At 41.3% G+C, this 72,089-nt stretch overlaps 2 protein-coding genes across 4 annotated transcripts in view; both read left to right on the top strand.

Moving 5' to 3' along the window:
• Window positions 1–22,218: 22,218 nt before the first annotated feature.
• LOC139153116 (serum paraoxonase/arylesterase 2-like) lies at window positions 22,219–49,465 on the top strand. Its single transcript, XM_070726703.1, has 9 exons — window positions 22,219–22,414; window positions 32,240–32,310; window positions 37,496–37,551; window positions 38,767–38,932; window positions 40,523–40,649; window positions 44,020–44,223; window positions 44,991–45,072; window positions 45,703–45,831; window positions 48,673–49,465. Exons 1-9 carry the CDS (start codon window positions 22,338–22,340, stop codon window positions 48,829–48,831), a joined length of 1,071 nt encoding a protein of 356 aa, XP_070582804.1. The 5' UTR covers window positions 22,219–22,337; the 3' UTR covers window positions 48,832–49,465.
• A 22,399-nt stretch (window positions 49,466–71,864) lies between these two features.
• SGCE (sarcoglycan epsilon) overlaps window positions 71,865–72,089 on the top strand; it is a 48,757-nt gene continuing 48,532 nt past the window's right edge. For 2 of the 3 annotated variants that reach the window (XM_070726701.1, XM_070726702.1), the window contains exon 1: window positions 71,918–72,087. In XM_070726701.1, the coding sequence (XP_070582802.1) occupies window positions 72,006–72,087 (82 nt within the window). In that variant the 5' untranslated portion in view covers window positions 71,918–72,005. Of the gene's footprint in view, window positions 72,088–72,089 lie in introns of all 3 variants that reach the window. The other variant, XM_070726700.1, reaches the window with a different exon arrangement.

Raw genomic sequence — 72,089 nt, 5'->3', positions numbered from 1 at the left:
ACTTCAAAATTAACAAATTGATAGCATGTGTGAAAAATATATAGATTCAGCCCCTCCCCCAAGGAAGAGGATATAGAAAAATGTAGGATATATTATAACATTTGTGTTCTGCCGGCGTGTTTCAACTGGCCGTAATTACAGGGTAATTAGTCCAGGAAGACACTCACCACACGATAAAAGGAAAAGCCAAAAGTTTTTATAAACAGAAAAACAGAAACAGCTCCCTTTTTAAATGTCAAAGGGATTTTCTGGTACACACAAGGCACAGGTTAAATGCAATCCAATTGCTCACCGAAAAACTGGGAAATTCTAAAGTTCAGAGAGTCCACACACAATCTTGAACAGCACAAAAACCACGATCTTGACGAAACAATGAATCAGATAAACTGCCATGAGGCTAAAACATCAAGCTGCACTTTTATCTGTAGCACTAATTACAGCAGCCCTCCCAATCACAGGTGGCCTCATTTTCTCTTGTAATAATCCTCCAGTTGTTGTCTCCTATGCATCACTCTACACATGCATGGATGTGTCATTAATTCTTGTTCAGAATCAAGGGATGATACAGATGATTGATCTCCTCCTGGGCTGTCTGTCACTCACGCTTCCTTGGTCAGAGGAGGCTTCATCGGCAGATTCCATTGGGAGCAAAACAGGCCTGCGGCATGTGGATGTTTCCCCCACATCCACCTGCACATTCCTTGGGCCAGGAGCTGGGCCAGAGCTAACCACAACACATTTGTATAACATGAATGTTATACAAAGATTCTCCAGTACTTTAAAAGCAACTTTGAACCTCTATGCATCTATGACATAAGTTAATTTAATAGCTGAGCTGATTTCTTAGCAATGGCATATTTGAAATCCCAATTAAACTTGTATTTTATTTCAAGTGTTATAATGTGATTTTGTGAATCTTGTGGATAGATTTGAGTCATATTCCCATCTGTGGAATTCTCACTTTATTCTGAGCAGGCTTGAATACAGTAATTACTCATTGTTGTTGATGGATTTGGAATTTTAAACCTAATGTGGTTGAAGTGTCAAATATGGCCTTGCTATTTTAATTTCTTTGGAGGAAAAAATAGAAGCACTCTCCTTCCTCTCATATAAATAAAGGCTGTCCTCAACTTAAATAAGCAGCATTGCTCATGGTCACCTGATCAAAATTTGTACACTTGGCAACCAGTCTGATCAGCAATGTACTTATCATTGCTGATCAGACTCAAGGACATATAATTGCCATTTTTGACCTTCAAAGCTGGCTTCTGACAAGCAGTGTAAATGGGCTATTTGTATAATAACTTCATGATTCATTTAATTGCAATGAGTCACTTAATAACTGTGGGAGGAAAGTCATAAAATTGGAGACAATTCAACACCTTGCTTAGCAATGGAAATTCTGCAACCAAAAGAGGTCATAAGTTGAGAACTAACTGTAAGTAAAGAGTATCAGATTTTGGAACCAAATCAAAGAAGGAATCTGGAGAAGACATTACTCTAAGCAAATGCTCTTCCTCATAACACACATAAACACCGCAGTTAGAATATCACTGGCACAAATGTGGAAAAACGAACAGACCCCATCGGAAAGTTAATTATTGATAAAATATATTGATGTTTAGAGATGGACGAAATGACAAATTCAATTAGATTAGATTAGATTTATTGGATTTATATGCCGCCCCTCTCCGCAAACTCGGGGCGGCTCACAACAAGGTAAAAACAATACATAATAACAAATCCAATACCCACCAATCCAATTACAATTTTTAAACTAAAAAATTCATAAAAAACAACCCCAGAATATTAAAAACACGCATACTGTCAATCTAACACCAAAACAACATGGGCAAGGGGGAGATGTTTCAGTTCCCCCATGCCTGATGGCAGAGGTGGGTTTTAAGGAGTTTGCGAAAGGCAAGGAGGGTGGGGGTAATCCTAATCTCAGGGGGGAGCTGGTTCCAGAGGGTCGGAGCCACCACAGAGAAGGCTCTTCCCCTGGGTCCCGCCAGATGACATTGTTTAGTCGACGGGACCCGGAGAAGGCCCACTCTGTGGGACCGAACCGGTCGCTGGGATTTGTGCGGCAGAAGGCGGTCCCGGAGATATTCTGGTCCGGTGCCATGAAAGGCTTTATAGGTCATAACCAACACTTTGAATTGTGACCGGGAATTGATCGGCAACCAATGCAAACTGCGGAGTGTTGGAGTGATATGGGCATACTTAGAGAAGCCCATAATTGCTCTCGCAGCTGCACTCTGCACGATCTGAAGTTTCCGAACACTTTTCAAAGGTAGCCCCATGTAGAGAACGTTACAGTAGTCGAGCCTCGAGGTGATGAGGGCATGAGTGACTGTGAGCAATGACTCCCGGTCCAAGTAGGGCCACAAGTGGCGCACCAGGCGAACCTGGGCAAACACCCCCCTCGCCACAGCTGAAAGATGGAACGAAATACAAAAAATCTAAAGAATTTTGGCACAAATGGCACGAATGGATTCAAAATAAAAACTGAAAATGTAACAATACAAAGTATCAGTATACTTAGAAAGAATAATGGAAATGAAGTAAAAACATGAGACGAATGATTTCTCTCTTTCTTTTCTTTTTCTCTATTTTAATACCATGCTTTACTTATGATATTTAGATTTGAATGTACATAATTTAATAAAACATATAGAGAAATGAAAGATATATCAAAAGGCAATAAAAATAGATAAAGATCTATAAAAACAAAACAAAACATGTAAGAAATAATTTCTTTTTTATTTTGAAAACAATAAAGAAACTTTAAAAAAAAAGAGGTCATAAGTTGAGAACTAACTGTAAGTAAAGAGTATCAGATTTTGGAACCAAATCAAAGAAATTAAATGCCAGAGCATCTATAGTAGTTCTCAATCTTTCTAATGCCGTGACCCCTTAATACAGTTCCTCATGGAACTGTATTAACTCCCAACCATAAGTCTCGCGCCAATTCTCCCAACAGAGCTTAAAGCTGATTGGCAGGAAGGTCAGAGGGACATCCCCACTGTAAACACCTGATTGGTCCGATTGCAAAAATATGTTCTAAGACGCTAGAATAGAAGCCTTAGATCCTAACCCCATGGGAAATTTGTCTTTTCCCATGGTCTTAGGCAATCCCTCTGAAATGGTAGTTTAACCCCCAATGGGGTCCTGACCCCCAGGTCGAGAACCCCTGATCTATAGTGTTATAGAGTGTGTAGAAATGGTAGCCAAGCCTGCACCATTAAAACATTGTACAGGTTGACAGCCCCAGCTAGGAGAATAGGCTTTCACTGTTCCTATCCCAGTCTTTTTGGGAGCAGCCTACTATTCAAATGATATAAGCAATAAAGCCTATAGATCCGTGAAAGAGGCACACAGAGTCATTTCTGAGAGCACAAGAGGCATTGACCTATGTCAGCTCCAGTGTGCAAGATGGCCAGCTGATTTTCCGCCTTCTTTTCCACCGTTTTCATTCTCCCCAGTGTTATGTCTGGAATGTTCTGTTGTCTGGCAAATGTAAAAAAAGTGCAGTTGTTAAGCAGAATGCATTGTATTCAATTGAAGTTGTTTACCTGGTTCCTATTGGCTTCTGCGGCTTGGCGCCAAAATTGTATCGCTGTCAAGCGGCTCCTGTTGCCGGGTTGAAAAGTATAAATAAGAGAAAGCTACCGTGTTACATGCTCTTCTCTAACTCGCGTACGAGCTGTCACTGTATCCCCGTATAGATAGATTCCTACTGAGAATAAAGATTACAAAATAGCTACCGAGTAAGAGTCATTTTACTGGCGACGAGGGTCTGGAGACCAATAATTGATTATGGCGACCCCGTCGATTATCCAGCCACCTGAATTTTTTGATCCAGAGCGGACTACAAAATAGCTACCGAGTAAGAGTCATTTTACCCAGGGTTCAGAAAAGCCTCCTGAAACCTGGGGATGGCAAAAAAACGGCCCAACGGCCAGTGATGGGCTACCAAAAATTTTACTACCACACTGTGGGCATAGCTTATGTATTTTGTTTCAACATCTTTCAGTGCAAATTGGGTGCTCTGGGGTGGAGCTCCAAATTTTGCTACCAGAACTGCGTTCCTGACCGTTCCTATAGGAGCCCATCACTGCCAACGGCCCAACAGGAAGTTTGTTTCCTGAGCCCTGGGGATGGCAAAAAACAGCCCAACAGGCTTACGGAAAGTCCTGAGGATTCAATGAAGTCCGTGTGCATGCAACGTCCTACCGGTCAATGACTACTTCAGCTTCAACTGCAACAACACAAGAGCACCCAACAGATTCAAACTTAATACGAACCACTCCAAACTTGACTGTAAAAAATATGATTTCAACAATCGAGTTATCGAAGCGTGGAACTCATTGCCGGACTCAATTGTGTCAAGCCCTAACCCCCAACATTTCTCCCTTAGACTCTCCACGATTGACCTCTCCAGGTTCCTAAGAGGCCAGCAAGGGGCGTACATAAGTGCACTGGTGTGCCTTTCGTCCCCTGTCCAATTGTCTTTCCTTTCTCTCACTTATCATACATATTTTCTTTCTTTCATATATCCTCTCCTCTAAGTTCACTTTACCCTTATATATATTACTACATGTCTATTTTTCTTCATATGTATTTGTGTATTGGACAAATGAATGAATGAATAAATGAATGAATGAATGAATGAATGAATGAATAAATAAATAAATAAATAAATAAATAAAAAATAAATAAATAAAATGGAGGGGCAATGTAGGGGGGGCATTTTAATATGTGTGTCAGCATATGCACACATACTATTGTGTGCATGCACACCCTTTTGGCACTGCAGCCAGAAAAGATTCGCTATCATTGCTATAATACATTATTGGGTTTATTGACTGCTGGGTCCCTTCCAGTTTTTATGTCCTCATTTGTTGGATACAATGCTGGTCTCAGAAGAAAATGCTTAATTCATATTCCAATTGCAGTAGAGGGGGGAATCTTAGAGTGTTTCATCATCAAAGGTAGTATAGCTAGCCCATAATTTACAATAGTTCATTTAGTGACTATAAGTGATCACTTTTTACTCTTATGGCCATTGCAGCCTTCCCATGGTCACGTGATCAAAATTCAGATGCTTGGCAACTGATTCATACATATGAGCGTTGCTGTGTCCTAAGGTCATACGATCACCTTTTGCAATCTTCTGACAAGGAAAGTCAACAGGAAGCCAGATTTACTTAACAAACATATTACTAACTTGTCTACTGCAATGATTCACTTAACAACTGTGGCAATAAAGGTCATAAAATGGGGCAAAACTCACTAAACAAATGCTTCAATTAAAATTTTGGGCTCAGTCGTGTTCATAAGTCAAGTATTACCTGTAATTTAAATATTTAAAAAGTATTTCCTAGAAAGAATTTCATCATCCACAGAACTTTGTCACCATTACTTAATTGACAGAAGCAAACAGTACAAACTAGCAATGGTATTTCAACATGAATTTATACTAGCCGCCAAAGCTATTTTTCCTCTTTTATAATGTAAGAATGATTCATACTAAAAGAAGTTCTATTGGCAGTAGGATGAAGTAAGGTCAGCATTAGGGGTCTTTGAAGTCTGTGATTTAGTGTGAGAGATGGCCTTAAGTCAAATGTTTTTGTCATTTTATACTTTGGTAGGAATTATTTGCTTTATTTTTGTCATTAGGCTGAAATTAGGGTTAGAGTTCTTTGAAAACTGAGATAATGTTACTGAAAAATCGAATTTTAGATCAGATTACTTTTATTGCTAAACTTGAAAATTAATGATAGGAAATGCTTGTTGGGCAAATTTCAACGTTTATTTATTTATTTATTTATTTATTTATTTATTTATTTGGATTTGGATTTGGATTTGGATTTGGATTTGGATTTGGATTTGGATTTGGATTTGGATTTGGATTTGGATTTGGATTTGGATTTGGATTTGGATTTGGATTTGGATTTGGATTTGGATTTGGATTTGGATTTGGATTTGGATTTGGATTTGGATTTGGATTTGGATTTGGATTTGGATTTGGATTTGGATTTGGATTTGGATTTGGATTTGGATTTGGATTTGGATTTGGATTTGGATTTGGATTTGGATTTGGATTTGGATTTGGATTTGGATTTGGATTTGGATTTGGATTTGGATTTGGATTTGGATTTGGATTTGGATTTGGATTTGGATTTGGATTTGGATTTGGATTTGTATGTTGCCCCTCTCCGAGGACTCGCGGCAGCATATACAAAAATACAATAGTACAATTAATCCAATTAATAAACATAAATAAACATTTAAAATTCTAACTTTAAAAACTTTCATTAACATTCATTCAATAAATCACACTAAAAACATTCGTTGGTCAGGGGGAAGATCTAATAACCCCAGGCCTGGCGACAAAGATGAGTTTTTAAGCTCTTTCGGAAGGCAAGGAGGGTGGGGGAAGTGCGAATCTCTGGGGGGAGCTGATTCCAGAGGGCCGGGGCCCCTACAGAGAAGGCTCTTCCCCTAAGTCTCACCAGCCGACATTGTTTGGTCAACGGGACCCTAAGGAGACCAACTCTATGGGACCTTACCGGTCGCGTGCGGCAGAAGGCGGTCTTGGAGATGGTCTGGTCCTGTGCCATGTAGGGCTTTACAGGTCATAACCAACACTTTGAATTGTGTCTGGAAACAGATCAGCAGCCAATGCAGTCCGCGGAGTAATGACGAGATAAGGGCATGTCTTGGAAGGCCCAAAACCATTTGCACAGCTGCATTTTGGACAATCTGAAGTTTCTGAACACTCTTCAAATGTAGCCTCATGTAGAGAGCATTGCAGTAGTAATAAAAATAAAATTATTGTTGGAAAATCAATGAACTTAATAAATGGATTAAGTTTATTTAAGGACTATGACTTAACAGGAACATTAAATTTGAGGATAGTTTTTAAAATAATAGTAATCTTACATTTATGGAATAGTAATCTTACATTTATGAAACTTGTTGCTGTTATAGAAGCTTTGTGGATGGGATATTCTTATTGACCCAAGCCTTTAGCATGTTTCTTTAGTAGGGGATTATACCTTCTTTACTTTTAGGTATAGATTTATATTAAAATATAAGCTAATTTTAGGAATTATTTATGTTGATTATTATACTGTGCTGCGTAAGAAAAACTCTTATCTTGATACAGTATTGTTTTATTGTGATGCTGGGTTTATATATATATGATTTTGGTTTAGTTGTATTGGATACATTAATGAAACTACTACTATTGCTATGTAGTAGTAGTGTACATACAAAAAGACTGTAGTGTAAGTACAAAAAGACTAATATGACCTACAAATATTGTTTAGTTAGAAGAAGAAAGAAATGAAATAATTCTTGGATTCTCCATTTTAGAAATCTAAAATTCAGTTATAAAAGTTGAATCTATTTCCATGTTCAAATGTTTATATATTCACATAGGCATAGAAAAAGAAATAGTATCAAATCGCAGTAATTTCATTTTTTTAAACAGAACTGCTACGAAATAGGTATTCACAATTCACTTTTCTTTGGCCAACTCAGAGCCACAAAACAGCATGCAAACATTTACAATCAATTCATGAAGCAAGACAGATGTATTATGCAATAAGGTATAAGAAAAATTATAGAGGAGGCAAAACCGCAATTGTCCCAGCATGAATCAGCATTTACTTATAGTAACTGAAGTATAGAATTATTTTTGTGCATGAGGTAACAATGGTTCCAGATTAATTTCCAAATATTTTTGAGAATGAAGCAAAATATATCCTGTTGGTTTTTTTTAAATAACCCCAGCTATCAATTTGTTAATTAATAAAAACTGAAAAGGCCATATTTTGTTTGTTCTGGAAGTGGGTAGATAGAAGCTCTGGAGAGAATGTGCCACCATCTCTCCATGGGGCAGAGAAATTTCCATAATGCAAAGGATGCTACTGTCTCCTCTTTATTCCATCTTGTGGGCAGTGTACAGAGAGTTTCATTAAACAACCAAACTGGGACAAATCTGAAAATCTCCGACAGCGACTCAAATATAAACACATTAATGACATGTTTCAATGCAGACAGTATCATTCTTAATCAAGCAACTAAGCTGGCATTAAATCTCCATTGCAACTGGCTCAGATGCAGGCCAGGAATATTTCAGCCTTGTGGCTGGAATGAATTAAATAAGTAGGAACACCAAGCATCATTGACAACATACTGAGAAGTCTTTAGATTGCAACTACATGTTGTCCTTGCAACTTCCTTATCAGAAATAGCGCTCTGCTTTAACTGGTATGAGGAACTGCTTGAGGAGATATGTTGTTATGGCTTACTGACTTTAAAAATGAATGGAGGACTTAGGTTAGCATTTTGTTTGTATTTCAGAATTCTGTCACTTCACCTGCAGACACGATTTTGACATTTTTCAAGTTATACACCATGGATAATTGATTTGTCTTAAGATTTTAGGAATATAAAAAATTCTTATTAATTAATTCAGAACTGAATAGCAAATAGTGAGTACTCACTGCTTATAAAATTTATAATCATAGCTAGATTCTGCTATTTCTCTTAGGAGAGATCACTGTCTTAATAAAGATTTATAAGACATTGAAACTTTATTAGTATCACATTATTAGTATCAGTTTTTACTGATTGCAGTTTCAATAGGGTAAACACCTTTCTTGCAGAACAGCAGGTGGTGGTAAATAATTTATTTCTAATTCATAAAGGATGAATGTCACCAAGCAAAATTAAAACACCACCTGAAAACAACATTGAATTAATTAGAGTGTATAGTAAAGAATAGCAATACTTTGGTTAGTCACTGTTTTGGTCATCACAATATTAAAAGGATGCTGAAATCCTGGAATGTGTAAACAAGAGCAACAAAGATGATAAAGGCTCTGGAAGCTAAATCAGGGGCGAAATGCTATTGGTTCAGACAAGTTCAGGAAAAAAATTAGCACACATGTGGCCTGGCTCACTAAACTTGTAGCAACAACTAGCTGGCCATGCCCTCGGACCAGTCCCCAAGTTGCCGCTCACTGGCCCTGCCCTGCCCAGTCTCTGCTCTGCAGCTTGCCTACCTGAAGTGCTGCATCCCTGATCTGCCGGCCAGGTAAGCCTGCAAAGTCATGGTCTGCCCTGCCCATTTTCTCACCATTTATTTATTTATTTTATTTATTTATTGGATTTGTATGCCGCCCCTCTCCGCAGACTCGGGGTGGCTAACAACAGTGACAAAAAACAGAATGTAAAAATCCAATACTATAACAGTTAAAAACCCTTGTTATAAAACCAATCATACATACAAACATGCCATGCATAAATTGTAGAAGCCTAGGGGGAAAGATTATCTTAATTCCCCCATGCCTGACCATCCCAGCCTGCCTTCCCTACTTTATTCCCCATAGCCACAACATGCTTTCCTGTCTTCTACACAGCCTTCCCAATGTAGCCAGTTTGTGAAGGCACACAAGTAGAAGTCCACATGGAAAGAAGGAAAGCATGTCAGGGCAACAGGGAAGGGAGGTCGCAGTCTACTCTTTTCCCTGCAGCCCTAAAATGCTTGGTGGTCCCCCATGTCCACTTTTAAAAAATTATTATTATTATTATTATTATTATTATTATTATTATTATTATTATTATGTCAATACAACACAGCAAACGAGATCACTATGCTGGATTTCGTATTTCATCACTAGTCGGGCGCTTCCCAAGCACCTAGGACTGCGTGATGTAGCGGCGAATTATGTTTGCCGATCCCAATAAAGCGGCCTTTTGCAATTGATAGATGGAGATTTTGTCAATTCCAATGGTTTTCAAATGTCCGATGGTTTTCAAATGAGATCCTTTGGCACTGCGCCCAGCGCGCCAAGTACCACTGGGATCACTTTCACTGGCTTATGCCAGAGTCGTTGCAGCTCGATTTTTAGATCTTCGTATTTCACTAATTTCTCTAGCTGCTTCTCCTGAATTCTGCTGTCCCCTGGGATTTTGATGTCGATGATCCATACTTTCTTTTTCTCCACAATCAGGATGCCTGGTGTGTTATGCTTCAGAATTCGGTCAGTCTGAAGTCGGAAGTCCCACAGTAGTTTTGCTTGCTCATTTTCGACCACTTTTTCGGGCTTATTATTATTATTATTATTATTATTATTATTTCAATTCTTATTATGTCAATTATTATGTCAATTATTATGTCAATTATTATGTCAATTATTATGTCAATTATTATGTCAATTATTATGATTATTATTATGATGATTATTATTATGATTATTATTATTATTATCAGTACAACACAGCAAACGGGATCACTATGCTGGATTTCGTATTTCATCATGTGTTGTACTGATAATAATAATAATAATAATAAGAAGAAGAAGAAGAAGAAGAAGAAGAAGAATTGACATCATAAGAATTGACATAAGAATTGACATAATAATAATAATAATAATTATTATTATTATTATTATTATGTCAATTCTTATTATGTCAATTATTATGTCAATAATAATAATAATAATAATAATAATAATAATAATAATTATTATTATTATTATTATTATTATTATTAGAAATTTTGAGCAGTTCAGAGAACTGGTAAATACCACCTCTAACTGGCTCTGCCCCCAGCCATTCTCTACCCCCCCCCAAGCCATGCCACACTCACTAAGCCATGCCCACAGAAGTGGTAGTTTAAAAAAAGGAATCGCACCACTGGAATGCAGTATTGCAGGCAAACTCTGCCCACTACTTAGTTTGATCTTGATGAGACTCAAAGTTGAATCAGCCTTCCATCCTTCCAAGGTCAGCAACATGAGGACCCAGATTGATGGCGGAAATATATGCTGACTCTGTAAACTGCTAAAGCACCAAGAAGTGGTAGATAAATCTAAATGCTGTTGCTCCAATCCTATGATTCCATGATTCTACTACAGAAGTGCTGTTGATGTATCTTGTATTTTCGTCTCCAAACCAGGTAGCACTAGTTAACTCAGGCTGATGGGGGAAAAAATGTGTGCAGCCCCTGATAAAGCATTGCTATTTAACTATGGATAATTATAATAATCTATACTGTACTGTACATCTTATATGTAAGACAAAGACAATCAATCCATCGTTTTTCATGTGATTATAAATCAGCAAACAAAGCAAGAAAATTGCAATTAATTAGGATAAAAAGAAAAAAACCCTAAAATACTTAAGAGGATTAGAAAATCTTTAAAAATCTATGGCATACTGTATAGATTAAAAAAACAGTACAGTGATACCTCATCTTACAAACGCCTCATCATACAAACTTTTCGAGATACAAACCCGGGGTTTAAGATTTTTTTGCCTCTTCTTACAAACTATTTTCACCTTACAAACCCACCGCGGCCGCTGGGATGCCGCGCCTCCGGACTTCCGTTGCCAGTGAAGCGCCCGTTTTTGCGCTGCTGGGATTCCCCTGAGGCTCCCCTCCAGTGAGGGGAGCCTCAGTGAAATCGCAGCATCGCAAAAACACAGAGGTCCGGAGGTGGCGTTTCGAGGACATCGGTGTTTTTGCGATGCTGCGATTTCACTGATGCTTCCTTCACTGGGAAACCCCACCTCCGGACTTCCGTTGCCAGTGAAGTGCTGGGATTCCCCTGCAGCATCGCAAAAACATGGAAGTCCAGAGGTGGGGTTTCCCATGGAGGGAAGCCTTGGTGGAATCCCAGCAGTGCAAAAATGGGCACTTCGGCTGGCAAAAGGGGTGAATTTTGGGCTTGCATGCATTAATTGCTTTTCTATTGATTCCTATGGGAAACATTGTTTCGTCTTACAAACTTTTCACCTTAAGAACCACGTCCCGGAACCAATTAAGTTTGTAAGACAAGGTATCACTGTACCTAGCTATAATCAAACAAATGTAATCAGATTGACCCGAAAATAATAAATGAAATAAAACAAATCAGAATGACCAAAATGATTAGTAAAGAATGGAAACAACACATTGTAATAGATTAACAGAGTTGGAAGGGACCTTGTATGTCATCTAGTCCAATCCCTTACCCAAGCAGGAAATCCTACACCATTTCTGACAGGTGACAATCCATTCTCTTCTTGAAAGCCTCCAGTAATGAAACTCCCACAACTTCTGAAAGCAAACTGTTCCATTGGGTGATTGTTCTCACTGTCAGAAAATTTCTCCTTATTTTTGGGTTGAAACTCTCATTGTTTAGTTTCCATCCATTACTCCTTGTCTGGCCTTCAGGTGCTTTGGAAACAGGTTGACCCATTTCTCTCTATGACAGCCCCTCAAATATTGGAACACAGCTATCATGTCTCCCCTGGTCCTTCTGTTCACTACCGTGTTTCCCCGAAAATAAGACACTGTCTTAAATTAATTTTTGCTCCAAAAGTTGTGCTATGTCTTATTTTCGGGGGGTGCCTTATATTTCTCAAATAAGAAAAATTCACAGGCGGAAAAGCTGACACCCCCAAAGAAAGTGTACCGTACGGTACACTGATTACGGTACAGTACCTGTCAGTATGGCACACACACACACAAACGATGGCACTTATATGGTACAACAATATACTCCCGCTATTGCAGCTTCCGGCCACCAGAGGAACTACAGTCTACGCACTGTAGTGGAGACTGTAATGGCGATGAGACAACAGCAGACTGTGTCTGCTGTACTGGACGGTACAAAGCGATGGAAGGGGCCAGCAGGGGACGCCACATTATTACAGTACAGCTATGAACAGCTTTGAATGGTACCGTATGTTTTTCCACCGTACCGTATGTAAACTTGACTACGCCTTATTTTTGGGGATTGCCTTATATTAGCAAATTCTGCAAAACCTCTGACATGCCTTACTTTTGGGGTACGTCTTATTTTCGGGGAAACAGGGTAGATTAGCCATGCCCAGTTCCTGTAACTGCTCTTCTTATGTTTTAGCCTCCAGTCACATCATCACCTTTGTTGCTCTTCTCTGCATTCTTTCTAGAGTCTCAACATCTTTTGAAATAGAGTAGTGACCAAACCCGAATGTATTATTGTAGGTGTGGTATTACTAAGGCATTACAAGTAACTCACTTGATCTTGAGTGAATCCCTTTGTTAATGTAATTTAGGATTGCATTGGCATTTTGGGCTGTTGCAGCACACTGTTGGCTCATATTTAATTGGTTATTCACTAAGACTCCAAGATCCTTCTCACAGTTAGTGCTATTAAGCCTAGTATCACTTAGTATATAAGTACATTTTTGGTTTTTCTTGCCTAAGAAAAACTTTCTTTTACTTTCCTCTACATTGAATTTCACTTTGTTAGATAGTATTTTAGAAGTATAATTTCAATTATTCCTCTTCTTCATAGGCACAGTTACTATAGATAATGTTAATACTTTGTGTATGCAATTGAAAGATTTAATTCAGAAATATTTTGTCCCCACTAATTTGCTTCTACTTTGCTTGTTATACTCCATGTAGAGGTTCAATGAAAACATGCCATGATATAAGCCAAGGCAGCAAGATTATTATCTTTGTGATTTTTCACCAAAAATCACAAATAAATGGAATGCTTTATCTAGATATTAAGCAGCTAATTTTGGGGTCTCACCTAAAGGGGAGCAATTATTTCCTCCCTATCATTCCCCTTACCATTCCAATGCAGGGAGAATTATTATTTTTTTTAAAAAAAGATTTGAGGTAGGCATGTACGTCTCATGAAAAGTTTGGACGTAGGAAGACAAAGCTGCTTTTGCCCAAGGCTGAAAAAATACAAGATAGTTTGTTATCAATTCTTAGTATAAATCATTCCTTGTGAAACTATTGTGAAACATAAACAGGTAGCTGCACATATCTTGCTACTGATAAAACTTTATCTGTGTGCGTCCTTCACTAGGGACAAACAGAATGAAGGACTGACATAGCCTTCACACAAATATCCCCACTTCAATCCCTCTAGAAAGAATCAAGACAAAACACCACTAAACTTCTGGGAACGGCCTGTTTCATCTTCAAACCTAGGTGACTTAAAAGAGGCCTTGAAAAGCTGCCTCCCCTGCCACCCTGACCCCCACCTGGAGGCCTTCAGGACGCTCGCTGAAAATGCCCCTTCCTGAGCCTCTGTGTGAGCCAGAAATCAACTGGCCAATGTACACAGATGCACTGGAGCTGAGCGAGGGCAACGGCTCATGTGCCAGCAGATATGGTTCCGTGTGCCACCTGTGGCACGCATGCCAAATGTTCGCCAACACAGTAGTATAATATGAAAAACCAACCCTACAGCATGCAAAATATTATTTATACTTCTAAGCTCTAGGAAGCACCATCCAATGGCAAATCATGTCTCAAATCTTGCCAGGAAAACTGCAGAGTCCTGTTAGATAATCATTGAGCATAATGTTGACTCGAAGGCAAATTGCACACTAATTCAGAAGAAGATGATTTAGTGCAATGTGTGAACAGAGAAAGATTGAATGGCCAAGTATAATCAACCCAGTTGGGTGGTTGGATTGGCTATGAAAATGTTTTGTTTTGTTTTATTTCTACTCCGACCCACTAGTACATGCCTTTCATGGGTTCTTTAGGAAATAAATAATGACATCGTCTTCAGAATGGTTTGCAATTTCTGCATATGCTCTTTTGTAGAAAAAACTGCAGAAAAAACAATTGCTGCCAACCTGCCTTCGATCGAGGATCTGTATACAGCACGAGTCAAAAAGAGGGCAGTGAAAGTATTTACTTTCGGGTTTGGCGTTCGGGTTCAGGAGGACGCTGGGAAGCCCCCGGCTGTTTTAAAAGGTGACAGCCGGGCGGCAGGGCTTCCCAGCGGCCTCCCAACCCCGAACTTTTGCCTAACTTCCGGGTTCAGCGTTCAGGAGGCCGCTGGGAAGCCCCGCCGCCCGGCTGTCACCTTTTAAAACAGCCGGGGGGCTTCTCGGCGGCCTCCCGAACACCGAACCCGGAAGTTCAGGTTTGGCGTTTGGGTTCAGGAGGACGCTGGGAAGCCCACCGGCTGTTTCAAAAGGTGACAGCCGGGTGGCGGCATTTTTTTGCGGGGGGTTTTTTTCGTTGCATGGATTAATTGATTTTACATTGTTTCCTATGGGAAACAATGTTTCGTCTTATGAACTTTTCATCTTACGAACCTCCCCCTGGAACCAATTAGGTTCGTAAGACGAGGCATTACTGTAATTTTAAAAACCCCAATTTAAGAAAAACCAATTATACATACAGATATACCATGCAAAATTTTATAAGCCTAGGGGGAGGGGAATATCTCAATTCCCCCATGCCTGACAACAGAGGTGGGTTTTGAGGAGCTTACGGAAGGCAAGGAGGGTGGGGGCAACTCTGATATCTGGGGGGAGTTGGTTCCAGAGGGTCGGGGCCGCCACAGAGAAGGCTCTTCCCCTGGGTCCCGCCAAATGACATTGTTTAGTCGATGGGACCCGGAGAAGGCCAACTCTGTGGGACCTAACTGGTCGCTGGGATTCGTGCGGCAGAAGATGGTCCTGGAGATATTCTGGTTTGATGCCATGAAGGGCTTTATAGATCATAACCAACACTTTGAATTGTGACCGGAAACCGATCGGCAACCAATGCAGACTGCGGAGTGTTGGTTGGACTGTTGGGCCATTTTTTGGCCATTCCCAGACTTGAAGCCTTGGGAGAGTGAAAACAGCCAAAAATAAGGCCAAATATTAGCTGTCATACTGGAGCTGACATAGGGGAATGTGCCTTCAGATATGTCTCCACATGCCACCTGTGGCACTTGTGTCATAGATTTCCCATCACTGGACTAGAATATGTATATCATAAGACTCTTCAAACAATCATCAGCTTGCAGAAGACTGAATTACCTGCAGAAATACACCTCACCTATTTCTTTGTAAATACATAAATGAACTAGCTGAAAGGAAAAGGACTTGGACTTTTAATACAAGCCATACCATGCAGCGGTGCTTGCAATAATAGGAGTACCATGGTATACCTGTATTACTCCACCTCTATGTGAGCTGCATTAGTTGCCAGTCGGTCTCCGAGCACAATTCAAGGTATTGGTTATCACCTTTAAAGCCCTAAAATGGCTCACGGCCAGACTATTTATGGGACCACCTCCTCCCTCATACCTCATTGTGGCCAGTAAGGGCCCACAGAGTCGGCTTTCTCCAGGTCCTGTCCATCTAACAATGTTGGTTGGCGGGATCTCGGTTGGTTGGCCGCTCCAACTCTATGGAATCAAGTTCCCCCAGAAATTCACATTATCTCCTCCCTACCAATTTTCCGGAAAGCTGCTAAAACCTGGTTTTTCTGGCAGGCCGGGAATTAAGACTGATTGTTGCAAGTACGGTTTTATAATACATGTGATTTTAGTGATGCTTTTTATTGGTTTCTTACTTATATTGTATTTATACTTGTTAGCCGTTCAGAGTCCGTTTGGAGTGAGCGACATATAAATGCGATAGATAAATAAATAAATAGATAGATGATATATCTATCATCTATCTATTTATTTATTTATCTATTGCATAGATAGATAGATAGATAGATAGATAGATAGATAGATAGATAGATAGATAGATAAATGTTACCTCTACCGTGTTACCTCTATCTTATTAAGCCATGCATGAACTAGTTAAGTTCATCTAACTAAAAACCTGTACAGCTATTCCTTGACATACAACAATTCATTTAGTGACCATTCAGAGTTACAACATCATTGACAATTTGCACATCCCCTTTGGTTATAGATCAGAATTCAGACATTTGGCAGCTGACTCATATTTATAACAGTTGCAGTTTCCTGAGATCATGAGATCAATTTTGGCAACTTTCTGACAAGAAAAATCAATGGAGAAGCCAGATTCACTTAACAACCATGATACTTAACAACCGAGGTTGTTCATTTAATAAATGTGGCAAGAGAGGTCGCCAAATGGGGCAAAACTCACTTAACGAATGTCTCATATAGTAACATTAAAGTTGGGCTCAATTGTGGTCATAAGTTGGGGACTATCCGAATTCACTTTCCCTCCTGAAAGTTAAATTGCAATTAACCACATCATTCACTGTTTTGAAATCTTTTTAAAAAAAAATATATTTCTTAAGTTTTTCCATTTTTTTTAAAAAAGTACATGATCATATTTACAGATGAATCTACATCATATCTACATTCCTATCAATATTGTCTTTTAATTGCTTTTGAATTTCTTAATATTTTATTTCAATGCTTCTTTTAAGTTTCTTTTTTTTTGTCCATTGGTACCATTTTGTCCAGGTTTCATAATAATCCGATTCTTTTCTATTATTAAGCTCCATTGTCAATCTGTCCATCTCTGCACAGTCATATATTTTCTTGATGATTTCATTGTCTTCAGGTATTTGTGGATTTTTCCAGTTCTGTGCAAATACAATCCTTGCAGCTGTTGTAATATGCAAGCTTAAATATTTTACATTTTTAGAATAGGTACCTCTCATAATACCCAGTAGACAAAACTCTGGCATATATTCTATTTTTGTATTTGTTATTTGACACAACCAAGTATTTATTTTTTTCCAATATTTTCTTGTCTCTTGAAATCTTTTGACCAGGCCACAAAAGTTTCACTTAAGAAACAGTTACATTCTATAGATAGTTGTGGGACTTAGTTCTAAAACTCCTAGGTCAGTGATGGCTAACCTATGGCACAGATGCCACAGGGGGCACATGGGGCCATATCTGCTGGCACTTGACCCGTTGCCCTAGCTGAGCTCTAATGTGCACATGTGTGATGGCCAGCTGATTTTTGGCTTGCACAGAGGTTCTGGGAGGGTGTTTTTGGCCTCCAGAGAACCTCTGGGGGATGGGGCAGTGTATTTTTACTCTTCCCTGGCTCCAGAGAATCCTTGGAGTTTGGGGAGGATGAAACACGAGCCTACTGGGCCAACCAGAAGTTGGGAAACTGTTTTCACTCTCTCCAGGCATTGAATTATGGGTGTAGGCACTTGCACATGTGCAATAGCATACACCCACGCTCTTTCGGCATCCAAGGAAAAGAAGGTTCTCCATCACTGTCCTAGGTTCAAGTTCTTGCTGAGTCACTAAAAAAAAAACACCTACCAATCATAACCTACCTTGCCATAAAAATAATTTACTGAGATAAATAGATAAAGCATACAAGATAACAAATACTATGTGCCCTTTGGATTAGAAAACTGTTCATTGCAACTGGCTAGATTTCTAAATGTAATAATTGAAGAACTGAATCCAGTAACTTTTTTTTTTGTTGCTTTGCTATAACTTTCTTCTCTTTTTTCCCCCACTGAGGAAAATGTTGTATTCTCAAAGTATTCTTGCCTCCCATTCTCACCTTACAACCTAATTTCAAAGCAAAAACAATTACAGTAAATCAAATGGCAGCCTACAAATGGAATAGGAAACTTGCCATGGCCAACTTGTTACAGGACAACTCACTATGGAAGGATTCGACAATTCAATTTAATTAGTTAATATAATTTAATTATTTTAATTTTTCTCATTTACATGTCATTTTGTCCTTCCTTTGGCATCCTTTCTTTAAGGATTTTATTCCACTAATTTCTTCCATATTAGTGAAACTCCTGTCCCCCAACAAGTTCTCCCACCGCAAATCCACCGCTCTCTACATGGGGCTACCTTTGAAAAGTGTTCGGAAACTTCAGATCGTGCAGAATGCAGCTGCGAGAGCAATTATGGGCTTCTCCAAGTATGCCCATATCACTCCAACACTCCGCAGTCTGCATTGGCTGCCGATCAGTTTCCGGTCACAATTCAAAGTGTTGGTTATGACTTATAAAGCCCTTCATGGCACCGGACCAGAATATCTTCGGGACCGCCTCCTGCCGCACGAATCCCAGTGACCGGTTAGGTCCCACAGAGTTGGCCTTCTACGGGTCCCGTCGACTAAACAATGTCGTCTGGCGGGACCCAGGGGAAGAGCCTTCTCTGTGGGGGCCCCGACCCTCTGGAACCAGCTCCCCCCTGAGATTAGGATTGCCCCCACCCTCCCTGCCTTTCGTAAACTCCTTAAGACCCACCTTTGCCGTCAGGCATGGGGGAACTAAAACACCTCCCCCTTGCCCATGTTGTTTTGTTGATTGATTGACTGTGTGCCTGTTTTTTTATATATACTGTTTTTATGAGATTATTAATTTTAAATTGTAACTAGATGGGTGGGCATTGGATTTGGTATTATGTACTGTACTGTTTTTTATTATTGTTGTGAGCCGCCCCGAGTTTGCGGAGAGGGGCGGCATATAAATCCAATAAACCTAAACCTAAACCTAAATTGACCGTGGCGAGTTGGCTGCAACGAATTGGCCATGGTGTGTTGTCAACCTCCAGATGTTCTCTGGAGCAGTGAGATATTGAGATATTGCAGTGAGATTTTTCTCACTGCTAAGCTGAAGTTCTACCAACATTCCTAACATAGTAGGAAAAACACTGGCATGAAAAAGTACAGTTGCAGTGACCCAGTGTCAAGTGACCCTCTAACAAGCAAAGTCAATGGGAAACCAGATTCACTTAACAACTGCAATGATTTGCTTAATAAAATAGAATAGAATAGAATTTTATTGGCCAAGTGTGATTGGACACACAAGGCATTTGTCTTGGTGCATATGCTCTCAGCATACATAAAATAAAATATACATTTGTCAAGAATTACTGTATGTGGTACGGCACTTAATGATTGTCAAAGGGGTCAAATAAGCAATGAAGAAGCAATATTAATAAACATCTTAGGATATAAGCAACAAGTTACAGTCAGTCAACATGGGAGGAAATGGGTGATAGGAATGATGAGAAAAACTAGTAGAATAGAAGTGCAGATTTAGTAGAAAGTAAAGCAGTGTTGAGGGAATTATTTGTTTAGTAGAGTGATGGCATTCGGGAAAAAAACTGTTCTTGTGTCTAGTTGTCTTGGTGTGCAGTGCTCTGTAACGACGTTTTGAAGGTAGGAGTTGAAACAGTTTATGTCCAGGATGTGAGGGGTCAGTAAATATTTTCCCCGCCCTCTTTTTGACTCGTGCAGTATACAGGTCCTCAATGGAAGGCAGGTTGGCAGCAATTGCTTTTTCTGCAGTTCTGATTTGTCCTCTGAATTCTTGTGTCGGTCCTGTTAGGTTGCAGCACAAAATCAGACAGTTATAGAGGTGCAGATGACAGATTCAATGATTCCTCTGTAGAACTGTACCAGCAGCTCCTTGGGCAGTTTGAGCTTCCTGAGCTGGCGCAGAAAGAACATTCTTTGTTGTGCTTTTTTTATGATGTTTTTGATGTTAGGTGACCATTTTAGGTCTTGAGATATGATAGAACCTAGAAATTTGAAGGTTTTTACTGTTGATACTGTGTTGTCTAGTATTGTGAGAGGTGGAAGGGTTTCTCCTAAAGTCTACCACCAGTGGCAAGAAAGGTTGTGGAGCAAATGGAACAAAATTCACTTAAAAACTATCTCACTTAGCAACATAATTTGAGATAGTTATTAAGTATCATGGGGACACATGGTAAATTATCTTTTTTAGACTGTTTTATGCAGTGGCTAGGTGCAAATAAGGCAACACTGTTACTGCCCAAAATTCTGCAGAGAATTCTTTCGCATCCTCTAAAATGTGATCCAATAATACACACACATCAGCACCCAGCAAGACCCCAAATTGATTTTAAAGATTGCTTAAATTAAAAATAACAAGATGGGAACTTCTTAAACATTGCAATTCTGATGACTTTTTATGATTTGGAGGGTTGTTTGGCTGCACCTGAGTCCTTTTTGAAAAGTGTTCACCTGCCCTTTTAAAAAATCAAGTAGTTGCAATATCCAGCATCCTAGAAAATCAAATTAGAGAAGGATTTTTTTTTCATTCTCTCTCCTCCCCCCCCCCCCACTTTCATACCAGAATTATCATTGTGGTAAACAGTGGGGACAGTTGCCATCTCTAGCTATCTCTGGGAACCAAACTCAAACTCAACCCAGACAAGACGGAGTGGCTGTGGGTCTTGCCTCCCAAGGACAATTCCATCTGTCCATCCATTACCCTAGGGGGAGAATCATTGACTCCCTCAGAGAGGGTTCGCAACTTGGGCGTCCTCCTCGATCCACAGCTCACATTAGAGAAACATCTTTCAGCTGTGGCGAAGGGGGCACTCGCCCAGGTTCGCCTGGTGCACCAGTTGCGACCCTATTTGGACCGGGAGTCACTGCTCACAGTCACTCATGTCCTCATCACCTCGAGGCTTGACTACTGTAATGCTCTCTCTACATGGGGCTACCTTTGAAAAATGTTCGGAAACTTCAGATCGTGCAGAATGCAGCTGCGAGAGCAATCATGGGCTTTCCCAAATATTCCCATGTTACACCAACACTCTGCAGTCTGCATTGGTTGCCGATCAGTTTCCGGTAACAATTCAAAGTGTTGGTTATGACCTATAAAGCCCTTCATGGCACCGGACCAGATTATCTCAGGGACTGCCTTCTGCTGCACGAATCCCAGCGACCAGTTAGGTCCCACAGAGTGGGTCTTCTCCGGGTCCCGTCAATTAAACAATGCCGCTTGGCGGGACCCAGGGGAAGAGCCTTCTCTGTGGTGGCCCCGGCCCTCTGAAACCAACTCCCCCCAGAGATTAGAATTGCCCCCACCCTCCTTGCTTTTCATAAGCTACTTAAAACCCACCTCTGCCATCAGGCATGGGGGAATTGAGATTCCCTTTCCCCCCAGGCCTTTACAATTTTATGAATGGTATGTCTGTATGTATATTTGGTTTTTTTATATGGGTTTTTAATCGTTTTTACTATTGGATTATTATTTTAGCCGCCCCGAGTCTTCGGAGAGGGGTGGAATGTAAATCCAATAAATAAAATAAAACAAACAAACAAACAAACAAATAAATAAATAAGGTCGATAAGATGTCTCTGGAGGCACCAGTGAGGCTAGGAAATAACCTGTGATAAAATATGTTTGTTCTGAGGTTATTATTTGGTGTGAAAAGAGCCCCAGACTAAACTGGACAATCAGAAGTGGGGGGGGGGGAGCAAATTGCGTCAATACGTCGCCAGGAGTCTGACAGACACGATTTGAGAAAGTCTTCATATTTACCTTGGAGAAGGCAGCTATTCTAGTAAACTTTTTTTAGCTCCCGCCTCAGCGTCTCCAGCTCCGATGGTGATTGGTGTAGAAGGATGAACCGGGGAGAGTCCCTCGAGGCGTTCTCTTGGCAGAGGGAGGCGCTCCGGAGTTGGTTCTTCAATACCACACCGGACGGAACTACGGGGACCATATTTCTTCCTGGAGATCGCCGGTGGATGGTCCTTTCGTCTCGGGGGTACCGGAGTCAGGCTGCGCCATGAGGAAACTGGTGCTGATGCTGACGATCTTCATCGTCTTTGTCGCCGTGATCCTGGATAGGCTCATAGTATTTCGGTAGGTATAGCATCGATTTTATCCAGTTTTGCTTCGGTATGAAACTGTCCAGACCCCGCATGGATCCTCCGTGCCAATTTCGGCGATTTTTCACCCGCTTGGCTTGAGCAGGTATACGATTCGGTGTCGTTTTTTCTCGCTCGCTCGCTTTCGTCTTTAGCGCTGCAACCTGTTTGGATACAAGAGTTCACGTTCCAATGCGTGCGTCTTGTTTTTTGTGCGTTCTGTGTTTATTTACTTAGAAGTTAAGTCTGTATAATAACGCGGTGTAACGCTTGCTGTGAAATTACTAAATGGCTTTGAAAAAACGCGCCCCCCCCCTTTTTTTGGTTATTTGTATTTCTCTTCCAGGACCAACAGACTTCAGTTGGTTCTAATATTTATTCTCGCAACTTTATGGGGTAGTTTGTCAATGCAAATTAAAAAAAGAATTTAAAGGTGTTTGGATTTCGTTCCGGAAAATCCATCATTTTAATCCAGTCTTCTAATTGCATCGGTCTCCCTTAACATTATTAACCCATATTATTATACCAAAACATTGCAACATTTTGGGTTGAAAGGAATGACTATGAAAGCTAATCTAGTTAAGAACTGGTTTTACCTGTGATTTCACATGTAGTAATTAGAGAATTATTGACTATTCTTCATTCCAGTCCAGCAACAGATCTCACAAGCAACTAGCCTACCGTATTCTTTTCTGGGTTAGTTGTGGTATATTTGAAACTATAAAAAATGTGCTTTTTTCTTCTTTGAAACTGTGTGTGAAGTCCATTTTCCCAATTATAGTGAGTCTTTCATCATCCTTGCGGCATCCCATTGTAGACACTGCCCCTGTGTGTACGGTTGTGTCTAAGCACAAAAATCATGTTATGTTTGCAGAGTTTATTTGTTTTTTTAACAACAGCAATTTTGTTTCTGTAGCATTTCAGGTGGGGAATTTATTTGGCAGAAAATATTATTATTATTAATTGGATTTTTATGAAATGAAGATCAAAGGATTGTTTTCAGTTTGCTTTTGAGGAATTGGGCTGGGGAAAAGTACATGGGAGCGCCTCTTATTTAGCAACAGTGACTTGATTTTGGGTGAATTTTGTCATTTTTATTCCTTTAGTTCTGAGAGGTGGTTTCAAAGTGTCCCATCCTCACTGCTGCAGCCAGCCAAAAGTTTGGCTTTTAATAGCATAATTCAGTATTATATTTATGTTTTGTTTTTCTTTTGAGAATTATTCTTTCCTCAATGTCTTCCCTGGATTTAGCAGAGAGGACCAGTCCATTCCAGTGAGTTTTCTATATGCACTTTTCTATTTTGAAACTTTAACCCAGACTATATTGTATATTTCTGATTTTTCCCCCCTTAATAATAATCAGGAACATTTAGTCCTTTGCAAAAAATGAGTCTAAAATTAACAAGTTTTTGTTTATGATTAATAAAATATATGCAGGTTTTGAACAAGTTTATAAGGGAATTATTATTAAAATTCTTGCTACCTTGGCAGAAAGGCTTAATGCATTCATATCCATCTAAATTCCTGATTATTGAAAAGTGCAATTGCTAATGTAGTTTTTGTTTCCATCCTGACTGTTCTCGGCTAGACCATCCAGCAAGATTGTCTACAAAATGAGAGAAAAGAAGCAGGAATACACTCAGGTGTAAGCGTTTCCCATCTTTACTTTCTACATGGGTTGGGCTTGTCATAAGCCCTATTGCCCAGAGTGGGGAATTAATTTGCATACAAGAAGTAGCGGCTTTCAGTTTTTAACTGTGTAACTAAGCCTGAGGAGCAGCTTTTTCTATCCAGATAATTATTTTGGCTGGGGAAAATGGGAGATTTAAGTTTAAGTTTAAGTTTAATCAGATTTGTATGCCGCCCCTCTCCGCAGACTAGGGGCGGCTCACAGCAACAACAATACAATGTAAAACAAATCTAATATTTAAGTTAATTTAAAAAACACCACAAATTAAAACCAATCATACATACTAGCGTACCATGCATAAATTTTATAAGTCTAGGGGGAGGGAACATGTCAATTCCCCCATGCCTGACGACAGAGGTGGGTTTTAAGGAGCTTATGAAAGGCTAGGAGGGTGGGGGCAACTCTGATATCTGGGGGGAGTTGGTTCCAAAGGGTCGGGGCCGCCACAGAGAAGGCTCTTCCCCTGGGTCCCGCCAAACGACATTGTTTAGTTGACGGGACCCGGAGAAGGCCAACTCTGTGGGACCTAACTGGTCGCTGGGATTCGTGCGGCAGAAGGCAGTCCTGGAGATATTCTGGTCTAACAAATAGGAAAGAGAGCAATTGAGGCAAAGCTATTTTAGCCTACCCTTGAGGGAGTGATGGGAAAAAGCTTGTAAAAAGTAGTGCATCATCTGTAGCTGGTGGAAGAATAAAATCAAAAGGGAAATTTTAAATAGTTTGCACTCACTACACAGATCACTTTGCTAATTAGCAGCTCATTAGACAGTGGACTGCTACAGCTTTCGTGTACATTTTTTTCATATCTATAAATTGACACTGGTAATTTAACATGTTTGAACAGTAAACAGCATCCAAACTTCTATGTATTTAAAGGATTTTATTTTGCTGTTTAAAGTTTTGTAAATACAGTTTACAATATTTAGTTTAATAGAGTAGGGCCTTTTTTAGACAATCAGTTTTTTCTGTCTCCTAATCCCTTAAATCCAGTTTAAAGTATCTATGAGATTGATCTGGGATGTGCTGATAGCACTGACAGGCAGCAGCAGGTATATGTATAGCTGCACACACACCGACATGGCCCTGCATGAGATTTAGCTTCTTCCCATGTGCAGCAAGCCAAGATTTTGGTTATTTTTGCTTGTTTTTTGCTTCTGCGCATGTGCAGAAGCAAAAATATAGGCAATAATAGCTGAAATCTCACTCTCATGCTCATCCTCATGTGTGAGATTTGGCTTGTTGTGCATGTGCAGAAGCGAAATCTCATGTGGGGCCATGTCAGGGGGCACACAAGAGTGAGATTTTGGCTATTTTTGCCTGTTTTTTGCTTCTGCGCATGTGCAGAAGCAAAAATATAGGCAAAAATAGCGGAAATCTCGCTCTCATGTACATCCTCATGCGTGAGATTTGGCTTGTGTGTGCGCAGAAGTGAAATCTCATGCGGGGCCATGTCAGGGGCACGCAAGAGTGAGATTTTGGCTATTTTGTCTATTTTTTGCTTCTGGGCATGTGCAGAAGCAAAAATATAGGCAAAAATAGCGGAAATCTCACTCTCATACACGTCCTCATGCGTGAGATTTGGCTTGTGCATGCGCAGAAGCAAAATCTCATGCAGGACCATGCCAGGGGAGGCAGCTGTGCATGCAAGCTATTTTTGTCTATTTTTGTCTATAATTTTGTCTATACTTTTGTCTATTTTTGTCTATTTTTTGCTTCTGCGCATTTGCAGAAGCAAAAATATAGGCAATAATAGCTGAAATCTCACTCTCACACACATCTTCATGCAAGATTTTATTTTCTGCGCATGCGCAGAAGCCAAATCTCAAGCCAATGGGCACACGCACAATCAGTGGGCATGCCTACAATGGCCTCCAAGGGAGCTCTGGTAGCAGGTAAGAAAAGCGGCCCTTCACTGGCTCATAGATATTATCTACAATAGACCTCTCCCTTTTTCCAAGAGGTCTGTAAGGGGTGTGCATAAGTGCACCTTTGTGCCTACCGTTCCTGTGCTAATGTCTTTTTGTCTTTTCTGTCTCTACTTTATACTTATATTATGTTAAACATACTGCAATACTATATTTGTGTGACAAATAAACAAAATAAAATATCCGAATGCTATGAGTACAGAAATAACAACAATGTTTGTCAACGCCTTAGCATCTTTAAGACAATTAAACTTCAGCTCCCAGAATTCCCCAGCCAATGCTGATTGGAAGTTGAAATAAAAACATCTTAAAATTGCTGATATGTTGAACTCACAAAGAGCTGCCAGCTAATAGCTTTCTGGCCAGTCTGCTCATTTGCTAACTAAAAATGGCTCTATCTTGCCTCTTCAGATTCCTGCCTCCATGTGTGCCTATTACACACAAACACACATGCACATGCACACACACACACACACACACAGAGGCACACACAGAGTAAAGAACATAATGCTTAAACTTTTGCCATTATTTCTTTGCTAGCCATTGTTGCAAATCACAGCTCTCTTCCAGAAGTTGGATTCCTTTCTCGGCTGATGCTCATTTGCAACTAGAGCAAGATTCCAGTATTTGGGAGAGATGCTAACTCAGACAGTCCTTCCTCTGAGAACAAGAGAACCACTTCTAGCACAAGGCTGCTATTTCTGGGGGAGCATTTCTTCAACCACAGATTCAGTGACACGAACTCAAGATTAAGATGCTTGCGATCATTAGCATCATATAATTGTGGGGTTCTTTTTGTGCACTCCTGTTCCAAAAGCCAAACTTAAAACTGACAATGAAAAAGTTTTCCTTCCAGCTACCGTATGGATTGGTGACAGGTATATAAAGGAAAGGAGCCAAATATCTTTAAAGCTAAATGCAATCTTGATACTTCCTCAGCTGAATGGCCTGCAGAAATATGGAACTTGGTGTGTTTAATAAATATAATTCCTTTTCTTTCATCTCCAAATAGTAGAAACATAGAAACATAGAAGTCTGACGGCAGAAAAAGACCTCATGGTCCATCTAGTCTGCCCTTATACTATTTTCTGTATTTTATCTTAGGATGGATATATGTTTATCCCAGGCATGTTTAAATTCAGTTACTGTGGATTTATCTACCACATCTGCTGGAAGTTTGTTCCAAGGATCTACTACTCTTTCAGTAAAATAATATTTTCTCATGTTGCTTTTGATCTTTCCCCCAACTAACTTCAGATTGTGTCCCCTTGTTCTTGTGTTCACTTTCCTATTAAAAACACTTCCCTCCTGGACCTTATTTAACCCTTTAGTGTTCTTTGTCAGATACACCACCGTGCTACCAATATTTTATAAGCAAGGGAAACAAGGAGCAATAGAGATTAATAGGCAGTTGTCACAATCAAAAGCTAAGTCACTCAAAAAGCAAATGTAATCTGCAAGTTGTTGCAAATTATAGATAAAATTGCAAAGGCTGCTTTATTAATACTATTAGGCAAAGAGCATTAATTGATGACCATAGTCTATACAAAAAAACCAAAACAAAAAATGTAACACAGTTATGTTGCTGATAGATAAAAGGAATCATTAGAACAATTAAGTTTGCTTCCTGTGAGACACACATTATTTAACAGTTTGATTTGGCTAAAAATTAACTTTCAAAATTGTTTTTAAAAGTGCTGGATTTTTTTCCCCAAACTCTTTTAATTCTTTTTTTTCCCTTTTGCCACAGGAGGGAGCCAGAGCACAAGACCAAAATGAACTACAGTAGTCCCTCGATTATCGCGAGGGTTCCGTTCCAGGACCCCTTGCGATAATCGAAATTTCGCGATATAGCGGTGCGGAAGTAAAAACACCATCTGCGCATGCGTGCCACTTTTCCATGGTGTTTTTACTTCCGCACCGCCAGCCCGCTGCCCGCCACTTGTCCGCTGCCCGCCCGCTCACCTCGCCAGCAAGAGGGGAAGACCCATGAAAGGTTCCTTGGGCCGCCTAGCAGCTGATCTGCTCGGCAGCGCAGCAGCAGCCTGCGCTGCCGAGCAGATCAGCTGCTAGGCGGCCCAAGGAACCTTCCATGGGTCTTCCCCCTCTTGCTTGTGAGGGCGCTTCAACGTTTCCGGACGGCAAGCTCGGACTCTTTCTTTTTCCCTCAGAGGACGCTTATGACAGGCGGCTGAGGCTTCGAGTGTGTCCCCTTCCACCGCCCGGAGGAAAGCGGGGGGAAGGGAGGAGAGAGAAGGAAGCCAGGCACGAAGAGTGTCCATGAGGGGGAAGAGACCCCCGCGCCGGGCAGGCCCACCGAAGCGGGAAGAGGGGGCGTGCGCCCGGGCCTGGCTAGAGCGCTTGATCTGCGGGCGCCTTAAAAGGGGGTGTGGACTCCTGGGAGGCCTTGGCGGTGGAAGGGGACACACTCGAAGCCTCAGCCGCCTGTCATAAGCGTCCTCTGAGGGAAAAAGAAAGAGTCCGAGCTTGCCGTCCGGAAACGTTGAAGCGCCCTCACAAGCAAGAGGGGGAAGACCCATGGAAGGTTGGAACTGCAGAGCCGAAGGGCGGCCTTTTTGTCTGGGAGGGAAGATGACGCGCGGGCGGCACAGGGACGAGGGGGGGGGGAGGCAAAGCTCTGCAGCTCCAGCCACTTTCAGCCGAGCCTCCCCGGCCACGCAGCCAGGGAAGCCGAGCCGGGCGTGGCGGCGGCAGCGCTGCCGGGCGCACGCCCCCTCTTCCCGCTTCGGTGGGCCTGCCCGGCGCGGGGGTCTCTTCCCCCTCATGGACACTCTTCGTGCCTGGCTTCCTTCTCTCTCCTCCCTTCCCCCCGCTTTCCTCCGGGCGTGTTGGAGAAGAGGGTCTTCTTCCGCTCTTATTGTCTTGGGTGGGCGGGAGGCAGGAGCTGCAGAAAGGGAAACTTTTTGTTTTCCTTCGCTCCGCCACCCAAGAGAGCGGAGAGGCAGCGGGGGCGCAAGGAAGAAGCGGTGGTGGCGGCGGCTTCCTTCGGGGGCAACGCCAGCAAGAGGGTCTTCCCCCTCTTGCTGGCGTGCGTGGGCGGTGGGGAAGACCCATGGGAGATTCCTTGGGCCGCCTAGCAGCTGAGGGTCTTCCCCACCGCCCACGCACGCCAGCAAGAGGGCGAAGACCCTCTTGCTGGCGTTGCCCCCGAAGGAAGCCGCCGCCGCCACGCCCGGCTCGGCTTCCCTGGCTCCTTGGCCGGGTGTGCTCGGCCGAAAGGGGCTGGAACTGCAGAGCCGAAGGGTGGCCTTTTTGTCTGGGAGGGAAGATGACGCGCGGGCGGCACAGGGGGGGGGGGAGGCAAAGCTCTGCGGCTCCAGCCACTTTCAGCCAAGCCTCCCCGGCCACGCAGCCAGGGAAGCCGAGCCGGGCGTGGCGGCGGCGGCGCTGCTGCTCCGGTCGCCCGATCGTGTCCTGCCTCCTGCGCCGATGTTCCACGCCCGGCTCGGCTTCCCTGGCTCCGTGGCCGGGGAGGCTTGGCTGAAAGTGGCTGGAGCTCCACGCCACTACCTGCCGCTTCCAGCAATTCCAGAGCTCGGCCGTAAAGCCCGGCCGCTTGGCCGTATTGCCCATTGCGGAACTGTTCGTTGCCCGCTTGCTTAAGGCCGGCGATCAGCGACGCAGGAGCCATGAACTCGGGGCGAGGGAGGTCTGAAAATAAAAAGCCGGCACCGGCTGGCGGCGTAGAAACCAGGAGAGACGCTTTACTTCCTCCGTGCTCGATTTAATTAGGGGCGGTGCAAGAGGCCTACTACGCCACGCCTCCTTCCTTTAGGAGACGGCCGGGCTCCGGAGATCCGGCGCTGCAATCCGTGCGTGGTTGGTTAGGAAGTCGGTTATGAGAGGAGGGAGAAGCCCTCCCCCCCTCTAGAAATGATGCTTCCCGGGCGCTGTACTCACCGGGAGGTGAACCCAATGGAGTATGGGGCGTGCATAAGGGCACCAGCGTGCCTTCCGTCCCCTTCTCCTAATGTTTCTTTTTTTACTAGTATGACAGGCGGCTGAGGCTTCGAGTGTGTCCCCTTCCACCGCCAAGGCCTCCCAGGAGTCCACACCCCCTTTTAAGGCGCCCGCAGATCAAGCGCTCTAGCCAGGCCCGGGCGCACGCCCCCTCTTCCCGCTTCGGTGGGCCTGCCCGGCGCGGGGGTCTCTTCCCCCTCATGGACACTCTTCGTGCCTGGCTTCCTTCTCTCTCCTCCCTTCCCCCCGCTTTCCTCCGGGCGTGTTGGAGAAGAGGGTCTTCTTCCGCTCTTATTGTCTTGGGTGGGCGGGAGGCAGGAGCTGCAGAAAGGGAAACTTTTTGTTTTCCTTCGCTCCGCCACCCAAGAGAGCGGAGAGGCAGCGGGGGCGCAAGGAAGAAGAAGCGGTGGTGGCGGCGGCTTCCTTCGGGGGCAACGCCAGCAAGAGGGTCTTCCCCCTCTTGCTGGCGTGCGTGGGCGGTGGGGAAGACCCATGGGAGATTCCTTGGGCCGCCTAGCAGCTGAGGGTCTTCCCCACCGCCCACGCACGCCAGCAAGAGGGCGAAGACCCTCTTGCTGGCGTTGCCCCCGAAGGAAGCCGCCGCCGCCACGCCCGGCTCGGCTTCCCTGGCTCCTTGGCCGGGTGGGCTCGGCCGAAAGGGGCTGGAACTGCAGAGCCGAAGGGTGGCCTTTTTGTCTGGGAGGGAAGATGACGCGCGGGCGGCACAGGGGGGGGGGGGAGGCAAAGCTCTGCGGCTCCAGCCACTTTCAGCCAAGCCTCCCCGGCCACGCAGCCAGGGAAGCCGAGCCGGGCGTGGCGGCGGCGGCGCTGCTGCTCCGGTCGCCCGATCGTGTCCTGCCTCCTGCGCCGATGTTCCACGCCCGGCTCGGCTTCCCTGGCTGCTTGGCGGGGGGGGGGGGAGGCTTGGCCGAAAGGGGCTGTACCCGCAGAGCTTTGCCTCCCACCCCTCGCCCCTGTGCTGCCGGCGCGTCATCTTCCCTCCCAGACTCCCCCGGCAAAGTGACGTGGAGGAATGGAAAGCTGAAACCGGGCGGTTTGAGTTTCCCATTCCTTCAAGTCACTTCGCCGCTGCTCTCCTGGCTAAACTGTGTGGCAGGAGACAGGCTTTGAGTTTTTGGCTGGGGGGGAGAAGTAGAACCTTCCTAACTCCCCCCCCCCACCAGCCAGAAGGAGCGGCGAAGTGACGTGGAGGAATGGAAAGCTGAAACTGGGCGGTTTGAGTTTCCCATTCCTCCAAGTCACTTTGCCGCTCCTCTCCTGGCTAAACCGGCGGCAGGAGACAGGGTTGGGGGGGGGGTACTGGGAAGCCCCCCAGGCCGACTGCCACCTTTTCAAACAGCCGCGCCCTTCCCAGCTGAGTCCTGAAGCCAAGCGCCAAAGGCGAACTTCTGCGCTTGGCTTCAGGACTCAGCTGGGAAGCGGCACGGGTGTTTTAAAAGGTCTCCCCCGGCATGGGGGGCTTCCTAGCACCCCCCCAAACCCGGGTTGGGGGTTCGGGGGGTGCTAGGAAGCCCCCCATGCCGGCGGGAAGACCCAGGGAAGGTTCCTTTGGCCGCCTAGCAGCTGATCTGCCCGGCGGTAATGCAAACTCCACCATCTACGCATGCGTGCAGATGGTGGTGTTACTTCCGGGTAAAAAACTCGCGATATAGCGTTTCGCGAAGCTCGAGATCGCGAAACTCGAGGGATCACTGTATTCACATCTATTGAGAATTCCAATGGCTTTAATTTGAAATGTTAATACTAAGAGCCTGCGTGCTTTTACCCTTTTCCTTGTATACTAATCATATAATTTAATAATAATAATAATAATTTATTGGATTTGTATGCTGCCCCTCTCCGTGTTATTGAGCATTACTGAACTTAGTTTGGGTTTTTTAATCCTGAATGTTCTAATCTGTTTGATTTTAATTTAGTGAATAGAATGCATAAAATTACTTTGTTTTTCCCCCCCATATAGGTAGGAGAAAGCAGAGCCGAGGCTTCTGGGGCAAATCTAGTTTTATTATTCTGCTTGAAGTGATTCAAGCAAATGCTTTCCTAAATCACTGAACTGTAAGGAGGGGGAGGAACAGCACAAAACCTGCAAGATTTTGTCAATATAGCCCATCTCAATAAAAGTAGTTTAACATTTGCTGTGTGGTGCGTTGTCCAATTTTATTTGTCCATTTTACTCAACATGTCTTACTGCTTCTCCTTGTAGGAAGAAACTCCTTGCTGACAGAGAACTGACCCCCAAACGCCTTCCTATTTGTGAACTCATTCCAGGAATTGGTAAGACTGTAGCATGCTTGTTGTTCCTTATGCAGAAAAATTGTGCATATGTGCAGGGAACATTGACCAGTAGCTGGTCATATATTTGCTATGGAAAACATACAGGTTTAGTTTAGTTTAGTTTAGTTTATTTAGATTTGTATGCCGCCCCTCTCCGAAGACTCGGGGCGGCTAACAATAAAAAACAATGTAACAAATCTAATATTAAAAAGTAATCTAAAAAACCCCAATTTAAGAAACCAATCATACCAACAAACATACCATGTATAAATTCTATAAGCCTAGGGGGAAGGGAGAGAAAATTTTCAATTCCTCCATGCCTGACCACAGAGGTGGGTTTTAAGGAGCTTGCGAAAGGCAAGGAGGGTGGGGGCAACTCTGGCATCTGGGGGGAGCTGGTTCCAGAGGGTCGGGGCCGCCACAGAGAAGGCTCTTCTCCTGGGTCCCACCAAATGACATTGTTTAGTTGATGGGACCTGGAGAAGGCCAACTCTGTGGGACCTAACCGGTCGCTGGGATTCGTACGGCAGGAGGCGGTCCTGGAGATATTCTGGTCCAGTGCCATGAAGGGCTTTATAGGTCATAACCAACACTTTGAATTGTGACCGGAAACTGATCGGCAACCAATGCAGACTGCAGAGCGTTGGAGTAACATGTGCTCTGCTTTCTATACAGTTAGAAGTTTACGGTATTTTTATTCAAAGATTTCTGCACAGAGGAAAGAGTTAAATGCAGGGGAAACATTCCCAGCCAATATTTCCTCATAACTATCATTTGTGAAATGTCATGCAAAGCATAAAATCCTTCTATGAGCTTTCTGGTTGACTACATATTTGAAACCAGTTCTCTAGCATTAATCTTCAATTTGAAGATGGTGCTAAGCCAGGCACTTGGGGAAAAGGAATCCTCAATCTGAGTATTGCATTGGCAGTTCTGTGTTAGCAAAAACTTCAGAAGAGAAGGATTTAGGGGTGGTGATTTCTGACAGTCTCAAAATGGGTGAGCAGTGTGGTCGGGCAGTAGGAAAAGCAAGTAGGATGCTTGGCTGCATAGCTAGAGGTATAACAAGCAGGAAGAGGGAGATTGTGATCCCCTTATATAGAGCGCTGGTGAGACCACATGCGGAATACTGTGTTCAGTTCTGGAGACCTCACCTACAAAAAGATATTGACAAAATTGAACAGGTCCAAAGACGGGCTACAAGAATGGTGGAAGGTCTTAAGCATAAAACGTATCAGGAAAGACTTAATGAACTCAATCTGTATAGTCTGGAGGACAGAAGGAAAAGGGGGAACATGATCGAAACATTTAAATATGTTAAAGGGTTAAATAAGGTTCAGGAGGGAAGTGTTTTTAATAGGAAAGTGAACACAAGAACAAGGGGACACAATCTGAAGTTAGTTGGGGGAAAGATCAAAAGCAACGTGAGAAAATATTATTTCACTGAAAGAGTAGTAGATCCTTGGAAAAAACTTCCAGCAGACATGGTTGGTAAATCCACAGTAACTGAATTTAAACATGCCTGGGATAAACATATATCCATTGTAAGATAAAACACAGGAAATAGTATAAGGGCAGACTAGATGGACCATGAGGTCTTTTTCTGCTGTCAGTCTTCTATGTTTCTATGTTTCTAGGAGTTATATATAAATTAGGGCTAATAAGTTGCTCAACTAAATGTCTATAATACTAAACTAACATTCAGCAAAACACTTTCTGAGTTATTATCATTTCAATGAGTGCTTGTCTAGCACTTCAGGAGTTAGAAATATGACATGGATTGTGCCAGCCACTGCTATCTGGTAAGCAATAGCCTGGGTCTTATCTAAAATATAGGTAGTCCTCGACTTATGACCATACTTTGGCCTGGAACTTCTGTAATTAATTTTAAAAGTTTTAAAACTTTTTGCTAAGTTCACTAAGTGAATTTCATAAATGTTAAATGAATCCAGCTTCCCATTGATTTCACTGATTGGAAGACCCTTGGAAAGATCATAAATGGCAATCAATCACAAGAGTCTGTATAAAATAAATGACTTGTGTATCATTAAGACAACAATTTAAAACACCCTAGAAAGATGAAGCAGGGATTCAGAAGACGATTCCTTCCCAAATAAAGATTAAACAAATTCCTGGTGGCCTTTCCTTATTCGGCAGAATCTCCATAGCAACAGAAATTTTGCAGGCTTTTGATATAGATAAGAGAACTTACCTTAGCTCTTTTTTCTATATCTGCAGATAAAAATACACTTTTCAAAAGAAGATTTTTTTTGAAGCACAGGAATTATTGGGGCACGCCAAAGTATTCTTTAAAAGGCTAGACAAGGTCAGCTGCATTAATTGACTGTATTGGAAGACATATATACTTCTGGAAGAGTTTCCCACTGTATATTTAGCTATACAGTGTTCCCTCGGTTTTCGCAGGTTCGAACTTCGCGAAAAGTCTATACAGTAGTCCCTCGCTATACTGCGCTTCACCTATTGCGGCTTCACTTCATTGCGGGTTTCTGAGGAAGTCGATCGGCAGATTTAAACAGGCCGCCAAACTCGATCGGCAGGTTTTTCAAAAAAAAAATAATATATGTCTAAAATTGTAAATACTGTATTTAAATACTGTATCTAAAATAAATACTGTGTGGGAAGGGTTTATAAACACTTAAAACAATGAAAACTTACCAAACAATTACAATATAAATACTTAAATAAGTACTATCAGTCGATAAATTCCCCATCGCGGATTTCACCTATTGCGGCCAGCTCTGGAACGTAACACCAGCGATAGGTGAGGGACTACTGTACCATGGTTTTTTAAAAATATTAATTAAAAAATACTTTTTCTCTATACCATGGTTTTTCCCGCCCGATGACGTCATATGTCATCGCCAAACTTTCATCTGTCTTTAATAAATATTTTTTAAATAAAGTTTAATAAATAAACATGGTGAGCAATAATCTAAATGGTTGCTAAGGGAATGGGAAATTGTAATTTAGGGGTTTAAAATGTTAAGGGAAGGCTTGTGATATTGTTCATAGCCAAAAATAGCGCATTTACTTCCGCATTTCTACTTCGCGGAAATTCAACTTTTGCGGGCGGTCTCAGAACGCATCCCCCGCGAAAATTGAGGGAACACTGTATACAGTTATTAAAATGCTTAATTGCTTATTAAGCAACAACAAAAACAAAAAACAAATATGGTCAGCAGGCCCAGCCAGCTTTGTCTAGGATATTTAAAGTCACAGTTAGAAATGAAGAACAACAAACTGCATTAAAATTATAACTATAGTTCCTCAGGATTTATTAATAATTCCAAAGTACTACAATAGCAGTGTCTGTATAATTAATATTTATTTTACTGAGGCAAAGATAAATTACTTTGCAGTGTTTAAGGTATTCTATGGCAATTCACAAGTATACCTTTATAGGGGGACAGAACATAGTTATTGTCAGAATAAAATTTTCTTGTAAATCACTTAGCTCTTGACTGCTGATTTACCCTTCTTGTAGCTCTTGCCTTGCCCGATCAAAATTTGGAGCTCTTCTATTAATTTCACAGTGTCTTATAAGCAAATACAGTTTAAAATCTTCTGGTTTCTAATCTGTTTTACAATCCCTGCAGGAATAAATAGAATTCCTGGCTTGAATTTTCCTTGAAAATTTAAGCAAAATATATTCATGTTTTAGCTCATCCACTTGAGCTCTTAGTAAGCCATTAGTTACCTGCCCTCACAGGTGTATGCATGTACCCACATCCATGTTTGCAACAGCTGAGAAAGCCACCACACTTGCACAAAGGCTGTATGGTATCTTTATTAGAGCTTGTTGGATGGCATTAATATGTAAGATGTCAGGAAGCTTTCTCTCATGCCAACTGCTGTGTCCGCATAGAAACAGCCGGCTGTCAGAATCTAGCTCACGTATCCCTCTCCAGGGTGCTGATTGGGCGCGCAAGCTTAGTAACTCGTAAGCGGGAACTTTCCTCTGTATTCATTGGTAGCTGCCTCAGAAGGCGTGCTGTATATAAGCCTGTGTATTCATGTTAATGTTCTTAAGCCTGTACCTGCCCTGTTGGCACGTTCTGTCATTAAACTGTCATGTTTGATTAAAGGCCTCAGTTATTATACCAACGGCTCCCATTCCCACCACCTTTTAAGCAAACAGATGCATACAGCGTGGAATTGAATAGGGCCTAGCATTTTTTCCTCCTTCTTCCCACATAATGGTATATTTATTACTCCAGAAGCTGGAATAGCTCAGAAGGTAGGTGCTGAATCATGTAGAGTTTGCCTATTGTCATCTTACTGTTATCCCTCCACTCAGATTTTAATGATACCTAGAAGTGGAATGATACCTGCTTTCTCTCTCTAAAATGGATGTCGTCAGCCCAAGAGTCCTGCTCGCAAGAAATCTTTAAATAAGCTACAGTATTGTAATGATTTGGCTGTAAAGCTGTTTATTGCACACCCTAATGGTAGCACTAGCAATAGCACTTAGACTTATACAGTTTTCCCTCAATTTTCGCAGGGGATGCATTCCAAGACCGCCCGCAAAAGTTGAATTTCCGCGAAGTAGAGATGCGGAAGTAAATACATCATTTTTGGCTATGAACAGTATCACAAGCCATCCCATGACAATTTAAACCCCTAAATTACCACTTACCATTCCCTTAACAATCATTTACTCACTATTATTACTGGTACTCACCATTGAATAAGACACTTAGTGATCCTGATATTTATAAACATAATTATTTATTAATAATAATTATTTTTTTGCAATAATGTTGATTGGGCAAGATTTCGGCCAATCAGCAATGGCAGACAAAAGTTTGGCGATGATGCATGACATCATCGGGCAGGAAAAACTGTGGTATAGGAAAAAAAACACAAAGTATTTTTTCATTAATATTTTCAAATAACACATCCTAGATCTGAATGAATGAAATATTCTCATCGAATACTTTGTTCTGTAAAAGTTGAATGTGCACAACAGCATGTGAAATAGATTGTCAATCAGTGTTGGTTCTCAAATGCATAGTTTGATTTCACAGAAGTTTGATTTCCTTGGAGTTATATTGTGTTGTTTAAGAGTTCCCTTTATTTTTTTGAGCAGTGTATATTCTCCCTTGAATTAGGGCTTCATTTGAATATCTCTAATAAACACATTCTCTCTTTTTTTCATTTGCAGACAATGGTGCAGAAGATATTGATGTACTTCCTAATGGGATGGCTTTCATCAGCGCTGTAAGCTATCACTGATGTCTTGATATTCCCCTCCTATGTAAAAAATTGTGCCCATTATGGGTTACCTTCAAGGTAGTCAGAATGGGTTAAATCCGACTTGATTTGCTTATAAGCTCATGAGGTTACCTGGACTGAATCTCTGCACTTGACTTGGATGACACAGGGGGTGGGGTGAATTGTAAGCAGTGGGTGGAGCCAAGATAAATATATAAGCAGTGGGATTATGTTTATTGGCAAAAGAAAAATAAGGTATAGTAGTCTCTAGATGTCCTAGCTTGCATAAATAATGAAAGCATAATTGGAGCAAATATGGTTTCGGCTGCCTTTTGCACGAGCCAGAAAGTGTTAAAATTGTCCCAATATTAACAGTTTACAAAGTTGGTTGCGTGTGATATAAATATATTTTGTGACTCGTAATTTAAGGAACAATTGTTAACTGTTGTCATACAGAAAACTGAATAAAATTGTGCACTGTTCTTAGCTAAGACAATCCAGGGAAAACAATTACCATATTTTTCAGAGCATAAGATGCTCTGAAACCTAAAACCCACCCCCTAAAACCCACCCTGTGTCCTATTTTTGTGAAAAATGGGCCCATTTTTCACAAAAATGGGGTGGGCAGAGGCTTTGGGAGGCCTGTTGAGAGCTCCTGGAGGCTGGGGAAAGGCAAAAACACCCGTTTTTGCGGGGAGGAGGGGAATGGGTAAAAAATGACAATTTTTGGAAAAAAGGGGGCATTTTTGCATTCCCCCAGTCCTCAGGAGCTCTCTCCAGGATTCCCAAATTCTCTGCCCAGCCCATTTTTGCAAAATTACAATCAATTTTTGAAAAAAAAATATCAGAGTGAACAGACTTGTAGAGTGCTCCTGGAGCCAGGAAGGACCAAAATCTTTTTTCTTGCTTACCTCTTTGAAATCTTGGTGCGTCTTATACACTGATGCGTCTTATAGTCCGAAAAGTAAGGTATTCTGCTAGGTTAGATTACATTACAGTAACCTAAGTATGATGTTACCAGAACATGTCCTATTGTAGATAGACTATCAGGGAAATATCAGATTGGAATATCAGCTGAACTATTGCAAAAATATCTCTGGACTTTGCATTTGTTTTTGCTGTGCTTCAAGTAAAAGGTTTCAAAACACATGATAAATCCTTAATCTCAGTCATTTTGAAAAAAAATATTGATTTTAATTCTTCTTTCATTTCCTTTTCGAGGGTCTGAGATATCCTGGTTTGAAAACCTTTGAACCTCATAAAGGAGGGCAAATATTACTGATGAATCTAAAGGCAGAAACTCCTCATGCGGTTGAACTGAAGATTGAAGGTGGATTTGATCTGGATTCCTTTAATCCTCATGGGATCAGTTTTTATATAGACAAGAGTAAGTAAGAGATATTTTTTTTTTGCATGGCCCTAATTTTCTTCTTGTTAGCTTTTCAGTTTGAATAGATTACATTGCTTAGAGTTAGTCTTGTGATGATGATGATGATGATGATGATGATGATGATGATGATGATAATAATAATAATAATAATAATAATAATAATAATAATAATAATAATAATAATACAGTACTTTCTTTTTCTCCACGATCACAATGTCTGGTGTGTTATGCTTCAGAATTCGGTCTGAAGTCGGAAGTCCCACAGTAGAGTCGAAAATGAGCAAGCAAAACTACTGTGGGACTTCTGACTTCAGACTGACCGAATTCTGAAGCATAACACACCAGACATTGTGATCGTGGAGAAAAAGAAAGTATGGATCATTGACATCGCAATCCCAGGAGACAGCAGAATTGTGAAGAAGCAGCTAGAGAAATTAGTGAAATACGAAGATCTAAAAATCGAGCTGCAACGACTCTGGCATAAACCCGTGAAAGTGGTCCCACTGGTACTTGGCACGTTGGGCGCAGTACCAAAGGATCTCAGTGGACATTTGAAAACCATCGGAATTGACAAAATCTCCATCTGTCAATTGCAAAAGGCCACCTTACTGGGATCGGCAAACATAATTCGCCACCACATCACGCAGTCCTAGGTGCTTGGAAAGCACCCGACTGGTGATGAAATATGAAATCCAGCATAGTGATCTCGTTTGCTGTGTTGTACTGACATAATAATAATAATAATAATAATAATAATAATAATAATAATAATAATAATATTATTATTATTATTAATAATTTATTAGATTTGTATGCCGCCCCTCTCCGAAGACTCAGGGCGGCTCATGATCTTGGGTTTGCCAAAAGTATAGGCAAAATATTCCACATTGCATGTACTGTATCTGGTGCAGATAGTCCTCAGTTTATGAACAGTTGCTTAACAACTGTTTGAAATTAAGGTGGACCTGGGACAAATGCTTTGCATTGCAGCCCATAATGAACTTCTGGCCATGGTAAAAAGTCATTCTATCCAATTCCACCATGGTCACATGACTGCATTTTGGATACTTAGCAACTGATTTGTCTTTACAGCATGCCCCATGATCATGTGACTATGATTTGCAACATTTTTTTTCAGTCTCCGGGGCCGGGAAATCATTCAGAAGCAGAAATTTGGATTTACAGCTGCGACATTTGCTTAACCACCATGGATTAATTAATAACTGCTGTGATTGACTTAACAATTGCCACCAAAGTGTTGTAACTTCAAGTCCAGACAAATATGTGCCTAGACTTATGACTTAAAACCAGCAGCCCAGCAGAAATTATGATATGCTTCCTAATAAGTTATGCATATTTCAGCAAAAAGTTAAGGTTTTTTTTTAAATTTTGATGGTCTATAATTTTATCTCTACTAATGGGTAAAAATAGATGTAGAGTAGCATGAAAAAAATAGCTATATCCATTTCTGTAGTAGATTCACTACTGACAGTTACTTTAGCTTATTATTTGAGTACTTAGAAAACTATACGTTTATGTTATCTTTGCGAATTGTGTTAACTTTACTCAAATATTCATTTTCTCTAGATGAAAGCATATATCTCTTTGTGGTTAATCATCCACATGGCAGTTCAGCAGTGGAGATATTTAAATTTTTTCAGGATGAACAATATTTGCTGTACTTAAGAACTGTGACTAATGAGCTCCTAACAAGGTATATTATACGTGTTTGTGATTGGAAAGGAAGATAGGGAGTACTTAGGAATAGGGATTGAAAGGAATATGAAATGACGAGATGATATGAAATAGATACGTATATAACGACAGCTCACAGCAATCAAACAAATGTCAATAAAATCAAAAGATAAAAAAGATAAATTCTGTGAAAATAATAGGTGTTCAATAGAACATGATTTTAATGCTAGTACATTTCAGCAGAGTGTCAAAAAAAGTAAAGAGTGGCTTGACAATCATGTGACCAGGAGGTGGCTTAAAGGTCATGTGACTGGCTTAAAGGTGGCCAACTTGACGTCACTCATGTCAAGGGTTTGGTTTAGGGTTTGGGTGGCTGGCTTCTCCTCGCCTCAAAGAGATACATTTTCCCTATTTACTATGACTGAATATCCAAAATATACTATTTAATTCTATGCCATATATATTCATACCTATCACACACAAGCACACAAAAATATACATTCTATTATATAAACTGTATGTATATGTATACACGCACACGCACACACACAGCTCTTCTAAAATTATACACATTCAATGTCATTTTCTGCAATTCAAAAAACATACTCAGAGCCCAGAAGGGGGGGAAATATTTTTTTTTCTATCGGCACTGCGTACCTGACCAAAATTTTTCTACCGGTTCTGCGTACCGGACTGTACCTATAGGAGCTCATCACTGAATATGTTATGTTATAGAGCAGTGTTTCCCAACCTTGGCAACTTTAAGATATCTGGACTTCAACTCCCAGAATTCCCCAGCCAGCATTCGCTGGCTGGAGAATTCTGGGAGTTGAAGTCCAAATATCTTAAAGTTGCCAAGGTTGGGAAACACTGTTATAGAGGGCAAAATTGAATATGTATTAACTGATTGCTAGTAAGAAATGAGAAGCTAACATTTGAGGCCATTGAGGAAATATTCACAACATGCCTGCCTTACTCAGTGCTGTCAAGTTTCTGTTGGCATGTTGAAAGTATCTCCTTCATACCGTGTTTCCCCGAAAGTAAGACTTTATTTTTATCCCCAAAAGCCCCACTATGTCTTACTTTCGGGGTATGTCTTATATTGGAGGCGACCGGGAGGCGACCGGCGGCGACCAGGAGAAGCCGGCGCTGCTGCTGCTTCGGAGCCGCTCGCGGGCAAAGAGCGAACGAGAAACTTTCCCCGGATCTTTTTTCCCAGCGACGCGATCTGGAGGAGGAGAGATCCTGCACCCACCTGCCCCCCCCCGGCGGGTGCAGGATCTCTCCTCCTCCAGATCGCATCGCTGGGAAAAAAGATCCGGGGAAAGTTTCTCGAGCAGAATCTCCCTTACGCAGCCTGGTGCCAGCTGGCAGTGGCGCGCTGCGTAAGGGAGATTCTCCTGGGCGCGCAGCTCCCTCGCCAGCGCCACGAACTGCTCCGCCGCTTCGGCCAGGGCCGCCGCCTCGCCCGCCGGGTGGCCCAAGCTCTGGGCGCAGCGCGCCACTGCCAGCTTGGGCCACCCGGCGGGCGAGGAGGCGGCCCTGGCCGAAGCGGCGGAGCAGTTCGCGGCGCTGGCGAGGGAGCTGCGCGCCCAGGAGAATCTCCCTTACGCAGCCTGGTGCCAGCTGGCGGTGGCGCGCTGCGTAAGGGAGACTCAAGCGAAGGACGGCGCTGGTCCGAAGCGAGCCGAGCAGGCGGCGGCTTGCAGCGAAGGTGCTCGTCCCAGCAACCGAGTCCCGCCGAGGCTCGGCTGCAAGCGGCCAGTGAGGCCGACCGGCTCCGAGGCGAGCGGCCGGAGCTGCGCCCTCCTTCGCCCCACCTGCCTGCCGGAAAGGAGGCGGGCGAAGGAGGGCGCAGCTCCGGCCGCTCGCCTCGGAGCCGGTCGGCCTCGCTGGCCACTTGCAGCCGAGCCTCGACAGGACTCGGTTGCTGGGACGAGCGCCTTCGCTGCAAGCCGCCGCCCGCTCGGCTCGCTTCGGACCAGCGCTGTCAAAGCGAAGGACGGATAAATGCCTCCCGGGCGGATAAATGCCTGCCGGGCGCTCCGCTTCCACTTGAGCTTCTCCTTCTTCCCTCTCGCCTCGCCGAGTCAGGCGCAGAAGGCTTAGCGGGGGTCCCCAGGCGGCGGGACGACTCCCTTTCCCTGCCCCCGCCATCCCAAGGCCATGTCCACAGGCTCGCTGAGCGATGCCAAAGACCTCCCCGAGGCGGAGATCCTGGGCAGCCTGAAAATGGACCGCTGCCGCTCGCCGGCCGCTCCACGCCACAGCCCCGCGCAAGGCTCGGCTGGCGAGCAGGCCTCCCCGGGCAAAGGCCGGGGCGCGGCGGCGGGCAAGGTGCGTAAGAAAACCCAGGGCAAGAAGAGCCCTCCGGGAACGGCTCCCCCCCCGACAATACCCCCGTGTTTCCCCGAAAGTAAGACATGTCTTACTTTCGGGGTACGGCTTATATTAGCCGACCCCCCTGAAACCCCCGATACATCTTACAATCGGGGGTGTCTTACTATCGGGGAAACACGGTATTACATTCAATCATTATCCTCAGACAAAGAGACAGATTTTATACCGGAGGACAATGTTTTCTTCATAGACTATTACACTCAATATCACCTTTATTCTTTTTGGACTTTATGAATACTTATCTTTTGTAACAATATTTACTCTTAAATAATTTTTTCTGCAGGTTACAAAGGGAGAAAGAACCTATCAAGTAGATCTGTATTCTTAAGGTCTATGTTTAGAGCACAAAATAATTTGGGTGCAATTGTGCAATTTTCATTTTTTTTAATAAATTATTTTTATTAATTTTTAACAAGTTTAATACACACAACATAAAACAGTGCATAGTGAAATGTGCCCACCACCCAGACACACACACATTCCCCACCACCAAATCGGGGGTGTTTCTTATATAGTCCACTTGACACAAGAGCAATATATCTATTTACATATTATAGAGTGATTCCAATTATTTCTTGTAGCTTGGTCTCGGATTCTGCTCATCATATATCGTCTTACCTTGTCCCACCATCCCATCAGTTGTCCCAATTCAGTTTCGTTATCCGAATTTATCCTTTTATCCATAATTTCAAATTGAATATGGTCCACCGTGTACCTATACCAATTTTGCATTGTCCATTTTGTCGCATCCTTCCAACCCAAAACTATTACTGCCTGAGCGCTTTCTATTGCTGCTAATTTATTTCTCTAAATTCTCCCATCGCATTGCTTTTAACTAGTACTGCCGTTTCCTTAGTGATTGTCCATTGTATATTTAGCATTCTATTGATATCCTCATTATCAATTGTGCAATTTTCATAAGAAATTTTAAAAAGTAATTAATAGAACATCAGTTGTGTAATTTATATTTTTCATTCTTTTGTCATAAGTGTCAATGATGTTCTCGCTGTGGGCCCTGAGCATTTCTATGCCACCAATGACCATTACTTCCATTCGGCGTCTCTCTCAGTATACCTGGAGATGCTTTGGGGATTGAGCTGGACAAATGTTGTGTACTATAGCCCAAAGAAAGTTAAAGAAGTAGCATCAAATTTTTACAGTGCCAATGGCATTAATATATCACCAGATGGGAAGTAAGTATTTTTAAAAAATAATTCAATTCTTTAATTTAATTCTCTATGACATTAGGCTTTCATCATTAAGCTTGAGAACACGTAATATAACTGAATTGAGAAGGTTTTTTTTTTAAAAAAAAAATCTAATCAATATTGATTAACTTTATTAAGGTTACCTAGTCAGCAAAGGTTGACTAGGTAATGTTACCCATTATGGTTTGTGTTAGCTAACAGGCAAAAAATGTTGTTCCTCAAAACTAAACTCTTCTTTAAAAAATTGGTGTCTTGGGGGGGGGGGGGGCGGGGCTAGAAATAAAGTTGGATGGTTTCCCCAATCTAGTGCAACCTCTAAATATATTGAATTACAACTCCTGTAATCTTCAGTCAACATGATCAAGTTAGGGAAGACTTCCTTAAAAGAAACCAGAGTGGTATTATTTTTTTAAAACTAGGAATCATTTAAAAGATGTTGTGATTAGAATACACTGAAAATATGGAAATGCATTTTTCCTACCCTAACACAATAGTAGACTATTCCACAGGGCAGAGGCCACAATGGGGGAGAGTGGTTGTAAATGTTTTTGCTACCAGTTCATGTGCTCACTCATGTGCAACACTTCTACTGGTTCCAAAAACTGGTCCAAACGGGGAGTAACTTACACTGCCTCAACCCCTTTATGCCAAATGGTTTTATAGTTGGTCATTTTATCAGATTCTTTTAAACTGAAGTAAGGACAAATAATTTACAAATAAAATAAGTAAAATTAACAATATGTCGTTTCAAGGTTTGTCTACGTTGCTGATATTTTGGATCATAGCATCCACATCTTTCAAAAAATGTCTAATATGAATTTATCCCCTGTGAAGGTAAGTTTGGTTTTCTTTGGTTCAAATCAAAGTTCTTTATATCTGAAACAGAAGTTAGATCTTGATTTTTTTAAAATGCAAGTCCTCTTCTATGATATGTGAATATGTATCTTATGTTGGGGGAAAGATCAAAAGCAACGTGAGAAAATATTATTTTACTGAAAGAGTAGTAGATCCTTGGAACAAACTTCCAGCAGACGTAGTTGGTAAATCCACAGTAACTGAATTTAAACATGCCTGGGATAAACATATATCCATCCTAAGATAAAATACAGAAAATTGTATAAGGGCAGACTAGATGGACCATGAGGTCTTTTTCTGCCGTCAGTCTTCTATGTTTCTATGTTAATTATAGTGAATTAATACTATTGGCATTTGATAAGTTTATGATCATTCTCAATGGGATATTAGTACTGGTCACTCAGGATCACTAATAGAATTGTGCTAGAAGAGTTATCAGTCAGGGCCAATTGGGAGGAATAAATATTTCCCGACAGTGTATGGTGTTATCTAGAACTACAGAAGATGGTATTAGAAAAAGAGGAAAAATTGATAAAATTGTGCAGCAAATATCTTGTATTTTCTTTCTAACCTAAGAGATACACAATTGATTTTTTTTGTTCACTGTAGGTCCTGAAATTGGAGACTGTCCCTGATAATATATCAGTTGACCGTAAAACTGGAGACCTTTGGTTAGGATGTCATCCCAATGCTGCAAAACTCTTTTCTTATGATCCAAAGAATCCTCCTGGCTCGGAGGTTAGTTAATAAGATTTATTTTTACAAGGTATACTATACTTTTTCAACCAGAATAGTTCTTGAGATACAACAGTTCATTTACCGATCCTTCAAAAGCACACCACTGAAAAAAGTGAATTGTTACAATTTTTCACAAAACCATTGCAGCATAGTCACATGATCAAAATTTGGATAGTTAGCAACTGATTCATGTTTATGATGGTTGCAATGAACCAGGATAATATGCGATGTCCTTTTGTGGCCTTCTGACAAGCAATCCCAGCGATCGGTTAGGTCCGACAGAGTCGGCCTCGTCCAGGTCCCGTCAACTAGACAATGTTGTTTGGCAGGGCCTAAGGGAAGAGCCTTCTCTTTTTTTATCTCAATTTATAATATTTTATTAATTTTCATAAAAAGACAAACAAGACAAACAAACATTTAATGTATACAAGGGCTACAATTGCCCCACTCAAAATAGAAGTCTTTCTACTACAGAAAAGAAAAATGCTAAAATTTGTAAGATCAATAGAGAGAGTAGAAAAGAAAATTTTTCTCATATGTTTAAACTTTTCCTAAAAAGATCAGTTCATATACATATTACTTTTTATTCCAATCATTTAGTATTCTTTTTATTTAACCATACATAAATCCTTTCCCAAATTCTATAAAAATCAGATTCTTCTTGAATATTTAAGATTATTTAAGGGAAGAGCCTTCTCTGTGGAGGCCCCAGCCCTCTGGAATCAGCTCCCCCCAAGAGATTCGCACTGGCCCCACCCTCCTCCCCTCCCTTAAGAGTCTTAAGACTTATTTATGCCACTAGGCTTGGGGCGATTAGACTCTAGCTCCCTGGCTGACAAATGTTATGTATGGTTGTTGTTTGAATGGGCATGATTGATTTTTAATATTGTTAATGATTTTAGAGAAGTTTATTTAGTTTTCCTTAATTGGATTTAGCATGTTGTATTTTATTGTTCTTTTTTATATGTTGTAAGCCACCCTGAGTCCTCGGAGAGGGGCGGCATATAAATCAAATGAATGAATTAATGAATGAATGAATGAGTGAATGCTAACTTAATAACTGCAGTGATCCCCCTAACAACTGTGGCAAGAAAGATTGTAAAACTCACTTAACAAATGTTTTGCTGGCAACATGAATCTTGGTTCCAGTTAGCATAATTCGAAGACCATTTGCACCAATTAGATAGTACCAAAAAAATCTGTAAGTTATGTGAACAAGAACAAAATGCTTCTTTAAATAGAAGAAGCAACTTTTCAGAAGAGTTGCACTCAACTAGTCTAGCTAGTATTTATTTATTTAGTATTTATTTATTAGATTTCTATGCCAACCTTCTCCTGAGACTCAAGGTGGCTTACAACAAAACAAATATAAATGTGCAAAAAATCTAACACTTAAAATTCTAAGAACAAAAACATCAATGCCAAGAAACATATAAAATCGAACTAATTCCTATACTAAAACCACAATTCATTTAAAAAGCAATCGTCAACATTCATCCTAACATGCATAATAAATTCAATCAATGCCCGGGGTAAATGTTAAAATTCTGTGGCCCCAAGCCTGTTGACGGGGATGCGTTTGCAGGGCCTTATGGCAGACTAGGAGAGTGGGGGCAGTACAAATCTCTGAGAGGAGTTGATTCTAGGGGTTGAGGCCGCCATAGAGAAGGCTCTTCCCCTAGGCTGGCTGCCGGGACCTGGAGAAGGTCAACTTTGTTGGGATACACAAGGCAGAAGACAGTCCTGCAAGTAATCTGGTCCAATGCCATGTAGGGCTTTATCCTATTTCATATATTGGAATTTATTTGTTTGTTTGTTTGTTTGTTTATTTATTTATTTGTTTGAATTGTATGCCGCCCCTCTCCGAAGACTCGGGGCGGCTAACAACAATAAAAAAGACAATGTAAACAAATCTAATATTAAAAATAATCTTAAAAACCCCAATTTAAAGAACCAATCATACATACAAGAATACCATGTATAAATTCTATAAGCCTAGGGGGAAGGGAAAATTTCAATTCCCCCATGCCTGAAGACAGAGGTGGGTTTTAAGGAGCTTGCGAAAGGTAAAGAGGGTGGGGGCAACTCCGATATCTGGGGGGAGCTGGTTCCAGAGGGTCGGGGCCGCCACAGAGAAGGCTCTTCTCCTGGGGCCCGCCAAATGACATTGTTTAGTCGAGGGGACCCAGAGAAGGCCAACTCTGTGGGACCTAACCGGTCGCTGGGATTCGCACGGCTGAAGGCGGTCCTGGAGATATTCTGGTCCAATGCCATGAAGGGCTTTATAGGTCATAACCAACACTTTGAATTGTGACTGGAAATTGATTGGCAACCAATGCAGAATTCAAGAACTCAACGCAGTGTTTGCAACATTTTTTGCTAGAAAAAAGTGCATTTATTTTCAGTTTTTAGCAAAAAATTGCCCTATAGTGAACAATGGGTTTGCTTAATGATGGCCATATTTGTTTAATAAGCACCGCAAAAAACCCCACCAAAAAATGGAGAGAGATAAAATGAATAGCAGCCATATAGGGTCCTGTTTATGACCATCATGACTTACAATCAAAATTACAGGCTCAGTCATATATTGAGGATTACCTCTATATGGATGAGAAACGTGAGAAACAATGAAGTAAGATGCCATAACTGAGATGTATTGAAACCATGTTTTTATTTCTGTAATTCATTCTAGAGCATCTATTTTATTTAGTCTTCTAGTATTCCTTAATTTATTTATTTTTAAACAGGAAGCATAACAGAAAGGACAATTCTAGTAGGATCTTATTAGGCAAAGTTTTACACAAGAGTCTGGCTAATTGATTTCTGTTTGATTCCTTCCAGGTCCTTCTTATCCAGAATATCCTTTCTGACAAGCCTAAAATCACTCAAGTGTACGTGGATAATGGGTCAATCATTCAAGGAAGCTCAGTGGCTGTCATGTCTGATAGGCATCTCGTTATTGGCACTGTGTTTCAAAAAGCTCTTTTTTGCCACCTGTAATTGGTATGCCCTGAGCTTGTCTCAGTTGATATACTCATTGTCATTGAAATCTGAGCCAAGCTTTCTGACACAGGTGGGTCTATCATAGTAAACTTTGACCTGCATTACAATAAAAATTAGTAAAAATATTATAGTACTCAAACAAATTTATAGAATAATATATCCTCAAAGTATACCTGCTGTTACTGATCATTCTGTCCTAAATTATTACCTAGGTTTGATGGAGAAAAACCTGATGAACTCAGGTTTCAAGCCCATGTTAGACAGTCCATTTATCTAAAAATTATAACCACACCTATCTAGCAATTGTCCAAAATATAAGAGATCCAGCATATATTCCTGTCATACCTAAGGAGCTGTTTTGCCCCAATTTGCCCCTGCCTTTTGGCCTACCAAAGCTATTAAAACCTGGTTTTGCCTTGAAACCCCAAGAGAGGGTCCTGGAGATAGTTAGTGAGCTAAGAAAATCTTATCCCCCGTGCCATCCATCTCCTGGGGTCTAGTTTTTCTATATAACTTTTCAAAATTGTAATTGTTTTTATATTTATCTTTCTACTATTTGTAAGCCACCCAGCATCACTGTACTAGTGAGATGGGAAACATAAGCATTTAATAAATTTGTTTTTTTTAAAAATCCAGTTGTGTTTATTTATTTCTCATAGTTTCCAATAGTATAAAAATATATATAGCAAATACAATTTCATTAAGCTCAGAGTTACGGTATCTCTATCCTGCTTGCTGGAACTGGGAACCAAGTGGATTATGTTTCTCCACTGACAGTATTCATTATTCCAGACAGATTCAAACCATTTCCAACCAGGAACAGAATGATGATAGTTTATTTGCACCATATTTCAGTTTCATTGGGTAGTGATGATTGCTAGTTAATCTAGAATGGTTTCATGATTGCCCTTTCTCTTTCTTGGATAATTTGAATATTCTTCTCTGTTAAAAGTATAATTGCCTGGAAAATAGCCAAAGACTGATCATAATGTAGTTCAGAAATTACCTGAAAGTATGCCTTTCTGATGGCCATGATAGAGATTGCTATGATGGTCTTTATCTCTTACATACATTAATTAATTATATTACTGGTCAACTCATGTATTTTATTTTTTAAAAAAATGCTTAGCCATTCTCTTGTCCGCAGCCACATATATTAAAAGAAGGCTTCTTATAACATATTTAATATATATTAAAAGAAGAGAATGGATGAGACTGCACTGGCTACGCAGTTTTATAACCAGTCTCATATATTTAAGCCTTTTAGTGGGTAAACTATCTCAATTCTCCTAAAATGCTGCCAGGTTTTAGTGTGAATATTTTGTGCTGACAATATCTGCTACCTTTACCTCTTATTTATTTATTTATTTATTTATTTATTTATTTATTTAGTTAGTTAGTTAGTTAGTTAGTTAGTTAGTTAGTTAGTTAGTTAGTCCAATACACAATGAGGGTTTTAGTGGAGATATATATATATATATAAAAAAACATTTAACACATACAGAATATAGTCGTCGGCTATAAATATATTAACTGCCTTGAAGTGGTCCTGGGTTGGGCCTAGAGGCAAAAAAGGAGCTGTGACGTTCCTTAAATATACCAGGGTGATCCGACATAAGAAAAACATATAACCCCTCCCTGGTACAGAGCTGGAAGGGTTCTGATCTGATAGCTCACACTGCTAGTTCTCTGCTTTACAAGGCAGAGTTCACCAGATCGAATCCCAGTAAGGAAGGGTGTGGCTAGCTGATGAGGCCAGAACAAGGCCGAAATGGGACCATCCTAGTCTCCCTTAATTTTAAAATTCCAGCTAAAAAAAAAAAAAAAAAAACATTTAACATATATATATATATATATATATATATATATATATATATATATATATATTTGTTTTCGTAAATTTTCACGGGTATATGTATGTAGATTGTTCTGAGTTCGGGTTTTGCCCTGTGTAATGTTTTGCATGTCTATGCGACGTTTCGGCGAAATCACATTCACCATCTTCAGGCTGTAGTTCCAATCTTTGTGTTGTTTTAAATGGAATGTTTGCAACTGACATTTCTTCCTAGTATGTAGTGTGGGGGTGGAGATTTGCTTTGAATGTAGCAAATAGATTGGGTGACCACGTTTCAGTGATCTGATTGGTTGGTGTAATCATAGTTATTAGAAGGAATGATATGGAGATTTTTTTGAGGTGTTTTGTTTAAGGCTGATTTCCAAATATAAAATTCTAAAATCATAATTATTAGAAGGATTGACATGCTGATTATTATGAAGTGTTTATTTTGTTTAAGGCTGGTTTCCAAATCTCTGGCAGGCGGGAGGTATCATCTCTTTTATTTAGACAAAGGGGTCTTCTCTCAATTTCGATAGCTTCTAGAGAAATTCTTCTATATAAATTCTCTGTTTTGTGGAGTAATTTAGTTTTTTCAAAGTCAATTTCGTGCCCTGTTTTTTTAATGTGCTGGACAAGGGAGGAGGTCTTTTCTTGTTTTTTGACTGCATTCACATGTTCTGCTATGCGTTGGCTCACTCTTCGGTTAGTTTGTCCAATGTATGTGGCTGCACATGTTTTGCAAGGGATTTCATAGATTCCTTGGTATTCCAATTGGATTTTATCTTTGGGGCTCCTTAGGATATTAGTCGCATAGACATGCAAAACATTACACAGGGCAAAACCCGAACTCAGAACAATCTACATATATATATATATATGTCACATGTTTAAGCTGAATTTGAAAATTAAGGGAGACTAGGATAGATCTATTTTGGCCTTATTTTGGCCTCATCAGCTAGCCATACCCACTGGGACTTGAACCTGCAACCTTTGCCTTGTAAGGCAGAGAATTATCCTCTAGGCTACAGTATCCAATCCCTTCAGCTCTGTACCAGAGAAGGGTTACATTTTGTGTCGAATCACCCTGGTATATTGAAGGAACATCACAGCTCCTTTTTTGCCTCTCGGCCCAACCCAGGGCCATATATATATATACATACACACACACACACACACACACACACATAGTAAAATACATGATGAAGGTTATAGAGGAGATACTCATAGTAAAAGAAAGAATAGAAAAGAAGATATAGTAATAGAACATATCAATGAAAGAATAGAAGAAGAGATATAGGAATAGAAGAAAGGTATAGGAGATATAGGAGAGCAATAGGACAGGGGATGGAAGGCACTCTAGTGCACTTGTACTTGCCCCTTACTGACCTCTTAGGAATCTGGATAGGTCAACCATAGATAAGCTAAGGATAAATTGTTGGCGGTTTGGGGATGACACTATGGAGTCTGCTTTGACAACTCGGTAACTGAAGTCATATTTTTTACAGTCAAGTTTGGAACGGTTAATATTAAGTTTAAATCTGTTGTGTGCTCTTGTGTTGTTGTGGTTGAAGCTGAAGTAGTTGCCGACAGGCAGGACGTTGCAGCATAAGATCTTGTGGGCAATACTTAGATCTTGTTTAAGGCGTCTTAGTTCTAGTTCTCTTCACGTTTTCTTTTTCTACTGAAATGTAGGAAGAGATTTTATAACAAGTACACAAAAACTTTCACATGTGGCCCTACTTCTAAAATGCAGCTATTTCTGATTTCTTTTAAATGCAAAGTTCAATTTCAAATTAGCTGCCAATAGTAGTTGGTGCCCAGAAACAATAAAATACTGCCCCCTTGAGTTTAGTGTACCAACCCAACAGGATTTAATTATTCCAGTCAAAATCTTACACTTTCCCATTGTCAATGTGTTAAGACATTTGAAGCTCTATTTAATTATTCTTGGCATTGAATATTGATGGGGTCAAGATAATCTCTCAACAACCACAAAGAGTGGGCTGAAGACAGAGTGAAAATTTTTTCCTACTATATAATCTCCCAATTTTATTTTCAGATAATTATTTTCTACTGTTGTTTCAGTACCATTCTTTTAATTCTGACATTCTTCCTGAGAGTACTAGTCAGTTGGGACTTACATTTTTTTAAAAAAATGTTTCACTACATATTTTGTAGATAATTTAACATAGTTATTTCTCAATCCAATTTACTTCACAGGGTTTTTACTGAATAAAGTTGAAGTTGCTTTGCTTTTCAAAGACAGATTGGGCACAGTAACAAATAAATTATTCTGGCTAGGAAGGAAAGTGTACTTTCATTAACCAGGCAGCAGATGAATTCCCTGTTGTGGCACAGAATTCTTGCCCTTTCACTATCTTGAAAAGTTATGTAAGACAAATCACAATAATGCTCAAAATACAAATAAGGATTACACTTTCAAAGCATTTTGGTAACCAATCAGGAAGTACATTCATACTCTGGCTCGAGCTACACATTAATTCATAATTTTATAAGATAAAGGAAGTTGGTTAGCTATACTTTCACATGTTGCAAACCCTCTACTGTTTCCAACTAAACTAAAAAGCAACCTGTCATTACTAACATGAATTTGAGTTTCAAATTTGTGTTACATCTAGGTGGAATAAGAATTCTAATCCTATCTTACATTTTTGTACTGTCAAGTTTAATTGTGATGTGAGAAGGAACAAAATGCTAAATTCAAAAATATTTTAAAACAATTAGAGAGTTGGCTTGTCATCCCTTGTTAATAGCCAAGAAAGATTATTTGTATCTTCTAGGCATATATACATCTCAGGGATGGGTTCTAGTAGCCTTCGCTTCTGCTTCACTCCTTGATGTGACACGCTAAAAAACCAGGATGGTGCCACCTGTGGCACCACCAAGAGCCAGTTCGTGGGCGTGGCAGGCCTGGGTCACTGCTGGTTCCAGCAACACAGATCACCAAGTTACCACTGGTTCCATAGAACCGGTCCAAACTGGAAGGAACCCATCTCTGATACAGCTCTTAATACTGATGTAAATGAAAGATCATTTTGTCAAAAGATATTGACAAAATTGAACAGGTCCAAAGATGGGCTACAAGAATGGTGGAAGGTCTTAAGCATAAAACGTATAAGGAAAGACTTAATGAACTCAATCTGTATAGTCTGGAGGACAGAAGGAAAAGGGGGGACATGATCGAAACATTTAAACATGTTAAATGGTTAAATAAGGTTCAGGAGGGAAGTGTTTTTAATAGTAAAGTGAACACAAGAACAAGGGGTCACAATCTGAAGTTAGTGGGGGGAAAGATCAAAAGCAACATGATAAAATATTATTGTACTGAAAGAGTAGTAGATCCTTGGAACAAACTTCCATCAGACGTGGTTGGTAAATTAACAGTAACTGAATTTAAACATGCCTGAGATAAACATATATCCATCCTAAGATAAAATACAGGAAATAGTATAAGGGCAGACTAGATGGACCATTAGGTCTTTTTCTGCCGTCAGACTTCTATGTTTCTATGTTTCTAGTAGCAGCAATCCCTGTGCCTTAGGGGTTTTAGGCAATTTTAGACAATTTCCTGTCCAAAACTTCCAGTGATGGATCACCCACAACTTCTGAAGGCAAACTGTTGCACTGGTTAATTGTTCTTACCATTGTGAGGTTTCTCCTTAATTTCAGGTTGTTTCTTTCCATGTTCAGTTTTCATCCAGGGCTTCCTCTCCTGCCTTCAGGTTTTGGAGAATAGATTGACCCCTTCTTCATTTGTGGCAGCCCCTCAAATATTGGAACACTGCTATCAGGGCACCCTTAAATCATTCATTTCATTAAGGCAGACATAATTCCTGCAACCATTCTTCAGATGTATTGATTTCTCATGAATCGAAATTCGTATTTTGATTTTCCCTCTTTCATGCAGTCTGTGTAATATAGTGGTGAATTTAACAGAACAATATGCTTACCTAGTTTTCTTCCAATTCTAATTCTGGTGGAGAATTGGTGCCCTCTACTGGACAAAGGTAAGCAGAGGTTTTTCTGCAGGAATGTACAGTGATCCCCCGGTTATTGCGTCCCCAACCATTGCGAACAAGGTAATTTGCGATTTTTAAACCCGGAAGTCAAAACACCATCTGCGCATGCGTGCCCTTTTTTTCTATGGGCACGCATGCGTAGATGGCGCCGGGCAGATCAGCTGCTGGGCGGCTTCCCTGGGTCTTCCCCCTCTTGCTGGCGGGAGGGCGAAGCCCCCCCCAGCACCCGCTCGCCCACCCTTCGCCCTTCGCCCGGGAAGTTCGCCAGGAGTCAGCGGAGAACGGCACGCCTCTTTTAAAACGATCGGAGCCGGCCGGCTCCGATCGTTTTAAAACAGGCGTGCCGTTCTCCGCTGACTCCTAAAGCGGGGAAGTTCGCCAGGAGTCAGCGGAGAACGGCGCGCCTGTTTTAAAACGATCGGAGCCGGCCTGGGGGATCGGAGCCGGCCTGGGGGGATCGGAGCCGGCCTGGGGGGGCTTTCCCTTTCAGGGCGGGTGAGCGGCGGGTGCGGCAGCAGCGAGAAGTTTGCGTGGGCGGCGGGGAAACCCCAATCTTCGGCTCCTCGCTGCTGGGAAGTAAAAACACCATCTGCGCATGCGCAGATGGTGTTTTTACTTCCGCAGCGCTACTTCGCGAAAACCCGCTCGTTGCGGGGGGTCCTGGAACAGAACCCTCGCAATGATCGGGGGGTCACTGTAATACAATGGTACCTCTTCATTCATTCATTCATTCATTCATTCATTCATTCTTTATTTATTTATTTATTTATTTATTTATCCATCCAATACACAAATACATAGGAAGAAAAATAGACATGTAGTAATATATATAAGGGTAAAAGTGAACTTAGAGGAGAGGATATATGAAAGAAAGAAAATATATATGATAAGTGAGAGAAAGGAAAGACAATTGGACAGGGGACGAAAGGCACACCAGTGCACTCCGGATGAGGACGCCGCACCAGTAAAACTGAGCTGAGCGTGCAGCTTTGTGTCTCTGGCATGCATGCGTCCAAGCAATATTTTGCTTCTGCACATGCACAGCAAAATCTTGCGAGGGGACATGCACACACACAATTTCAACGATTTTTTGCTCCTGCACATGCATGGAAGCAAAAAAAAAAAATCGCGAAATCTCTCGCGCACATCCCCTTGCAAGATTTTGCTTCCTGCCACATGCACAGAAGCAAAGTTTTGCTCGGACATGCTCGTACGCACGCCAGAGACATACAGTGCACCGGGAGCAGCAGGAGCAGCAACCCCCACGTGGTGCTGAGGGATTAACAGAGTTCCCTTGAGAATTTGCAAGGATTGTTATTAGAATCCAAAGTCACAAGTCATTACTTCTATATTGTAAAGAGATCATGAAACAAATACCATCTGCATTTATTAACACTCTATACACAGCAGTGTTAGAATATCTACAGAAAAACTTGTGCCACACCTCAAATTTTGAAGTATTTATTTATTTATTTATTTGTTTGTTTGTTTGTCAAACAAGTACAGGTAGTCCCCGACTTACGACGGGGATCCGTTCCCACGGCCCATCGTAAGCTGAGTTTGGTGTAAATCTGAATATTCCGATTTACATGAATATTCCGATTTACACGGTGGCGGTGGCAGCGGCAGCAGTGGCAGCTTCTTAAAGGAACCAACAGCCGGTCCTTCTCGGCGCTGCGTTGCTGTAGCCTCTGAGGCTGCCGCCGCTGCCTCTGTCCGGGTGAGGGGATCTCCGTGGTGGACAGCCTCCGAGGCTAAGCAACGCAGCACCGAGAAGGACTGGCTGTTGGTCCCTTGAAGCCGTCGCTGCCTCCGTTCGGGCGAGGGGATCTCCGCGGGGTCTCCGAAGCCGCCACGCACCATGGAGATCCCTTCGCCTGAATGGAGGTGGCGGTGGCAGCGGTGGCTTCGAAGCTGTCCCTGAGTCGTCATAACGATGAAACATCGTACGTCGGGGACGACGTAACCCTGGGACTACCTGTATAGTATTATAGTACATATTAACATAACATAACATAAGTAGAATGTAGTAACAGAAAGGATAATAAGACAGTAGGACAGGGACATTAGGCACAAAAGTGCATTTATGTACGCCCCTTACAGACCTCTTAGAAAAGGGAGAGGTTGATTGTAGATAATGTAAGGTTGAAGATGTTGGGGTTGGGGGAACCAACAACAGTCAGGTATTGAGTTCCAGGCAGTGGCCACTCTATTGCTGAAATCGTATTTTCCGCAGTCAAGTTTGGAGCGATTTACATTCAGTTTATATCTATTACGTGCTTTTGTGTTGTTGTTGTTAAAGGTGAAATAGTCACTGACATGATGTATGATTTTATGAACAGCAGTTAAATCAGTTCGGAGGCGACATAGTTGTAAATTTTCTAGATGTAGTATTTGAAGTCTGGAGGAGTAGGGTAATTTGTTACGAGAAAAGAAGTGAAGGACTCTTCTTGTGAAGTGTTTCTGGACTCCTTCAATTGTATTAATGTCTGATATGCAGTGTGGATTCCATACAGGTGAGCTGTATAGAATGACCTGCTGGACTGAATTTTTAGCTAATTATGACTATCATCTGTGTCATTGGTCAGGGAGGACCTCCAGCTTCTGTTGAAGGTGTTGGGCCACTCCCAAAACTTCAAAGGACTTATTACTAGCTAGAGTTATGATATGGATCCTCCATGGCTGGCCCTCCAACAAGTCATCTTTGGACTTCATCTCATTTAAATTGCATCAATTTGAACTATCAGTATCGCAGGGATGTATTTTGTGGGGTTATAGAACAGTTATTTCCCCTCCCTTATGGTGGTGAGTCTTGAATACATTATGCTTTGGGCACCCAGATGTAGTACGCATGAAGGCACTCGCCCGGAGTTATGTTTGGGGGCTGGGAATAGATGGGGAGATCAAAGAGTGGGTGGCGTGCTCCCCTTTTCAGGCTGTTAGGGACGCAAACTCTAAATCCCCGAGGGTGTGGGAAGCCATTTCTGGCCCGTGGTCACTTCTGGCCCATGTGGATTTTGCAGGCCCCTTTCTAGGTAGAATGTTTTTAGTTGTCATTGATGCCTTTTTGAAGTGGTTGGAGGTTAAGTGATGCCATCCACCATTTCAGACACCGTACTTTGAAGTCTTTCTTCAATATTCACCACCCATAGATACCCTAATGTATTTAGCTCAGATAATGGACCTCAGCTAGCGTCAGCTGCATTTGAAAGGTATTTAGCCAGTTTGGGCATCTGTCGCAGGTTCACTGCTCCATGGCACCTGACCAGCAACAGAATGGTTGAATGGTTGGCAAGAATAATGAAGGAGTGCTTAAGTAAGTTGGCCCCCGGGATTGGCAGTCGACATTGGCAGACCTGTTGTTAGCTCAACACACAATGCCATGTGTGGCCATGAATAAAAGCCCTGGGGAGCTCTTAAAGGGCAGGAGACTTAAAAACATTTTAGATAGAGTAAACTTGCAACACGTGCCTGAAAAAACCCAAGATTCTGTCCGTGCCTCTTGGGAATTTACCATAGGTAGAGGAATGTACACAAGGAATTACTTGGGCTACCCACTCTGGGTTCCTGGGACCATCACTGGATTGCATGGGCCTTGCTCGTACACCATAACGTTAAGTGATACGTGCGTATTGTGCCGCCACCTGGACCAACTGTGGAGAAGGTGGGGAGGAGAACAAGGGGTTGAGTTAACCTGATGTACATGAGGAGTTTTGCAGTAAGGGTTTTGGAAACGGGTTGTTTGCGCCCACACTCAATTCTCAACCTAGGGCACTAGGGGCAGAGCAGCTGGACAGTGGGAAGGGGTGACTGAAAAAGAAGTGGGAGTAGACTTACCTGAATCAGTCAGAACAGGGAAAGATCCAGGCCTGGGAGGTGGAATTCAGATGGAACAGACGAATCCGGTGAATCTAGCGGTCACCTGCATACTTTCGAGAATACGCATGTGCCAAACTAAGTGGTGAGGAGTGTAGTCTGCCGGATGGCACCTAGAGGGCTGGTAAAGGAGCAGGAAGAGTGATGGATGTGATTGGTTGATTGTGTTGGCAGTCAAATATAAAAAGCCAGCTCTCTGTTTTAGTTATCTTAGTTCCTCTTAGTCATGAGTTAGTTCTGTATTGCCGTTGTGTTATAATAAAGTTATACTTACCTGTACTCCGTGATTAATTGGATTCTACACCTACCACTACAGAGATATAATAATGTCAAACTCAGTTATATGCTAGAAATAATTGGATAAATAATTAGAAAAAATTGATTAATTTGACTAAGAAATTGGCATGTGGTATTATATTGTATTATATTTTAATCTGAGGTATGTAAATGGGAATATCTGTAAGCTGTGAAAAACAATAAAAAAATGTATACACCCACCCCCCAAAAAAAATTCATTGAGGTGTTGTGTTTGACCTCGGTGTGGATGGATGGGTGGCGGCCAGAGTGAGCATGGCCACCTCAATGTCATCTGAGTGCTGTGCCAGTGAAAACAGAGCTTGGGAGGGTTGGATGTAGTCATATTGAGCTCTGTTTTTGCTGGCAGAGGATTACAGTAGGCCGTCACAGCCAAAAACAGAGCTCTGGAGCGCCTCGGGCATCCCTCCTGACAACCATTTTCTCTGTCAGAGGTACGGTGGGCTGGTCTTTCACTGTTTCCAGGGTAACTCTATGGACGAGATCTAAGCACCCTATGGGCCGCATCTGGCCTGCAGACCTTGAGTTTGAGGCATAGATTCTCTAGGTCAGTGACTTTCAACCTTTTTTGAGCCGTGGCACATTTTTTACATTTACGAAACCCTGGGGCACATTGAGCGGGGCGGTGCGGGGGCGCTAAAAAAAGTTTGGACAAAAAAATTCTCTCTCTCTTCCTCCCTTTTGCATTATTTCTCTTTCCCTCCCTCTTTCTCTCCCTCTTTCTTTCTCTCTCTCCATCCCTCTTTCTTTCTCTTCCTTCCTTCCTCTCTTTTTTGCTCTCTCTCTCCCTCCCTACCTCCCTCTATGTCTTTCTCTCTCCTTCCCTCCCTCTCTTTCTCTCTCTCTCTTGCTTTCTTTCTTTCTCTTGCTCTCTCTCTTGCTTTCTTTTTCTTGTTCTCTTTCTCTCTCTCTTGTTCTCTTTCTCTCTTGCTTTCTCTCTCTCTCTCTCGCTTTCTTTCTCTCTCTCTCTCTCCCTTCCTTTCTCTCTCTGAGCTTCGCGGCACACCTGACCATGTCTCACGGCACATTAGTGTGCCACGGCACACTGGTTGAAAAACAATGCTCTAGGTGACGGGGGAAAGAGCCTTCCCCATGAAAGATGGAGACAAGGGAATAACAGGAAACCCCGGGCATACTGAACTTTTGGAGAAAACCCTTTCCATCTTGGCTGAGCCCAGAAAACAAAGAGTTAAAAAAAGGGCAATATACCTCACCTCATACATTGATGTGTGACTACCTGGGCCATAGCATGGGAGAGACTATTAATTGCCTGAAGTTCAAGTGCAGCCGATTGGGACATCAGGAGAAGGTACCCTGAGTCATTGTGGGAAACCCCCACAATTCACAATTCACTTTGATGGGGGTTTTGCCCAACTGTCCCGTTTGGTAGGACGATGGTATAGGATTAGTAATAGCTTCCTCCATGAAGGGTATCTAATGTAGATATAAACAGTTGATATGTTAAATCTGCTATATTATACCATTTCACAGATTAGTGTCTTGGATGTGGAAGTGGGATGAGGAATCTTCTTTTTTAAAACTTCTATATCCTAAGGCTTTCTAATAAGGTGACATTCAATGTTTGATTAGTAAAATAAATAAAAAAACTTACTCATATCTCCCTGTTTTGAGAATGCTTGCTCCCAATCTTCAGTTTCCATGGAAACTATACCTAGTGTCATTTCTAGAAACAAAATGTCAAGCGTTTTGATGAGACTGAAGTTGGCAGAAGGCTGAGGGAACAATTTTTCAATATATTTATATGTTCTCATATGTTTAACAAAGTCTGTGGTGTCTCAATTGTATACATATATAACAGCAGGTCATGTTAAGGTGCACATAGAAAAGAAATACTGTATGAAGTAAGACACTATAGTAAATTGCTAACCATGAGAATTTGACACTCATTTCTATATTTACTTTTTCAAGTACCTCCGCTAATTCCCAAATGTTAAGCCTAACGAGTCTAAACTATCTTGGACTTTACATCCCCAAAGGCCATAAATCAAGGAAAAGAAACATCTTGCTCAGGAGCTAGCTGTTTTCTCTATCTAACACTTATTATTATTATTATTATTATTATTATTATTATTATTATTATTATTATTTATTAGATTTGTATGCCGCCCCTCTCCGTAGATGTTTATTCGCAACACTGTTTATCCTATGCAGAAAAGTTAAGTTTCAATTAATGATAAAGAGAGATTTTTCTGAAAAAAATTCTATGGGTGCATATCAGGAAAATCAAAACCTGAGTAATTGCTGAGAAAGGAATGGGATAAGTCAGGGGTCAGCAACTGATGGCTCTGGAGCTGCACACGGCTTTTGGGGCCCTCTGCCTTAGCTCCCTGCCCCTTAACAGGTTGGCCCCACTTTTCACCCTTCTTATTTCCTTTTTTGGACTTAAGCCTGAAGCGGCAGGAAGTAAAGGTTACCTTATGCGCAAATGTGGCATGAAGGCAGGTACAGGGATTGATTGATTGATTGATTGATTGATTGATTGATTGATTTATCCAATACACAAATACATAGGAAGAAAAATAGACATGTAGCAATATATATAAGGGTAAAAAATGAACTTAGAGGAGAGGATATATGAAAGAAAGAGAATATATATGATAAGTGAGAGAAAGGAAAGACAATTGGACAGGGGACGAAAGGCACACCAGTGCACTTATGTACGCCCCTTACTGGCCTCTTAGGAACCTGTAGAGGTCAATCATGGAGAGTATAAGGGAGAAATGTTGGGGGTTAGGGGTTGACACAATTGAGTCCGATAATGAGTTCCACGCTTCGATAACTCGATTGTTTACACTCAAGTTTGGAGCTTTGCTTCTCTACTCTCTACTCTCCTCCTCTATCCTCCTCTTGTGACCCTCTGGCCAGATGTGGCTGAGCCAGGACTGTGCACACGGATGGAGAGACCCTCCTTAAGTATACATGGTATGTTTGTATGTATGTTTGGTTTTTATATATTAAGGGGTTTTAATTTGCTTTTAGTATTGGATTTTATTGTATATTGTTCATGATTGTTGTTAGCCGCCCCGAGTTTTCGGAGAGGGGCAGCATATAAATCCAATAAAACTTGAACTTGAAATTTGAAACTAAGCGAGCCGCTGCCCACTCCACGCTCGCCTTTCCCAAGCTTTGGTGCTCACTTGAGGAGAGTCTCCTGCCTGTGCCCTTCTCCTGGCTTGGCCACAGCCAGCCAGGGGTCATGAGGACGGGGGAGGAGAAGGACGGTCGCCTGAAGGACATACACACACACACGTGGGGGGGGGGAGACATAGAGACATACACAGAGTGATACATAGAGAGGGGGTGAGAAAGGAAGAGAGGAAAAGAGAGACATACACACATGGGGAGGGAGGGGAAGATAGAATGAGGGACAGAGACACAGATACAGAAAAGAGGAGAGGGGTGGAGATGGGGAGAGAGACATAGAGAGTGTGATTTTGTGGCTGGGTAGGAGTGAGTGACATCAAGCTGGCCACGCCCACACAGATTTTGTGGCTCCCAGGTTTTTGTTTTCTGTTGGAAACATCCAAGTAGTTCTTTGAATCTTTAAGGCTGCCAGTCCCTGGGATAAGCAAAAGAATTAGGTTTCATAAAGTTTGTATTGATGACAAATTGTCCCAGAGAAATTATAGGAGGTGAAAATAGGAAGGAAATTGGATTATTATAGAAACATAGAAACATAGAAGACTGATGGCAGAAAAAGACCTCATGATCCATCTAGTCTGCCCTTATACTATTTCCTGTATTTTTATCTTAGGATGGATCTATGTTTATCCCAGGCATGTTTAAATTCAGTTACTGTGGATTTACCAACCACGTCTGCTGGAAGTTTGTTCCAAGGATCTACTACTCTTTCAGTAAAATAATCTTTTCTCATGTTGCTTTTGATCTTTCCCCCAACTATAATGAAATTATAATGTAATCAGATATCTAGACAATATACAGGTGATCATCTAATGACCATTCAAAGTTACAACAGCAATGAAAAAAGCAACATGACCATTTTCCACTCTTATGACTGTTGCAGCTTCCGCAAGATCAGGGGATCAAAATTCAGATGCTTGGTAACTGACTCATATTTATGATTTCTGCAATGTCTCTGGGTTATGTGATTCCCTTTTGCAAACCTTCTGACAAGCAAAGTCAATGGGGAAGCCAGATTCACTTAACAACAGTGTTACTAATTTAATAATTGTGAGGCTCACTTAACAACTGTGGGAAGAAAGGTCATAAAATGGGGCAAAACTCACTTAACAAATGTCTCAACATAAATTTTGAGCTCAATTATGGTCCTATGATGAGAACTACCTGTAGCTTATTGTCCCCTTTGTTTCTCTAGTCTGAACCACCCAATTCATACATCATCTTATTTGCTTAAAGCAGGAGCGTCAAACTCACTGGCCGCCCCATCCCTGTTTTAACAAAGGTGGGAAGAAACTCATGATAGGTCACATGACACCAACGTGACATTGCAAGTTTGACATCCTTGGCTTAAAAGTTTCACCAAAGAAAAATCAGATAATTGCAATCAAATAATACATCCTAGATCTGAATGAATGAAACATTCTCATTGAATACTTCGTTCTGTACAAAGTTAGATGTGCATAACAGTAGGTGAAATTAATTGTCAATCAGTGTTGCTTCCTAAGTGGACAGTTTGATTTCACAGAGGTTTGATTTACTTGGAGTTATATTGTGTTGTTTAAGTGTTCCCTTTATTTTTTTTGAGCAGTGTATATTCCACATTATGAAGTGATTTACACAATCAAAGATCTTGCTGTAGCCAATAAAACAAAGATACAACTCCTAGTGCAATATTCTGTTGCATTATTAATCATCTGATGTTAGTTATCTGATCTCATGTCCTTAAACTTTTTTTTTAATCTGACTGTTCATCTGGTATTTCTCAAGCACTAGTCTTATTCGTCAGTTGATAACCAAAACTTTGTTTGCCTGAGGAATTTGTGCAATGCTGAAGTTTTCACGCATTTTCCCCCCCTCTCTCTCTCCCTCCCATCCCTCTCTCCTAATGTTCAATCCACATATGGTACTTTTTCATATTTTAACAAATAATTATGAGCTTTCCCCTTGCATTTTCCTCTATATCTTCAAACATTTTAATTATTATCTCATTTGCATTTGGAGCTTGAGGATGCCAGAATGACTCTCACACAGCAACATTCAATAAGTCTCACCGAATATAACCTCTCTCTATCTATACAAATATTTGTCATTTTACAATCCTATTGTATTTGTACAGAGCAACACACAAATTTATGTTTCCTCTGCTTCTATTAGTTACTATAAACTGGTTGAATCCTCTTATTTTCGCTGACTTTATTTTGTTTGATTTCTACCATCTTCTTCAAAACATATATCATTTTCTTTTAATTGTTATTTTCTTCTATCAGTTGACATACAGTACTTGATTTGTCATTTATAGCTTGGCACTAAAAGTCTCTCTATTTGGTTTTCATGAGCCCCAAGCATTGTAGAGCATCAGAAATAGAAGACACTGCACACGTCTTATTCAATTGCCAATTAGATCTTAGTACCGATAGACTGCCTGCAAAGATGAAGTTAGGAAAGTTAAGGCTCACAATTTACAAATGCTTGCGACAAAAGTAAAAAATAACAAAAAAGTTTCTTCCAACATTTTTTAAAAAATTATTTTTTTGTTTGTCAAACGCGTATAAGGTAGCTGGTATAGGTATAATCATAGACATAAACAAAGTAAATACAGATAAATGGGGATAATAGGACAGTAGGATATGTACGGTAGATATGCTGGTGCGCTTATACACACCCCTTACAGACCTCTTAGGAATGGGGTAAGTTCGACAGTAGACAGTCTAAGGTTAAAGTTTTTGGGGTTTGGGAAAGAAACCAGAGTTAGGTAGTGAATTCCAAGCATTGATCAGTTTTGCTGAAGTTGTATTTTCTGCAATTGAGTTTGAAGCGGTTTACATTGTATGCTTGTGTATTGTTGCAGTTGAAGCCGAAGTAGTCATTGACAGGTAGGACATTGTGGCAGATAATTTTATGAACTACATTTAAATCAGTTCAAAGGGGACATAGTTCTAAGTTATCTAAGCCCAAGATTTCAAGTCTGTGGAATAAGGTACAGTGGTACCTCGGTTTTCGAACGCTTCCTTTCTCGTACATTTCGGATACCGAACAAAATTTTCTGCAAAAATTTGCTTCAGTATCCGAACAAAAATTTGGATACTGAACAGAAAATTTTGTTTTCTATCCGAAATGTAAGATCTCAGGGGACGGGATGAGAGGGAATGGGAGTCGGAACGCCCCTCCTGGCCGCCCTCTTAATAGCCTTCCAGTCTCTACCTTGTAACTTCTCCATGCAGCATGAAGGGTACGGCTGGCTACAATACCGGCAGCTTCGTGGGGGCTACTTTCCTCAGCGTTCAGTCGGTTACCTACAAGCAGCTGCACCAATTTTTTTCCCCCGGCGGTGGCGGCTCCGGGGCTTCCCTTAAAGGAGCAGCATTGGGAATGTCGCGCGGTTCAGTGGGTTACCTCCAGGAAGTTGCACCAACTTTTTCTTTCCCTGTGGCAGCTCCGGCGGCTTCCCTGAAGCTGCCCAAGCTGCCGCCGCGGGGAAAGAAAAAGTTGGTGCAACTTCCTGGAGGTAACCCACTGAACCGCGCGACATTCCCGACACTGCTGCTGCTCCTTTAAGGGAAGCCCCGGAGCCGCCACCGCCAGGAAAAAAAAATTGGTGCAGCTGCTTGTAGGTAACTGACTGAACGCTGAGGAAAGTAGCCCCCACGAAGCTGCCGGTATTGTAGCCAGCCCTACCCTTCATGCTGCGTGGAGAAGTTACAAGGTAGAGACTGGAAGGCTATTAAGAAGGGAGGCCAGGAGGGGCGTTCCGACTCCCATTCCCTCTCATCCCGTCCCCTGAGATCTTTATCCCATAGGAAATAGAGGAAATACTGTAGATTTAATTGGTTTCCAGCAAGTCAATGGGCTGGGAACCAATTAAATCCATTTCCATTATTTCCTATGGGATAAATTAATTCGGTTCTCGTCCAAATCGGTTCCCAACCACAGTTCTAGAACGGATTATGGTCGAGAACCGAGGTACCACTGTATTCTGTTGCGAGCGGAGGAGCAGAGGACTGTTCTTGTGAAATATTTTTGTACTCTCTCGATTGTATTAATGTCCGATATGCAGGGTTCCAGAGAGGTGAAATGCATTCGATAATTGGTCTAGCGCATGTTCTGAGTGCTCTATCTAGCAGTGTAATATTGCCAGAGAAGAAACTACACAAGATTAGATTGACTAATGTGCCTTTTTGGCAATGTTGTTACAATGGGCTTTGGCACTTAAATCATTAGATATGAGTACTGCAAGATCCTTGACAAAGTGAGGATCGTCTATAAGATTGTGTCCTCCAAGCTTCTATTTTGTGCTCTGATTCTTTTTGCCAATGTATAGTACAGGCCATTTGTTGATTGAGATTTGAAGTTGCCATTTGTTTGATCATTCTGATATGTGGTAAAGGTATTTTTGAAGGGTAGTAGCATTGTCTATGGTGTTAAATAATTTGACATCGTCGGTAAAGAGAATGCAGTTACTTATAATGTGATCACTGGGGTCATTTATGTAAGTATGAAGAGTGATCACTTATGCAACCTTCTGACAAGCAAAATCAATGGAAAAGGCAAATTCACTTACCAGCCATGTTACTAACTTAACAATAAAGTGTTGGTAATGACCTATAAAGCCCTACATAGCATCGGACCAGAATACCTTCGGAACCATCTTCTGTCGCACAAATCCTAACAACTAATAAGGTCCCACAGAGTTGGCCTTCTCCAGGTCCCGTGACTAAACAATGTCGCCTGGCGGACCACATGGGAAGAGCCTTCTCTGTAGCGGCCCCAGCCCTCTGGAATCAACTCCCCCCAGATATTAGAACCGCCCCCACCCTCCTTGCCTTTTGTAAGTTACTGAAGACCCACCAGGCATGGGGAAATTGAGATACCCCCAGGCTTATATAGTTTATGTATGGTATGACTATGTTTTATGATTTTAATGATGGATTTTAGATGTTTTTTAAATATTGGATTTGTCACTTGTTGTTATTGTTGTGAGCTGCCCCGAGTCTTCGGAGAGGGGTGGCATACAAATCTAATAAATTATTATTAAATTATTAATTATTATTATTATTATTATTATTATTATTATTATTATTATTATTAACTAAAATGATTCACTTATCAACTGGGGAAAGTGAATCTGTCATGAAATGGAGCAAAATTTATTTAGCAACTGTCTATCTCCTTGTTTTACAACCAAATTTCTACCAAGATCTTCTTTCCATTGTACTTAACGGAATGGATTTGTTTATAAAACTATTCAGAAGTGATTCATAAATACTTGTGTCAGATTAAATTAGAAGATCTATATTATGTATCATCACAAAAATGCATGATAGTTGCCTTAAATATATTCAATCATTTGAAATTTCTTGTAAGCTATTTTGAATCATACTTCAAAGAGACAATTCCTTGCTTCAATTTTTAGATAGGTGCCACTTTCTCTTTCGGAACATGTGGTATACTAGTTGAAGCTAGTAATGAATCTTGTTCTCATAATTCTGTTTTGTTTTTTATGCAAGTATTATGTGCTTAGATGCATTCATTGCAGTGAAAGCAGAATTAAAGCATGTTTTTGACTGAAGTTATAATGCTGGATAATGCTAAATTTTTACATCGACTGCCATAAATCTATATAGTATTTAGATTTATTGCTAAATATAAATATAAATTCTGTGCCAGTCCAAGAACTCTGAAAAAGTTTGGTTCAGAGGTTAAGCTTTAGTTTTGGAAAATTTCCTTGATAAAATAATGTTAATAAATATGCTAACTAAAAGCAATAATTACATGAATTTTAATTCATAAATTAACTTATCACTGTTATACAAATTGAAATAAAACTACTTATGAAGAATGCATATTAAAGGCACAACTTTATGATTTATTAGTCGTTATAAGCCAGAGGAGGGATTTGAATGTCAGCTCTTATTGCTGAACAAAAAAAGTCAAGTCTTTAAAACACTATCAAAGCTGTTTTGTTTATTGAGAACAATCAGTTTTTCAGAAAGAGTTCTGTTAAATCTGCTGGAAAACACAGGATCACATAGCTACATAAGAACAGGGATAAATAACATGATTTGATACATGTATGTTCAACATATTAATATTTTTGTTAATTAGCCATTAATATCTTCAAGGATAAAGTTACAGAACTCCCCCATTTCTCTGAACAACTGATCTGTTACAGAACATAAATGTTTTCATTGTTTGGCAGAAGAGTACATAGCCAAGTTACCATGGAAAGTTAGTTAACAATTGACTATACTGTAGTCACAACTCCAGGAATGTCACAGTCTCCATGGAAAGACTCAGAAACAGTATGCAGTAGTCCTCAACTTACGACCACAGCCCCAAATTTGTGTTGCTAAGCAAGACAATTGCTGTGAATTTTATGACCTTTCTTGCCGGTGTTCAAGTGACTCACTGCAGTTGTGAGTAACGGAGTAACATGGATATGAAATGAATCTGTCTTCTCCATTGATCTTTGCTTGTCACAAAAGATATCACAAGATTCTGGGACACTGCAACCATCACAAACATATGCCAGTTGCCAAATGTCTTAATTCTGATCATGTGACCATGATCAACAGGCAACAGTAATGTGAAAAGTCACTTTTTTCAGTGTTGTTGTAACTTTGGTCACTAAGTTGTAAGTTGAAGACTACTGATATATTATAGAATTACACTGCAAATTTTATAATATGCATGTGATTACAGTATATGTACAGTATATTAAAAGCAAGATAATACTATGAGATGAATTTTCTTATCACTATTGCAGTTAAGTAGCAGAAAATAATTTACATATACTGTATAATTATTTTAATTGAACTAATGCAATAGAGTAGATTAGCAGTTTGATATAAATAGTTCCATTTTTTCCCAGACAGAAAAAATATACACTGCTCAAAAAAATGAAGGGAACAGTTAAACAACCCAATATAACTCCAAGTCAATCAAACTTCTGTTAAATCAAACTGTCCACTTAGGAAGCAACACTGATTGACCATCAATTTCACATGCTGTTGTGCACATTCAACTTTGTACAGAACAAAATATTCAATGAGAATATTTCATTCATTCAGTTCTAAGATGTGTTATTTGAGTGTTCCCTTTATTTTTTTGAGCAATATATATTTAGCACCTCTTGAAGCTATATTATATTCTTTGCTATGTATTTTTTAATTGAGGCACTCTTACATGAAGGAATACATGATACCTTTCCTAGAATCCATCATTTACTTTCTTTTAACATCTGACATAAACTTTATTTCTGTAACTAATATTTCCATTTCCTCCAAAATCTACTAATTATAAACATACACAATTACTAAATGCTTGTAAAACTATATTATTGTACTTTTAATTTTATTTAGCTATAGCTGGCCACTTTCTCTTTCAACTATTAACAGGGGGAAAGAAGAAATCTAAGCAATAAATTGATGGTAGTGACTACTAGTGTCTTGATGATGTCTCAGAATTTGTGATGCAGTGTAAAAATGCTTACTACTATTGTTATTTTTCTATAACAAAAACAATTGGATAACTAGAAGATTCTATTAATTAAGTGGTGATTCTGCTGAAAAGCTATCACACCAATTTTCTTTCCAGTATGATCTTGAAATCTGACAATAATTCCTAAGTATAATAAAAATAGGTTTAGAAAACTAGGAGTACTAGCAGACTACTAACAGAAAAAAGATATTTTTCTCTCATAGCTCTCAATTAATTTGTGTAAGCCATTATATATAGATGCGCGGGTAGTTTTAAAGAGTGAATTGGATAAATTCATGGAGGGCAAGTCTATCAAGTATTAGTCTTGTAGAGTTAATGTGACCTTTATGGATGGGGAAGCACGCCTCCAAATTACAGTATGAGCATATGGAAGTAAACACAAAAAATGTCAGACCAATATAATGCAGAAGAAACTCTACTAATTAAAATTGCCCCAAATTTCATGAGCATTTATAGTATTATAATCATCTCCAATCTTACTGAGAAATTTCAGGCGTCTGGATTTTGCATCATTATATAGAAAAATATACTTTTGAGATTTCATATTATTGGTTCCTCCCATAGCTAGTGGAATGGCGCTATGTAGTTTTTGTGCATGATATAGAAACATAGAAGACTGACGGCAGAAAAAGACCTCATGATCCATCTAGTCTGCCCTTATACTACTTTCTGTATTTTATCTTAGGATGGATATACAGTGATCCCCCGGTTATTGCGTCCCCGACCATTGCGAACAGGGTAATTTGCGATTTTTCAACCCGGAAGTCAAAACACCATCTGCGCATGCGTGCCCTTTTTTCTATGGGCACGCATGCGTAGATGGCGCCCGGCAGATCAGCTGCTGGGCGGCTTCCCTGGGTCTTCCCCCTCTTGCTGGCGGGAGGGCGAGCAGCGGGCATCAGCAAGGAGTTTCCCCACAATCCACGCAAACTCCTCGCTGCCGCCCGCCCTTCGCCCGCCCACGCCGTTCATTCTCGCCGCTTTCGAGCTGAGTCCTGAAGCGAATTCGCTTCAGGACTCAGCTCGAAAGCGGCGAGAGCGAGCGCGGACAAGCCGTTCGCTGGCGCTAGCTCTCGCCGCTTTCGAGCTGAGTCCTGAAGCGAATTCGCTTCAGGACTCAGCTCGAAAGCGGCGAGAGCGAGCGCGGACAAGCCGTTCGCTGGCGCTAGCTCTCGCCGCTTTCGAGCTGAGTCCTGAAGCGAATTCGCTTCAGGACTCAGCTCGAAAGCGGCGAGAGCGAGCGCCAGCGAACAGCTTGTCCGCCGCCTGCCTGCCCGCTAGCGAGGAGCCGAAGATTGGGGGCGGCGCGGCTGTTTTAAAACGTCGCCGCCGGCATGGGGGGCTTGCCAGCACCCCCCGGACCCCCAACCCGGGTTTGGGGGGCTGCTAGGAAGCCCCCCATGCCGGCGGCGACGTTTTAAAACAGCCGCGCCGCCCCCAATCTTCGGCTCCTCGCTAGCGCTGCGGAAGTTAAAAACACCATCTGCACATGCGCAGATGGTGTTTTTACTTCCGCAGCGCTACTTCGCGAAAACCCGCTCATTGCGGGGGGTCCTGGAACGGAACCCTCGCAACGAGCGGGGGATCACTGTATGTTTTTCCCAGGCATGTTTAAATTCAGTTACTGTGGATTTACCAACCACGTCTGCTGGAAGTTTGTTCCAAGGATCTACTACTCTTTCATTAAAATAATATTTTCTCATGTTGCTTTTGATCTTTCCCCCAACTAACTTCAGATTGTGTCCCCTTGTTCTTGTGTTCACTTTCCTATTAAAAACACTTCCATCCTGGACCTTATTTAACCTCTCTATTTATGACTGTATGTGTGTTTTTATATATTGGGGTTCCTTGCTTTTTAGACTTTTTAAATGTACTATTGTTATTTTAGATTATTAGATTTGTCATTACTGTATATATTGTTTTTATCACTGTGGTGAGCCGCCCTGAGTCTACGGAGAGGGGCGGCATACAAATCAAATAATAATAATAATAATAATAATAATAATAATAATAATAATAATAATAATAATAATAATAATAATAATAATAGACACCAGTGGGTGCTTTTGTAGAGGGGGCGGGGGGATCCTTCAGAAGATCATGTTTGCCTCAGCACATAAGGGTATTTGTGTACGGAGACCCTCCGCTTGGCCTTAGGCCAGCTTGGAGAGCTCCAAAAAATGCATTTGTCTCTGTGTCCAGACATAAAGCAGCTCCCCTTGGGCGAGAGGAGGCGGGCGTGCTTATGCACAGACCGACCCCCTTTTGCAGGCCTAGCCGGTTTCTGACTTCGCGATCATTTCTATAGGAGGAGTTAGCGATGCTGCTTCTGCTGCTGGGGATGGTTATGTCAGGCGGGAAGCCGGAGAAGGCGGGCGGCGGAGAAGGGAGGAGCAGCAGTACCAGCAGCGAAGGGACCGCACCAGCCTCAGCAGCGAGGAGCAATGCCGCACCGCGCAGAAGGATCCTTGTTCCAGTCCCAGAGCAAACCGAGCGGAGCGGCTCTTACCACTCTCTTGCTGACAGGT

The sequence above is a fragment of the Erythrolamprus reginae genome, chromosome Z (genome assembly GCF_031021105.1).
Source record: "Erythrolamprus reginae isolate rEryReg1 chromosome Z, rEryReg1.hap1, whole genome shotgun sequence".
NCBI lineage: Eukaryota > Metazoa > Chordata > Lepidosauria > Squamata > Dipsadidae > Erythrolamprus > Erythrolamprus reginae.
The sequence above is the reverse complement of the archived record's forward strand: the minus strand, read 5'-3'. Positions and strand labels throughout refer to the sequence as shown.

Bases quoted from the DNA above. Each gene is read 5' to 3' on its own strand.
- LOC139153116 (XM_070726703.1), top strand. From the start codon at position 22,338: ATGAGGAAACTGGTGCTGATGCTGACGATCTTCATCGTCTTTGTCGCC. The intron at 22,415-32,239 runs GTAGGTATAGCA...TTCTCCTTGTAG, and splicing joins GATAGGCTCATAGTATTTCG to GAAGAAACTCCTTGCTGACA. The intron at 40,650-44,019 runs GTATATTATACG...TTTTGTCATAAG, and splicing joins ACTAATGAGCTCCTAACAAG to TGTCAATGATGTTCTCGCTG.